This window comes from Squalius cephalus, assembly GCF_949319135.1.
Source record: "Squalius cephalus genome assembly, chromosome: 8".
Classification (NCBI taxonomy): domain Eukaryota; kingdom Metazoa; phylum Chordata; class Actinopteri; order Cypriniformes; family Leuciscidae; genus Squalius; species Squalius cephalus.
The window spans coordinates 30,320,122-30,391,737 of record NC_137129.1 but is presented as its reverse complement, the minus strand read 5'-3'; the positions used below and the strand labels follow the sequence as shown (position 1 = coordinate 30,391,737).

The window sequence follows — 71,616 nt, the reverse complement described above, 5'->3', positions numbered from 1 at the left end:
AGTGTCCTGTCTTCCAAGTCTAGATCAGCACCTGGTGATGATTCAGTTAGTAACCTGTCCATCATATCCAAGTCAACTATGAACAGCCAATGCCTCGTGGGAGATGTAGTTTGCATTTCATTCCGGTCTCATGCAGGTGTGTGTTAGGTGCGACTTGGCTTTGCCTAGAGGGGACAGGCAATAATTACTCTTGCATAGCTTCACTGTAGATGTCTGACAGCTTGTCTATCTTTGCCTTTCTCTGTTTTGTAAAAGACATTTAGTGTGAGAGTGAGTAGGCGTGTGAAAAAGACATGATGTTTCAGTTCATAAATATATGAGTGTCACAGCCCCCCCGGGTTGCATTTCCATTCTTCTAAGAACAAGAATATCATTATTACTCAGACCTTGACAGTGTGACTATTGTTGGCATTAATAGGGAGCAGAGAAGCAGTTGTTGAAAACCATGATGTACAAATGATAACACTAATGTACCTCTAGCCCTACAGTCATTCTTGTCATTGAAGACCATACCTTAAAATGAGCATAACTGACCATCATTTTACTGGTCTCCGTATTATTTATATGATCTTTATGAAACAAATGCATTTCCTGAAGCTTATCTAAGCCTATATATATATATATATATATATATATATATATATATATATATATATATATATATATATATTCTATCTTGAAAAAGCAAGATATATATATGCTTTTAAATGGATTGATTACTCTTCTGATAGCTGAAAACTCCACATCTCTGTACAACAGAAAAAAATAATAATCATCAAATCATCAATTTGTCACACAGAGGACTAATTGCACCAAATCCGCATACAATGTTTAAATGGTAGGCCTGTCAAAAGGCGTGTGAGTGTCATTTTTCATTTTGATCTTGTATGCCTTGTGTATGTGTGTGAATTCTTTGCAAGGAAGGAAGACTATTTCCTCAGGGCTAATTGGTGCAGGTGAGCTGAACTTGAAACAGAATCAGTATTATCTGATGAACTTTGGTTTTGCTTGTAGGAAAAACTGACTATGGAAATTTCTCCCGCATTTCATCACCTACCCTTTTTGTCCCCCTCTTTCTTGCACTGAAGGGCATTAATAGAACTTTATATTATATTATATTATATTATATTATATTATATTATATTATATTATATTATATTATATTATATTATATTATATTATATTATATTATATTATATTATATTATATTATATTATTACATGGCTTGGTTGAATTCTAATGTAGACTGCGGTCTGTTATTTCTTGATAACAGACCGCTGCGAAGTATAACACACCGTTGCCATGAAAAACAGAGCGTTGCTATGGACGCAGGATTCTAACCGTAGACGGAACAGACTATTTTCTTTAGCGGAAGCAATACAATCGGTTTTAAATCAATAAACTCCTTTTTAAATCAATATTTTGTGTCAAATTATTGATTTATTTGGTAGGTAGCCATGTAATAAGCAGGATAATGTAGAGCGAGGTGGTTGTTATCCGCTTCGCGTCGGGGTCCTGATCAACCTGTCGGGGTTGTATTCGCTATAACAACCGCCTCGCTCTACATTATCCCTTACTTATTTAAAGTTGCTTATCCATACAGGCCCTTTGACTGGACTGTTGACTATTGTAAATATATTTAGAACAAGAATTTGCAGAAGCTCCTTCAAACACATTTCAGAGCTCTGTGGAGTTTTGGTTTCAAAAGTTGTTTTGAAAATCAGAAGGCTTTAATTCAGCTTATTGTCAATTCACGATTACTCCTCTCAATAATAGGCACAGGTATATGACTAAAAATTCTGCCCTACAGCCATTCTTATGCCATACATTTAAAAAGCATCAGACAAGTGTATTACTAAATGTATGATCGGTTTAAGCATGAACCTTTCAGATAAGAAATATTCTAAAATTAATAGGCTATTTGGGCCATTCTACAGAGTTGGTTCAAAGTCAGAGTTGGAAACGTCATGAAAAAAAGGTGTCTTTTCCACAAATTTTGTATGTACGCAAATTTTATAATATCCAAGGTACACATTTCTAGTAATTGTGCAGTTAATTATCATGTATTTTCAGAAAGTTTTGGAATATTTTTCCTCTCCCCAAATTTGTCACTACCAAAACACAATAATAAATAATTGAATAAGAAGGCTTATATTGACCTATTGATGTTTTGTTTACATCTACCTTGTAAATATATTTTTTTGCTATTTAAAAAAAAGTTTTCTCAGGTAAATCAATAACAATTACAATTTTAACAATATTTCAAGTGTAATTTATAAGATTTGTTGTATTTTGAACCCAATCTTTCTTTGTAAAAGGCATTAAGTTAATCATACTGATTTCAAAGTTAAGGATTCATTAGTTTGAATATACATTGAACCAAACACTATAATAACATCTTAGTTGATAATTCAGTATACTTTATTTTAGACAAAACATCCATGTTTCAGTTGTGAAGGCACATTTTCTGTAGTGACAGTGCTGTTTTGGTAGCGACCACATCACATTACAGAATTTTAACTCGCATACTAAAACACTACTAAAACAAGGTAATACTGATTTGCATAACTGTACACATTTTTTGTTTATTTCCCCCAAATAAATGATTATGTGTTCCCTTTTGTCACTACCAAAACAATGATGACATGTTTTGGTCATGACTGTTTCGGTAGTGACAAATTTGTTAAAAAATTGGTTAACTAGCACAGTTGGTTAACTAGCACAGTTCTGAACAGTTGTACACACGCAACAACAAAATTTTATGGAAAAACACTAAAAGAAACATGATGTCACAACTGAAATTTCACCACATGTTTCGGTAGTTACTGTTTTGGTAGTGACAATATTAGATACTTTGAGCCTATAGATCAAAGATGATAGCCAGCACATGGTTACTTAGCACAGTTCTGAACAGTTGTAGACACATAAAAACTAAAATTTTTGCTTAATTGCAGAAAAAAAGGTGTTTGGTAGTGACCTCCCTTAAAGTTACACACAGATTTTCAGACTTTTGAACACATTACCTTCAAAATGATGGTACCTATCTATAATGAAAGAGAGGCTATGAGAGAGAGGCACACAAGAATATTTCCTGATCAAAATGTAGGGGTGTGGTTAAAAGCAGTCTCAGCCAATGGAATAAAACACACACTGTTTTGGTAGTGACATGAAAATGCAGGACACATTTTTTTTACATAAAGTTTCATGATTAAAAAAAAACAAAAAAACATATATATATATATATATATATTAACTTTACTTTTTAAAATAAATCTAAAATATATTTTTAAAAACAAGAATGGAAAAAATTGAAAAAGATATTTCAATATCATTTTCACAAGTTGAAATTTAGGGGTTAGGGTTCGGGATAGCCACCTCCCAATTGAAAGTACCCAATAAATTATGATTTTATATATATTTAGCTTACTTATATTTTTAATATTATTGTGGGATTCAATAGATAATAGAAGGATCTTAGTAAACATCTAAAATTTGAATACTTAAATGCTTTTTAAATGTGTTTTTTGGTTGTTGGACAGTAGTTTGAACCAATTCTGTAGAATGGCCCATTAGTTTGTGTGTGTGTGAGCACATTCCTTTTCCCCCCTCATATAAATGGTTGTGTTCGTATATGGATATGATCTAAGATGCTTTGTGTATTTAAGTTATTGTGGGTCTAGTCATTTCAATCAAGTAGAGGCACTCACATCCGTTAAGTTGTAGCGAGACGTTCTGGGAGGTGTTGACAGATCGCACAAAAAGAGCATGCTAAAACGTTCAGTCCATCTCCACGGTTACCCGATCTCCTGCACAGAGGAGAGGTGCCTCATTGGCTGCCAGGCTGGGGTCACTGTGAGGTTAAGACAGTGTGATGGATGGACCTCTCTCTTTCTGTCCTTTTTACTCTGTCTGTCTCTCTCTACCCCCCATTTCTTCCTCTTTTTCTATCTGATTCTCGCTTGAACACCCCTCTGTAATGTTCTTCTTATATCAGCTTTGCTCTCATCAATTTTAGGCTAAATTATAAGCATAATGTATGACAACGAGAATATGTCTATGTCTATGTCTATGTCTATGTCTATGTCTATGTCTAATATGTAAATTCTGTGTGTGTTATTACACAATTTGTTTTACTGAAAGGACGGTTACATAATCACAAGAACACTAAGGAAGTGGAAAAGTTAAGGTGTTTACTAACGTGATACAACATGTCTTGTCCATTGCTCTCTAACATGCGGTTTCCATTGTCAGCTGCAGGGATGGACATTTGGAGATGTTTTTGTAAATGCTATTGTTTCTAACACAGGAAAAGTCTGAAGTTTAAATTGCACAAGCATCGTTTAAGCATATAATACTTTTTTTCCCCCTCAAATTATTTGAGAGATGTTTTATATTTATTTTATTCCTTCCCTATCATCCTTGCCTTAAAATGATGTAATTCTTTGTTGACATAATGGAAAGAGCAAAGACAAGATAAGTGCATATATTTCCATTTCAGTCCCAGTATTTCTTAATTTTGTGTAAATAAAATAACAGTAAGTGCATTTTTGCTATATGTGCATGTGTTGCTTAACATGTATTTTGTTAAGAGTGTCTCTGTGTGTGTTATAATACTCTACCACTTACATTAGGTTAGCATTAAGTTGTTGCTGGCTGGATTTTCTGACTCTTAAGGCTAAGTATGTTGCTAAGAGTGCGACTGATCAAAGTAAGACCTCAGGAAAATTAAAGGTTTTAGTCTTGATTCTTCAGTTTTGCCTTATTTACAGCTATATGAAAACTAATTGATTTAGAAATTTGGGCTCATACCTCTCTATATGCAGAGTGAGTACATTATTTAATTTATATTTTCCATTTTAAAAAAAGAGAGAGAACAGATTAGAACTGAGTGAAATGTAACTTTTTATTGACCAAACACGCAGACAAAAAACTATAGCACTGTTTGAGGTTTAGAGTTTTCAAAAGAATGAATACATTTTAGGACCAATCCACTAAGATCAAATTAATTTATGTTAGACATTAGTTTTTAACATCAAACCTACAACAGCGTCCGCATAGATGACCTTGCTGTTTTTTTCCCTTGCACTCTCTGTCTCGCTCATGTGCATAATCCAAAGTGACCAACAGGTGTTCCACCTTCAGCAACACAGACAAAGAAAAAGACTGTAGAAGACATGTGATTTCAAATGGGCCAATGCGTGCAGTACATGTGTTGCAGTGTTGTTGTTATATTTATTCACAATTCAAAGGTTAGTCACATAAAATCTTTTAATTTTTAGTCAGATAGAAGAAAATGTTAATTGGCAAATATTTAATTAAATAGGAAAGGGTTTATATAATGTATATAAATATATCATATATAATAAATAGGTAGATTTTATGCATTTATAGGTATCATATATATTTAATACCTAGAGTCATTGATTGCCATATATGAAATTGCGTTAAGTAACCATTACTTTGCGTAAACGTGCCATGACTTTTTTTTGTAAATTTAATTTATATAAATTCCTTATATAAAGAAATGTAAAATATGTCCTCTTTCGCTTGATATAGATAATGGTATGATAGCACTCACTCAGTGTAAAGATCTCAAAAATAGTATCTCTCAGAGACCGATATAGGCTAAATGACCCCGGGGGTTTCTTTCGAAGGTCAGGTCAACCTTTAATGCAAAGCCGCAACAATTAGGCTATTCTTTAAATAAATATCCACGTGAAAGAATCCATTTTTACCAAAATATTATTTTCTACAAAACAGAAACATTATCATTATATTATTATCATGGGATGATGAATAGAGTTGAATTTGCTCTTGTTAGTTTTTTTTATAAGAACTGAATGTAATAGGCTCATTTAATAGTTTCATTTAAAAGAGATCTTTAAATAACTCAATTAATAAACAAATGCATGACTTATAAATAATAATAATAATAATAATAATAATAATAGTGTCTCATTTTAATTAACATTTCAGTGACATATTTCGGTTTTTAATCCTTTGATATTAGTTTCCTTAAAAAAAGTCAAAATAACCTTTAAAAATCGCAAACTATGAAGATTTATATAGGCTATAAAGATAACACAAACGTTTTTTTGTAGCCCGTTTTTTTGTTATTGACGTGCCTAAACGGAAAATAATATGATCGCATTTATGTTTTCACAGTCACGAGCCTTACTGCTTAAGTCTGGCGATTAGAGACGCGAAAGGAAGACATTTAAATCTCATCATGGAGATCACTTGACTTTAAATTGACTTGGCTTTATTTCCTCAGGTTCTTGCTTCGGTTTTATATAATTGTAAATTAGGCCTATTTGCCAAATGTTGATTTTTATTATTTATGGTTATTTTGATCAAATTATTTGGGTAACTTTGTTAAACTTTAACACAATGCAACCATGCATATTAAATATATTAGCCTACTATTGGTCCTATTGGTAAATGCATAAAAATGGCAAAGAGGGTCATATTTTTGCGTTATAATTGACTTTTCATCACTTCAGCATCACCAAACAAACCAAATCGATTCAAAGTATTTTCACCGCGTTCAGGGGTGTGCCCAATGTCAGAAAGAAAAAAAAAACACAGAAAAATCTTATTCATAAAGTTGAATGGAAAAGTTTTCTCTCATTTAATAATATTAAACTGAATACTAACTTAGCAGTGTTTTCAGTTAAGAAAATACATTAATACGATTATTGTTTTAAACATACAAACACACGTAGTCTTAGAAGAACTGACTCAATCGGACCAGCTCCACACTCACACGCAACCCTCATGTGCAGGTGGTTTTAAGGTAAAGGTGAAGCTCAGTCAAGACCGTTGTGTAGTGTGCGTAGTGAAAATTTCGGGCTGTCGCGCTCTCTGTACTCAAGGAAGTAAATAAGTTAACTAAACGAAACTTTTAAGGTGTGTGTGTGTGTGTGTGTGTGTGTGTGTGTGTGTGTGTACATACTTAACTATTTTTTGGGGTCAGATTCGTACCCATGTGAGAGGGGGATAGAATACATAGAATAAATGTGTATAAGTACGTGGGTATTACACTGGTATTACACTGGTATTACAACATAAACGTGGTGACATTTCCTCGTAATGTCCTCGTAATTAAAATGTCTTAAAAGCATTGCAAACAATGTTTTATTAAAAATGTAAAAATGCAGAACGTTTTCTGTGATGGTATAAGTTTAGGGGTAGGGTTGGTGTAGAGGGATAGAATATACAGTTTGTGTATATATGTGTATATATATATATATATATATATATATATATATATATATATATATATATATATATATATATATATATATATATAAACATTACGCACGGAATGTCCTCGTGATGACAAGTGTACCAACGTGTGTGTGTGTGTGTGTGTGTGTGTGAGAGAGAGAGAGAGAGAGAGAGAGAGAGAGAGAGAGAGAGAGAGAGAGAGAGAGAGAGAGAGAGAGTATGTGTGTGTGGCCAGATTTGTTGTTCAGACTTTTTGCTCTTTATATTGCTCTGTTACTGCTTCACTCGACTGATAAATGAAATGAGGAAACACGTCATCAACACGGACGGTGTCAGACCGACTCATTCTTGTCGATAGTTGAGATGATTTAATCGATGTTCACTTTTTTTTACCCCTTGTCCTTCGTTTGCCTTAATTCGATAAACTAACAGGTCAATCGGGTTGTCATCACGAATGACGGTGACAACACTGCGCATCTTCTTTCGTGGATAAACTTGCTTACCATGTGCCAATATATGTTTGTCCCTGAGGAAGAAACAACACGCGGACGCATACATCAGTTACGGAGCCAGAGAGTGAGGTATTGGTAGATTATGCAAATCGATGACTCAAACATAACAGTCCAGCCAAAAAACAAACAAACAAAAAAACTCTATAATGAACACATTTATCTAAACGTTATATCTTGTAGATGACCGGGTTCAAATGTAAAGCCTATCACATTGTCAGTAATATTTTTGAAAGTTAAATGTGGCTGTGTGCGGGATATGACAGGCATTAATACAATTAAGAGTAAGGGACCAGTTCAAACAAATTGTATGAGAATTTTTAGTTCACACATTTAATTCACCCGTATCTTGATCTTTTTCTAAAGCATGTTTCTAATGGAGACTTGTGCTTTCATCTCCGACTGATAAAACTCAGTATGACCAACGACAACTTAAAATAATTGCGCATCATGTTCTCACAACACATTCACAACATCAGGGTTAACACTATTCACGGTCCAGAAAAGTTGTCAGTTTCTTCAAACAAGCATTTGCCGAGAGTTATAGTTGATTAATCTCTCTTAATAATACATTACTTAAATATATTGCACTAGGCTATTTCTTTTGGTTCTTGAGGTAGGCATTTTGACAAGTGGTGTACAAGTCCGACAAAAGACATGTGTAAAGGTGCAGCATTTGCTACTGTGCACGGAAATGCACAATCCACTTGTTCTATCTAGGTGCTTGACAAGGTGCCCAAGACTATTAACAGTCATTTCACAATAACACAAAGTAGCACAGGTAAATACACTGAGTGGTCAAAATGGTCCAGGTCGAAACAAAATTGTGCAATGGTCTCTGTATGTCACATGATGATTTTGACAATGACCTTGAAACAAGAGTAACAGTTCTGCAATAACAGGTTGGCAGAACAAACGCCGTTTAATTCGAGGAGTAGGCATCAACAGGCGGGGAAGTGGGAGAGGGCGTGGAAGGTGCGGAGAGCGACTTTTCGGATGCGTCCTCGGGTTTTTCGAGACCATCCTTCAGTTCGGGTGGAGATTTAGGCAAAATACCTTCCTTTTCGCGTTTCTTTTGCTTCATACGGCGATTTTGGAACCAAATCTTCACCTGAGTCTCGTTCAGTTGGAGCGCAGCCGCGATCTCCACACGCCTCGCGCGAGTCAAGTACTTATTGAAATGAAACTCCTTTTCAAGCTCTGTCAGCTGTTTTGTGGTAAAATTTGTGCGTACAGTGTTTGGCTGCCCACCAAATCCATACTCCCCAGCTTTCCCTGAAGAGAGACGAAAAACAGATTAAAAAAAATGAGTGCGCATGCATTTCATATCAGTCTCTCAGTCTAGCCCCCCCCCCCCCCCCCCCCCCCCCCCCCTATGCTAGCATAAATATTATATCAGTCAAAAAACAGACACTGACATTTGAAAGTTCTCCAGGCACTCACCTGTTTTTGGCGGGTTCCGTTTAACCTTCATCCAGTCAAATGTCTGCCCTGTGGACACGCCATCTGATAGAGGTGAACAACAAGCATCGTGATGAGATACATGCAGTGGGGACAGCGGATTTGAGCAGCCCGCCACAAACGTCAGGTTCGCCTGATCTGGACTATTACCATATGTGGCTGAGGCGTACTGGAACTGGCCATGGAGGTGAACGTTTCCGCCACTGTAACCATGGCGATGGTGCTGCACAACAGTGGAGGAAATATTTCCAGAGTAAACTAAAGGGCCGCACTGGGGAAAGCTCACAGACGAGTCCACATCCTGATTTAGGGCATAGTGACTGTATCCGGAGCAAAAACTTTGAGTCCCGTAACTTGGATGGGCGCTGTAGGTAATTGACAGAGTCCCGGGGGACTGGTACGAGCCGGCTTGATGTGGCTGAGGGTTAATTGCGTCTTGTGATGATCTACTGGACATGAACCGCTCGTCCCCACTGCAGCTGTTTACCCTAACTGCACACGATGACTGGAATGTTGAAAGTCCGTGGTCGCCATGGAACGCTCTGACTGAGCACGAGCCTCCGCCACCTCCGTCTCCACCACCACTTATGGACGAGAAATCTAAGAATGTGCTCATTGTAGCATCTTCCTGTGCGTTTCTGCGCGTGGCTGCCACACTGACAGATATTTGGGCCCCGGGACTGATTAACGTCTCACCACTCACCCGGGGTTGTGCCGAGCCACCCTTCTGCCTCCTTCAATCAGTCGTGAATTGGGGGTGTCCGCGCGCTAGTGATATGAATGACCAGTGACAGTCACGTGGGCCGGGTCAGCCAGTAATCAGTTGCTCTGTCTCATCTTGATCTTAAGGGGCCTTGCACTGACAGGTTGTCGTTAAAGACCAGACTTATGTAAATGCCGACCTCTTGTCGATCAACATGACGTAGGCCAACCTTAACCCCCAACTGAAAGGATGGATTCGCTGGCAGAGGAGCAAGTGTCTCACAGACAACGTCCAGGCAGCATCAACATACTGTTGTGGGGAAATATGTTGAAGAAATGCGTAAGGTAAGATGAACCGCAGGAAAATAATGTAAAGGGAATGTCTTTTTTCCCTTATATGCTGCTTTGTGAGGCTGTTAGGCTCTAAGCTATGCATCATATTTTGTCAAAAAGATAAAAATGCTGAACTGATTGTGTTATTTTTGTTTACTATCTTTTCATTAGAATGTTTTCATAATTTAATAAGACTGAGCCTTACTTATTAAAAAGTATGTGCTAGCCAGCCCACTGTAGCCTATTTATTACTGCTATAAGCGATTTATGTCTAAAAACCTATAGGCATGTGAATTTCAACATCCGACAAAAAGGAAACGGACTTTGTTACAAAGGCTACTCGAAAAGATAAATTAACTTTATTGCTTGTTTTGCGGAATGTGTGTTTTGTGATCAGTGGTCAAAAAGCGACCAGTTATCATAAGCAAGAGAGAGTATAACTATATATCTCCTAGCCTGATGGAGCAGGGAGACATGCGCCCCCTGTGGATGAAAATGGGAAAATTTCTTACAGATGTCCAATGTTTTTTTAATCCTCAAAATGGCGCTTTCCACAAGGTTCTTCTGACGGCCTGGTATTTCTCATCTCCTCTTTTTAACACTCTTTTTTAAAAAAAATCATGGTCCTTCATTAAACAAGCAAGCCAGAATATTAACATAGTATAAACAAGAACATTAAAACAGCTTCACAGCCAATGCATTTAAGCAAAAATGTGAAACCGAAGTGAAAAAAAAAAAAAACTATAGTAGGCTATTGCAGTCAATTCACATGAGACAATATTTTTCTGGAAGATGTTTGGGAACATGAAAATACTGCTTTTATTCTAATGATATTTTATTAATATAAAAAAAAAAACATTTGAAAAGGGTTTTTACTATACTGGTTATAAACCATTTCTATCACAATATTTCAGTCAGGTTAGGAGGACAAGAAAAAAAGCTTAAAAGAGACTAAGACAAACTGCGTATGGCACGCACAATGAAATAGTTTATGAGTGGTTTGTGTAATCCTAATGCCGGGTGTTAAAACGGCAATAAAAATGAATTATTAACCGTCCACGTGGGTTGTACTTCATGATCCAAAATCTTCTCAATGATAAACAGAGAGTGAAAACGCTTATTTGGGTAGACGTTTCACATGCAGTGATTGTCTTGGTGCTGTCAGCTTGCCTGAAAGACTTTGATTTATGAGCTCGTTGTGGAAAGATACATTCTTGGCATTTCCCCGCGCGGAGCGGAGAAAAGAGTTTAAGACAAAGAGCGCACCATTGGCGAAGAAACCATACTTGAACACGGTTTTACAACTTAAAATATAACATTTGAAAAGTTTACACCAATATGTATAATATCACATGTGATGGGAATAATTATAGAGTTTATATTAATTTGCATCGTTTAAGGGGAAAACAAAACAATATAATATTTACGTAGTGCACATTCATTGAGAAAATTAAATAAATCATATTTATTAAATAAAAACGAAATTAAATAAACTAAAAAAAGTTTCCTAGCGCTGATTCCATGGCCACTAATTACATTGCTTCAGCATGTAAGTCAGAAAAAAAGTAAAAATATAAAATCTGTGTGCATTTCACACACATTTGTGTGACTTTTCTTCATTTTCTTCTTTTCATGAATCTGATCATTCATTTTAATTTGGTTCAAGTGTAATGATTATAGGCTAACGTGTTTACATTTCGTAGCATATACCAACGCAATAGGCTAGTTGTTGCTGTGTGTGTGTGTGTGTGTGTGTGTGTGTGTGTGTGTGTGTGTGTTTTATTTTAAAATAGAATATTGTCTTGAAACTTGTATTTACAAAGTGTGTTTATTCTTACAAAAATAAGCAACAGACAACATACAAAAATACAAGGAATCTAAACTACCCCTTCTGTTAAAAAATAAGCAACAGACAACATACAAAAATACAAGGAAACTAAACTACCCCTTCTGTTATGAATTAGGCCTATGCAATGTATTACTGAATACAGCGCCCATGTCTTATATCTTACCTTCGATATGTTATGATAATCGTGTCGGTTATCACGCATCTTGAAAATAACAACAACAACAAAAACTTTCAAAACTCCTGAATTATCCGTTCATTTGTCCACTGATCCACTTTGTTAATCATTAGTTTGCATTTTGTAAATCAGATGTGGTAAATTAATCCGTTAAAAAAATAAATAAAACCCCATTGGTATATCATCTGCACATTCCAGAGACTTATTGAAAAGTGTAGGTGAAGTTGCATCAGACAAACGTGAGTCGGTCGAAAAAATGTCGAAATCCTGCACAGCCGCGTCCATAACATGCGGGGAACCGCAGTTATCCGGTCTGGCACATCGGTTGTGTGTTATTGTCCCCTTGCCCAGAGCAGTAGGTGGCTTTCAGACTTTTTTCCATAAAGCTGTTAGAAAACATTTCAAAAGTTTGCATGTCGTTATCATTACAGGGCTGCCCGGAGAGTGTTGACAGGTCGTTTTGAAAAGAGTTTGACTCTCGTACACCCAGTCTACCATGAAGCAGGCCACAAATGGAGGCGTCCTCGTCGCTCAGTTCACCACTATCATCAACTACAGTCGTCTTGCTTATCTCCCCATAGATGTCCGAAATATGTGTCTGGCGTTTATGTTTCATCCGTCGGTTCTGGAACCACACTTTGACTTGGCGTTCTGTAAGGTCAAGCAACGCGGCTATATCCACACGACGAGGTCGGCAAATGTATAGCTGTAGTGGAACTCCTTCTCCAGCACCAAAAGCTGTGTGTTTGTGTATGCTGTTCTCAAGCGGCGCGAACCTCCTTCTCCACTACAAGCCGCCCTCGGGAAGCTCGGGTAAGCCTAGAAAAAAATAGTCCAAAAAAGAACACACGAATTGTTTTGTTACATAGTCAAAAATAGATACAATAACAAACAATGCATAACATGAAAATACCTAGTATTTTTCTATCGAAATGTTAATGTAATGTTACCTGTAAAATGCGATAAAAAGCTGATAAACTATAAAGCATTGTGAAAAACACTGTAGACTGCAAACAGCATCGCCAGTGAATGCGTGGTACCGACCAGTATCTTCTAATGAATGCCTGAGCGTCCCTTGCGCCACAGTAATCTATCATTCTTCGTTAGACGTCAGACAGCAGAAAGAACCTTACTGATTCGAATTAAACTAGTCAAACATTTAATATAATTTTCACATAGACTGCAGCTACGAGGTAAACAGCGAGAGGATAGTGCCGATGTAAAGAAGGATATGACGATGCTCATTTTTTCTCTCAGACCTTAAATGACCTTAGTTCTCTTTTCGGTTAGATTTTCCTAAACTCACCTTTTGGAGAGAAGCAAATGACTCCCACTGTAATAGTCAAGGAGCCGGTTGGTGTAGGAGGACGGTTTCTTTTATTGGTCTTCTTTTCGCTCATCCACGGGTATTCCGGGGTCAGAGAATTGGAGTAGGACAGTGGGCTTCCCCCATCTATGCTGTAGGCTACCGGGGCCCTACATGGCTTGGCTGACTCCTGATGCTTAAGGTGGGCTCGAAAGGAGGTAGGATAAGAGGGTAAGGGTTTGTGAGCGCTGAGCTTTTGACTGATGACTTTTGAAATGAGTCGTCAACAGGGGGGAAAGAAGTAAGGCACTCAGCTAGCCATGGCTGACTATTGATGAAACCCGTCTCGCACTCAAACTCGTAATTCATTGTAAACCTGTTGTCTCTTGCACCGAGAGCGCAGGTAGGGAAAGTTTGGCTTCGTTGAAGACTATTAAATTATGCAGGCTATTTGAAGAAAACTATTAAATTTAATATAGCCTAACTATTCATGCCATATGTGGACCGCTTAGGCTACTATTGATATTGAATTCAAAAAGACACTGGAAAGTCTGAAAAGTCATGTCACATGATTACCTTTACAATTTGGGGTTTATTCAAAAGGATCCAGCTTGAGATCGATCCGAAGAACTTCTTCCAGCAACTCCTCTCTCAAGAGGGAGGTTACTGTTATGTACATCGGTGTCATGGTGAAGGCAATGGCCCTGAAGCTTCCTAGTCAGACTCAAAACCGGTCGCCGGTGCGTCTAGAGTCTCCTTTCTGCCATCGTGCATCCGGTCTGTGTATTCGTATCACAAATAAAGTAGCCTAAGTGGATCAGTCTTGCTCCAATGCATTAGCCAAATAAGTTACGCCTGCTACACTGACAGAGAAGGGTTTTTTTTTTTTTTATCATCTCATGTGACCTGAAAAGACAGCGGTTTCAGCCCAGCTCCTCTTACCATTAATACTGCACAAAATGCATTGGAATCACATATAGCCCTCCCCCACCCAAATCTATTGATGTAACGTTCCGCCTATCGATTCTTAGGATAGCCTACACTGGCTAGACAAAAACGTAGCCTACATCATATTTAACAGAACATTCTGTAAGATGATCGCACTGAAATATACGTATTCTAAAATACATTATTAATCTATATACTTATTTATAAAATACCGTGCATTATAAAATGTAAATTAAAAGTCTGTATATTTAGTCTGTATATTATGCTAAGATGCAGGACTATACGTCGTTCTCAGTAAATATTTGAAGTAAAAAGCTTCCTGATACCAGATGTTTTCATATATAGGCTAGAAGTGTTTTTTTTTTATTTTTTTTTACTGAGCAATGTTTGAGCAGTGTGGATCAGAGTAAATATGCTACTAAATACGTAATATCACAGACAAATTCTGTATGCTGCTCTAGCTCGTTCTACTAACCTTACATTAGTCTACTATGAATATTGTTGGCTTTATGTGAAGTAAAAGTTTGAATTATTATTATTTAAAAAAAAAATTGTGTGCTGAATACAGCCTATATGCGGATTATGTTTAAACTTTAGGAAACGAGTAGCCTACTTGGTCGTTTGTTTTAGTGCTTATATACTAAACAAAGAGTTCTCGAAGCCTGCACGCGATCAATCTTACTTGCCAAAGGGTCTGACAGCCTCATGCCCCCAAAACACATTTAAACCTTCTAACTCTACTCGAATCAAATCCTGGTAGAACGAGAGGCTCCATTGCAGAGTTTTGCCTCTATCTCTCTCATAAACACAAACCTAAAGTCCACATCCACTTTCGATGAACAGTAATTTGCTATCGAAGAGTAAGTAATTTTCTTTTATATTGCATAATCTGATAAAAGGATGCGCTATTTTTGTTGTGATAAAGGCTTAGTGTTATTTCTTAAGTAGTTATCGTTAGGATTGTGAGAGTAGAAAAGAGGTTAGGGAGTTGGCACTAACTCCAAGTAAGTGAAACATGGCCCTGTTTTCATGAAACCTATAACTGGCTACATATTTAATGTCCTTAAATCGATCAACTTTGTTTTTCATACGGCGTGAACTAGATATCCCCAATGTCTCGCGCAAGCTCAAGAAAATCAGTTGTTCTGACTTGTCTTGCTAAACGTATACCATAGAATGAGGGCATTTTACAATTAATTCCAAGTGTTGCAAAATTTTTTAACATTACATCGGACAGTCATGTATAGGCTAAACATATAGGCTAGTGAAAAAAAGCTCTTTGCCTACCAATATTTTCAAAGATGACACTTTTAATATTTGGACATTAAAGTTAGTATTTTTTACTAGCAATTGTGTTAGTGCGACTTGTGTAAATGAGATTGTTAATCAATCGCCTTTTCATGTAAAGTGAAATTACAAAACTAAAGACTTAAAATTGTTAACAGGAATAATTGTGTATGTCTGTCTCGAGTAGGCTACTGATGACGGTTGAATAAAATTTCAATTGAATTGTTTCTGATACTTCTGCGTTCTTATTATTTTATCATTATTTAATAATCTCATTATCTTTTATGCAGTAACTGTCTTTTCTTTTTCTTGCACTGTTGTTGACCCAAAAAGGGGCTGGACTTGAGCATTTCAGAGTTTTAAAGACTTTTTTTTTTTTACTCCCACAGGCACTGCTGGAGGCCTATAGGAGACTGCCACTACAAAGGATAGAATTGGTTGCACTTTTCACATACTGCAAGCCTGCAAGAAATGATGGTTCACCACTCATTAAATATATGCAAAAGTTGCTTGTTTGTGTCCTTTTTCCAAATCCCTTTAAAAAAAAAAGTTTTACATTTTACTTAATTTGAACCAAACAGTGACATGCATTAAGCAAATTATCTGCTGATTATGATTATTTTGATTTCTAATTGTCTGTTTTTGATGCTTTTGTTGTGTAACCCCTTTTCTACGAAGGCAAATACATAAGCTCGTCAGTTAGTTTCTTTTATTTTTTCAGAAGTGGAGCAGCATGGAATGTGTGACATCAAAAATATTCGAACAAATAAAAAGTATCTGATGTCTTTTTCGACTGTTTGAGCAAGACATGATTAACATTCGCAAACATTGATTAATATACGAACATAGCCTACTGACCTTTGATAAACCTGTAAAATTGCCTGTTAGCACTTGACAATATGTTTAAGCGCTGACATGACTGTGAAAATCCCCGGATGCATTTTTCCTTTTACCCATTTCTGTATATCTGAAGGGTTAGGGCTACATAACACAAACAATCTACTGTCCATGGAAACAAATAAATACATTTGAAGGACTGACAGACACGAGCTCACGCTGTATAACAAAACTGTTGGGGGGAAAAAAACATGTACATACGCATCCTTCCTCAAGTGCAAAATGCAAAACAGAAAAGAAATCGTGGACTATAGGGACAATTTAAAAACTTTAAACTTTAAAAACATCATAAAACTGTGTTCTTATACCCTGTTTCAGATTAACTTAAAACAATTCAAATAGCCCTACATATGCCATGACATTTAGCCTACGGTTTTAGAAACTTTAACTTATTTTCTATATATGTAAAGTTGAACATAAAACAAGATCGTTTCAACTGAGGCTACGTCAGGAAAACTATGAACAAAATAGTCGGCAGAAAACGCAGTCAGAACGGGGACGCAAACGTGTGCCGTGGACGGGGAGAGAAATACATTGTATCAATCAACACTATAGATGCGTCAGTTTGGGCGCTTCCTGAATTCTTCCCTGAGAATAGTGCGGTGTAAGGTCTGTGAATGTGCATGGGTTTGGTTCGCACCCTCCTTGCTGATGGCTGTTTCCCATGGTGATAGCGCCATTGTAGTCTATATTGCCTTGAGGTGGATGGGGTAGATGTGTCAGGCCAAATACCGAGGCCCCCATACCTACCAAAGAATCCGAGTAGCCTCCACCGCCACTGACATAAACCGGGCTACCCTGCACTTGCGTTCCGTAATTGTTGTTGCCTTGAAGATGATGCGTGTCGTATTCAGGCGTGGCTGTGCCAGTCCCCGGATACCGTTTCCGAGGAGGCGGGCAGTTATTCAGAGGAGGTGGATATGACGTAGGCAGGCTATACGCATTAGGCTGGGGTTTGCTATACGATGCTGGAGAGGGTGAGTCGTAGGGCACGCTGTTAACCAGAGAATGCATTGAACTTAAATATGCAGTCCCACCCCCCCCTCCGCCACCAGATGACAGAGCAGCGGGACTGTGAGGGGACTGTGCTCCAGGAGAGGGCATCATTCCAAGCCCCTTCTGGTCCTTTTTGTACTTCATCCTGCGATTCTGGAACCATATTTTAATCTGCCTTTCCGTAAGGTTGAGCAGATTTGCCATTTCCACTCGTCGAGGGCGGCAGAGGTAACGGTTGAAATGGAACTCCTTCTCCAGCTCTACGAGTTGAGCAGACGTGTATGCAGTACGAGCGCGCTTGGAGGCGGCTGAACCTGGGGGACTCTTGTCTCCAGCACAGCTCTCTACTGTTGAGGAAAAAAGTAAAGAGAAAAACGTTATTGTGTATGCCCCACTAAATTGAGCTCACTGTAAAACATTCATCAATTTAAAGATTATAGAGTAATACTACCAGGATATCATTGAAACAAGCACATGATTACTGTATGTAATTGCTTCTTCGCAGCAGGTATATTCTACAAATAAGTATAGAAAAGTGGGATAGTCTGCTCCTTAAGTGGGGAAGAGCGAGAGTGCAATCACCTGGCAACTTGTTTTTTTTCCCACAAATGTGCTATGACTGAACTTTTCAGCACTTTTTGCTGAAAAAAAAAATCATAGTATAGTAATTATCAAATAAAATGGTTGCCTACCGAATGAAAGTAAAGCCGGTAGACATACGTGTGTGTTGGATGTGTCATCTGTAAGTCTGACTGCTCAGAAGCCTTTGAAATAATGCTAAGCTCTGAATTGTCACTTGGAGCCAATTAAAAGTAGAAAATGCTAAATTCCATGTAGCATACAGATGCGTGTTTACATATGACATTTGTGTTAGTTGGCATCATGTTCTAAAAACAGAAAGCTGCGAGTAGCCTATAAGATTAGATGCGTAATATGGCTCGTATGCGTTTATCTTACTTTATAACATTTTATATCTAGGCTATACATGTAATCACCTGAAATGGTACTACAGGATTTCTGCTTTGTGTTCTGACGGGACTCCTTCATCCACGGAAAAATGTGTTTCCTTGTAGCTGGCGTTGGAGGTGAGTGCCCAGGATTCTCGGTGGTGGTATCATTGCTCGGAATTTGGTTCAGGGCACTGGGGGATGATGGCCCGGAAGGGGCAGTAGGGGGCTGGTTGTTATCGGGGATGTCTGGTACTGGGGCTTGTGTCCCGTTACTCCGTTGGCAGCCCTCGGAGATTTCATTGGGTTTGTGCAGAGCTGCAGAGCCACCAGGGGACTGCAGGGAGCAGGCCGGTCGATGGTACTCACTTTCCACATGAAGGGCCTGGAGATATTGCTGCTGATTGGCATCATAACCTAAACCGTTTGCGCTTTGATAGGGGAAGCCACTGTAAATTGCCGAGCCGTCGCAGTAGGTCGCTTTTTGCATCTCGCCGTTTCCCAATGTTTATTTCACTTTCTGACAAGGTCCTGACACCTTCGTAGAAGAACATTGGTTCAACGTAGTCACGTGACACCTTTTCGCCAATGGGCTCTACGGGTGAACCTACGGTGAGAGAAGATACGTTGAGCGGGTGAAATAAAGCCTATCCATCTTACTTTTCAAAGCTCAGTTGACACTGTGGCGAGACTGGGAGAGCCAGTCACCACTTACCTTATGGCCAGCTGCAACAATAGCCAAAATAAGTGAAGAGAACAGAGAGCATGATAACGGCTTGAAATATTTAACTTAATCACACTGTCCAATCAAAATAAGATATAGTCAATATTAACAGGTTAAAATAAATAAACAAATTAGCACATAAAACTAATATTTCCTGTAAAATAGAGCATTGTGTTAACGTAAATGAGTAGTGTGAACCGATATAAAGTATTAGGGCGATAAGTAAGCAACAACCATTGCCGTGAATTTAATGCGACCTTTATTCCAACACGATCTCCTAGTAGGCCTACTGCGTATCTATAGCACGCATTGTGTTTGTCGTGCTATTTATACAAAGAAATTACTTTTTGCGTGCTTGTGCTGAGTTTGTCTTAGATAGTCTTTTAATTTTAATGTTGTCTCTACATTTTTTTTTCTATTCTAAACCAAGTTTCCTTAATCAAGTTGATCTGTTCTTAAGATCTTAAGGTGTTCCAGAACGTTTTAGTCTACATAAATTCAAGCCCCTGCGTGTATTGTTTGGGTTTGAAAGTTGTTGCAGGAAACCTGAAAAACCGGGCAGACGCGCGTCTCCATAACCACACTGAACTCTTCCTCGCCGAACAAAAATAATGGATAGTTAACTGGCATCAGTGGATGCATGAGGAGTCGTCAAGCCGGGAAAATGCTATCGCCACGGCCCAGATCTAATGCAGAGCGCGGCAGTAACCACTGAAACGAATTAGGCTACATTCGCCTGGTACAATGTTCAACTCCGAAGTTTGATAATTGAAAGGTTAATACCCTATTAAATATATCCCAGAATTCGACATGCTTATATAAGAAACAAAACGATGATAAGATCACAAGAAAGAAAACCAAGAGAATCATGATCTACTTAGCGCACAATAAAAACCATGTAGCCTAAATCATGGACTATTTCAGGAATCGTTAATAATAACAAATAATACCAGCAACGATAATAATAATAATATATACCAATAAATTTCGGCTCAATAATAATAATAAAAATATGTATATATTTTTTTACAACCAACGATGTAACTGTACTGATATCAGGCCCAAATGCCATAGCCTACATGATACCACATAATTACATAAAACCAAACCAACAGGCCTCCTTATTTCCTAGATTAGCCATCCATGTTTGACTTCCAATAATTCACTCTCTGGCACTATCACAGGAAAGCTAAAAGAAAAGCCACTAAAGCCACAAAGCAGGAGACCCAGCTGCTGCACGGGAGGAATCTGGCTTGACTGTGAGTGAGTGTGTGTATGTGCGAGAATGAACTCTTCCTGAACCGAGATTTCAGTCGCGCGGTCATAAATCACAAACTCGCCATTTAACAGCCATGCGAGAACTCTGCCTCTGTCCCGCTTACCTTCCTCTCTGACGAGCAGCGCGCAGCACGGCGCGAGCTTCTCTCATTCAGCGGCAGAAATCGATCAAACAGCGGTCCAGGGTAAAGCTAAATCGGGAAGACAACAAAGCCAGAGCTGCACTTGCAGAAGTCATGGGACGTATCTGCAGTAAAGATGCGACTCCGTCGCGCTCGAGGATTCAAATTCCTTCCTTCTGTCTTTTTCTCTTTTTGACGTAAATCAGTATAGCAGCCAGATAACGAAAGTTGTCTCGTGCGCCCTGGTCGTAAAGATTAAGCACCTTCACACATACACACATATTACATACTACTAAATGACCGCCTGTGTTCTCGGACCTATACTAAATGCCACCATGGGCTGCGCTCTAGTGAGTCTTTCGTGTACCACTAACGTGCACAAACTAGCACGTTAACACATACTCATGCACACCCCAGTGAACTCCCTCGAAACAGAGCGTCACCGTAGACAAGAAAAATTATGCAAATGAAGCGCCTTCTCAAGCACAGAAAGCTGCTTTACTCCCCTGTGAACACAGTCAGGATGGAATACATACAACTTCATAAAATCTTTTAAACTAAGCTCAGAACTGGACTATTTGTTGAAACTATGTCAAACCTAATCGTAGCAACACTGTAACTATTAGTTATTAAAGAATTCAAAACTGCAATACAGGTATTATACTGAAAAAGACTGAATTACTAAATACTAATAGGCTACAGTAATCACAAATTGTTTAGGGAGATAATACATCGCAGCAGTAAACCACTCAATAGGCCTACACATAATAATAGTAGCTAATAATAAACAATAATAATAATAATAATAATAATAGCCTAATAAAAATGTAGCAGTAGCCTAGTAATAATATACTGCAACATTTCAATAAACTATTTAACATTTAACAAATAATTGGTCATGAAGACTGAATCAAGGACTATCGGCAATAAAAAGCAAATGATGCTTTTTTTGCTACACAGAAAAAGGTAATAAAACTCCCGGACCTCCAAAGTAGCAGGAAGAAAAAAAGGGAGCCGCGAGCTGGGGACGGGAGGTTATGGATCAAACTCTTCTGCATACGAATGAATTACCAACATCAGCTTGTGTATTTTCTCGGTCAGACGCGAAGATTTATGTCCTTACGCAGCACGGCAGTAAACACAGAGGCAGATTCCTGTTCTCGCGCGGCCCACTGGGTTACAGATTGCCAAAACTAAAGAGAAAAAAGCGGGCGGCGTGGGTTGGTGAGTGGGATTTAAAAAATCGTTGTGTATGCGGTTTTCCTACAATTTCAGCATTTTGAACATTTGCACCATTGTTTCCTTTTTTCTTTCATTAAAACGATGACTAAGGGGTTTCATTAATGGCGCGGAAACTGATGAGAAATAGATTAAATGATTGGTCATTTTTGTCAAACATTTCAAATAAAAAATATTGTAAATCACTGCAATTTAACTAATTATATTAGGCCTATATGTGTCTTACAGCAAAACATGTATTAATCCGAATGTTAATCCGTAGCCTTTTTAAACCATTTTCTCACGTTAGCTTAAGAGCATTGCAGCAGACTCCTTCATAATGACAATTGGACCATAAACGTGGCAAGAAATAAATTCTGTCTTCATTTTACATGTAGCCTAGGTGTGTGCATGCGTGCATGTGTACGCCTTTAAATAAATGGAATGATACTAAATAATAAAGCAAGACATGGTGGTTGTGAAATGCAATTGAGAGCTCACCTTAAGCAAAACACAGTCTCTTGCAGGCTTAGTGATGGGGCACATTCATTTATTTGGAGATCTACGACAAAAAATAAAAGTATTGTCATTTTTTGTCTTTTCTCATAACAATACCTTTGTTTAGTGTTTTCTCATATCAACAAGAACCAGGAGAAATGTAAATAGTTATGTCAATGACACTTAGCTGAACAATTCAGTGGGCGCACTGTGATACTCTCTAAATAAAAATAAACTCGCTTGTGTTTGTCACTCATTTATGTATTTTTTTAATTTTATTTTAATTAAATAATTTAGACAATAAATACTTTTTTCTTTTCTTTTTTATTTCAGCTGGGTTGCACTATTTCTACTCTAAATCCATTTGAACTCATTGCGAATGGTTACTATTTTAACTTCAACTTATATCTGACACAAATAGCGTACATAATAATATTACATATTACATAGTACATAAAGATATTAATAAAGAGTATTAGGCTACCGAAAACGATCTTGGTAATATCCTTAAGGTTTGTATAAACATGAAAAACAAACGAAAGCTAAAAAACATTAGTGATGAATATCAATTTTAAAATTGATTCTTGCCTTGCTAATATAATTAATTACACTACTAATATATCAAATGCATATGATAAAAATAACCCCTAGGATTAACAGCACAAATAAATCAAATTAATGAATGTATTTTTACAGTTAAAGATAAATATTGATGCAGGTGTGAAAATAAGAATGCATCATCATTAGGAATATCATAAGGAATAAAATACTCGGGCAAATGCATCGAGTTCTCCTCCATTGTGTTTCCTTCCGAGAGAATTTAGATCGAATAGTCATTAGCTCTCAAGCAGCGGCCGCCCTTAGTCCCCCAGCCCATAAATCAAGACTCGAGCGTCGTGACCTCGCGAGGCAGCGTGCTTCTGGATGATACTCCTTATATTATATCCTCGTTTCCCATGCGAGCTCCGCAACAATCCGGCCGCCACTGCTCTGTTGAGTTTTATTCGCTGTCTGGTGATTTATTCTTTCTGGGAAAACCCAGTTTACACACCCTCACAACTTAGAGAGCTTTACATCCACGCACAAGTGTTGCCGATTTGAGTCCACGTGCAATACAAATATATTATCATTAATAATTCACACATTTAAAAATAAAATGTTAGGATAAAAATTAATAGTTTCATTCTGAAAAAAAAAAAAAATAAAAAAAAAATCATAATGGTGTGAGAGAAAATGTTTTTTTTGGGGGGGCAGCAGACAAATTTTGAAACGTTTGAAATGTATTAGAAACTACATAAAATAGCAAGTCCATGAAGTAACATTTAGTTACATTTATATTTTATTATATACATGCAGACTAGGTATTGATAAAAAAACATTTGTTCCTCAGGTTTTGTGAAATGAAGCAGATTCATTCTGATTTATATGACTTTAATACATTTTTATTTAATAAAAAAATCAGTGTAAGTTTCTTTACATTTTTAAACAATATTAGTTTTGTAAAGTGTTGCTTAAAGCAACGTAACATTCATGTAAATGTATGAAACACAAATAGATGTACATTTACGAGTGTAATGGTTGTTTCGGTGCCGGTTAAGTGATGAATAAAGGTTGATTCTTTAATATGCTCGAAGTTGAGTTTATTTGAATGATCTTGAGTCCTACTCTCTCCTGTGTTTATCCGCCATTGTACGGTAACTGACCTTCTCTTTGAGCCGCAAAAACTCACTAGAGTAATGAACAATCAACGGAAATACCTCAAAATAAAATCCATCCTCATGGTGCGCAGGGCTTTCTGTCTTTTTCTGTGTGGAAAAACATATCCGTTCATGACAGCTGTATAACATCATCCGCAAAACGTACCAGGGTCTTTCGTTCTTTTAATTTTTTCTCTCTCTCTATCTCTCCGGCTTTCCAGCAAGTCCACAATGACCCAACCCCACTTTAGTAAAGTAGGCTAGCGCTATCAGCACAGCAGCAGACCGGGGTTCGCATGCCATCCACCCCCTTCATCATAATATCGCAACCATATTATGCGCCCCACTCACGTGACCCAGTGTCTATTAAAAAGGAAACCTTTTTTGATCTGTGAATCATTAATAGAGACTATTGTTGGTCCCCTTTGAGTAGGATCACATAGATGGAAACGATGGAAGTCCTGTGCTTGGACTATAAGTCGAAATGTAATATTCTAGTCTTAATTTTGGGCCTTTTTTAAACCAAAGGACCGCATCACAGATTAGCTGAAACGTTATAATGAGATTGGTTGTAGTCCGTTGCATGTGAGAACATTTGGTGTTTTTTGGGTTTGTGGGGTGTCTTAAAACCATACCTCATAACATGAATAGTCTGCTTGTGTGCCAGTGTTACTCCTAAAGGAAATAAATGGATTCGCAGAGAACAAATTAAGTTCTTATTTCTTAATAATAATAATACAATCAGATTTCCTCCTATTTTCCCCCTCTGACTATCTCTTAAAAATGCACCATCCAAATGCTTCCTACCAACTAACTACATAGGCTATATTAAAATCTAATACACCACTGTTATCCTACTAAAATAGCCAACCTGTAAAGAACTCGTGTGTGCAAGGTGGCCCTCTCTCGGTGATTACGGTGTATCAGTCAAACAAGACTGCGAGTGGAAGTTCGTGTTAACAGCGGACCTACCAAGCATCTGCTCTCTCTGACCTTATAGAGTTTGCTCTTGTCAACTCTGCTAAAAATTACAAATGCGCATATGCAATAGTGTATGTGTTAATACTATTGTGTTAATTACTATTAGTTACTATTGTGGACATCATAAACTTTAGTTAGCCTACAAGAGTCATAGTCGCTGTAAAGTTACATCTTTTTTTTCTTTTCTTTTTTACAGAGCAGTGATCTATCAAGTCCATACCTCAACAAACAAAAGAAAGAAGACCCGTCCCGAAAAGAGGCCTACTCTTTACACCATTTGGTGCTTGTTTTCCGGCAGCAGAGTGTTTACTGAAAGCTCATCCACCAGACGTGGTGAAGCCTTGTAGATAATTAATCACCTCAGTCAGGCAGGACCGCTTCTCCCCCATGCACCAATGCTTTGTTCTCTCAAAAGCCATAACTTGAAGGAGTACAAACTTTTTTCTCTCCAGATTTGAACATGAGCTGAACTATGTTATCATTTTAACTACATATTAATACAATAAGAATCTTTGGACAGAGGCCAGCGCTGTCCTTTTTTGAGTGAACAGTGCAAAGGCGATACAAAATACATCTTCATTTTGATGTAGATGAGTTACTGATGTGCGTGCTTTCAAGCGTGACTTTTAAATATTTTAAAGGAGTAAACAATGTTTCAAAAGCCGCTTTAGTCGTTCTTTTGTGTTGCTTACTTTTTTTGTAGGTGTATTCACCTGCCTGTTATAACTAGAAACCCTGGGGTGTTGCGAGACCCAACGCGAACCTGCTGATGTCCCTGGTGCTATCTGTTTGCCTTCATACATTTAAGCATGTCTCCATCCTACTCACCCGAGCACCAAGTGCACTACGAAGGCTTTAAAACAAACCATTCTGAACCAGGACAAAGCGGGGTGCGAATATTCTTCGTATTTTAAAAGGCCTATAATTTTGACAACATCACTTATTTTTATATGACTTTATTATTATTAAATTATTAACTGCATACCAACATAAACATATTTCAACAATTTAGTGTTTTTTCCCCCTTAACAAAGTGGCTTTAAAGAAGCCAACAGGCATGGCTGTATTTTCACTCTAAATGGATCGTGGAGAATCGCCAGGGGACAGAACAAATCTGTTCTCAATGCTGACATTTGGAGCTCTTCAAGCAAGCTAAGATTACTACCACACGCAGACGAAGATAATTCTTTTCCTTGGATTTACCGCGGTCATCATCAAAGCTAATAATGACGTACAGCTCAAAGCAGTTTGACCATGTTGCCAGTGAAAACGGCAATGATCTTTGACTGCTTATTGGATGTAGCCTATGAGTTCGGATGACGTTTGCTGAATGTGAATGGAATAAAAAAGTTGAAATATATACTTACGTTTCTTTGTATCCTGTGTTTAGTTCTTAATAGAAACAAGACATTGACACATACACAGTGAAATTATTTTGTGGCTTACGAACAACACATTACTATTATCATTATTGTTATACGTTACTGCACTGTTTACAATTGCCATGTACTGTATATGAGTCAAAAAACACTACCACTTAAATGACAGTGATTCACTATTTAACGTTTGCAAATAAACTGACCATCTAGCCTACTTAACCTCAAAAATATCAATTATTCAGGGAAAAATCGCCATGATAATTGTTGGATAATGTTAGTTCACATCAATACAAACAACATCTGCATAACCTGTACTTCAAACATGTTCTGCATAGTTTTTCATATATAACCTTCACAATATTAGCTATATTTTAAAAAAGATTAGATTAGGCTACTTACTCCAAAACCCCTTTTTGAAGACTGACCGGAAGAGGACCAGCTGGTCGGTTCTGAGAGGTCTGACTAAGTCGACGGTCAACTGCAAAATGAAAAATCCTACCGAACCTCCTGTGTCTATTTCTAACCAAGATGTAGCCTATCTATTATTTAATAAGGTCATGTGAGCCAGTCAATTAAATTTTAAGCATGGTAGATTGAGAGGTGAGGTGCTAGTGTCATGATGGAAGTTTAAATTTCCTGTCTGTCAAGATCTGAATCAATGATGACGGACTGAGACTCTCATAGTGGCTACAGTTTAAGGATTTTCTTTCGAAATCTGAATATTTATACAAACATCATCCTTAAAGTCATCCTTACTGATTTAAAAAGCCACAAACAGACCGCAACATATCATAAACAGATCGTAAAAAGACCAGATAGGCCTACTGTTCAAATTCAAAATCCAATGTTGTTTCTGTGTAATAATATTTGCTATTCTGGTGATAATTACACATAAAAATTATGAGTGCACTTTAGATCCCTAAATTGGTATTCTTAAATGATCGACCATTCCTTTAGTTTATTCTATCTGTCTATTTCACGTTGAAGTCTAGATTTCTTGTGTTTTCTATAATAAACCTCTTAGATTAGCTTGTTCAAGGGCGAGAAATTTAGAAGATTTGAACATTTAAGAAATATTTTGTCAAATAAGGCACAAAGTAAACGTGTTTCATCTCCCCTAAATATTTAAATAGGCCATATTCAAGTTCCACTACTGCCCCATGCGTTCGAGAAATAAAAGGACCATGGTCTGTGAGGGTGCTGAATATGGCGAGGTCAGAGGTTAAGGGGTCGTACACAGTGCTTCAGTTTGATGATTGGACAGCTCATTTGTGTCCTTTGCTTGACCCCAGCAGTAGTTTACACCGGTAAGTAGCCTACTGTCCGTCTCTAATTTATTTCAATAGACTTATATGGGGGAAAGAGTTAATGATATTTGTTATTTAAATAGCCTACATTTTGATTTTAGAAACTGACTGCAAAAGAGATTTCGCTACAGTTGGGATCTAATTTAAAAAAATGTCTTTGTCCTGACAAATAAAAAGCAAAAAGATTGGGTACACAAACGAAGTCTGTTTATATTGAAAATATCACTGAAATATAATAAGTGAAATCACGAATTAGTCAAATTGTAAAAGAACAAATGTGTGGGATTTCATCACAATACCCTAACAGTTTGTATATTTAGAAAAAACTACTGCAAAATACTGCATTCATTTATATAATTCAACAAACAGCAATGCAAGCTTAGCTATCGGAATTTTGTAACGTTTTATCGTTTTACAAGTTAGCTTGTAAAGGTAAATCTAAATATAACCATTAAAGCTTGTAAAGGAACACTAATATAACCATTATGCGTATGGCGTTTTAATTATTTGATAAACAAAAACCCCAAAATAGCAGTCTACTTGACTAAATAAAAACTCACATGTTTGGTGGAAAAGTAATTAGATTTGTGAAGTGCACCTTTTTATATAATGTTATAATGTCTTGAAAATCATATTAGCAAACATAAAACGTTGGTCTAAACAGTATTGGTCTCGCAATATGCGTAATAAAAATTTCGGAGGCAAGCTTTTAGTCCAATGCGAAAATTTCCTTTCAGTTTTAGGCTATATAAAGTTTTGTTTTTGTTATGGATTATCAAAATACTTGGAATAAAACGGTATTATGCCTCAGTCAACACCTAAATAACAAAGGCCACCTTAGTCCTTTCTATGGATTAACCTAAAGGGATAATGCACAATAAAGTCATATTTATTATTTCCACGGGTAGCCTACAATTGCATACAGGCTTACTAAAACAACTTGACATCATTCACCAATATACAAATAACCAAATACACGAATATTCACAGCTTTGATGACGTAATTACACTTAACAATACTCTAAAATATGTAACTAAGACAAATAAGATATCTACTCCAGGAAGATTGTTCCTATACTTGTGCCTTCATGTTAAAATGTCAGTTTGTACACGCGTCACTATAGCGTTGATCTTCACAAACAAGACTCGGTATGCCTCGGTTAAAGACAGAAAACATAACGATCCATTGTCCAAGTTAAAGTACATTCTACTGTTGTTCCTTTAAGGGAGAAAAAAACTATTTTTTACAGGAAGGATGTGATTTCCAGCTCAAATTAGAGTGGAGGAAGAGGTTGGGAAGGCAAAGTTAGGTTGCCTCGTCGGACACTGAATAAAAAGTGACCCTGTGAAATTCCGATCCTAATACTGCAATGTGTTCTTCTTTCTTGTTCAGTTCCGTCTGTGTCGATTTGCTTCTAGCACTATAGGTTCGAGGAACACGGCGTGGGAAGCAGCGTTTGCTGCTGCTGAGTGGCATCCGTTTTCACGTGTTGGTTGGAGGGCGCAGAGCTCGAGGAGCGGATCTTTGTATTAGGCAGCTTGTGGTCTTTCTTCCACTTCATGCGGCGGTTCTGAAACCAGATTTTCACCTGACGCTCAGAAAGACACATAGTGTGTGCTATCTCCACTCGTCGACGTCGAGTCAGGTATCGGTTAAAGTGGAATTCTTTCTCAAGCTCAAGAGCCTGCTGTCGTGTGTAGGCGGTGCGAGACCTCTTGGGCACTCCTCCAGAGTAGCTGGCGGTCACTAAACACATAAACACACAACCAAGCAGGTGTTATTGACATTCTCAGGTATAAGTGAGATGCCGGATAATTAGTACACTAACTGAATTTTTCGAAGAGCACTAAACGAGTAGAGTATGAAACAATGGATACGCGTCGTTCGCCGACGACAGTAGGTTTGATGTAATTAATTTGGTAGCATTGCAACATGAGTCAAAGCCTATGGGAAAATAGCTCAATTAAAAGGCCTGTTTGGTGTGAATATGGTCAACGATAAACTTTCTTTTGATTCATAAGAAACAAAAGGCAAATGGCCCGGGCGGAACATCGAGGGAAATCAAATGTGCGAGAACTCCTTATCACCGGGATCTCGATGGCAGTAAATCCTCTAAATGAGCAATTACAACTGGGTTTGTTCCCTACATGCCTTCCGATAAATGCCCTCCACAGGGCTCCTAGAGCTTTTATTGCCCGTGCACATTACTTACCAGTATTAACATGGACTTTTTTCATCCAGGGATACACCACCGGCTCTTTACCCTTCTGTGCGCCTGGGAGAGCCTCTGACACGAGGCTACAATCCTTGCTCGCAGTTGAACCAGCACAGCTCTCTGTGGTGAGGCGGGGTCCATGATTCTGCGGAACGGATTGAGGTTGCGCGTGATGACGGTCGGTGAAATCGTTGAGGCCGTTGGTTGACACATTACCGTAATCATAGCTCGGCTCTTGGTAGTTTGATCGCGGGTATGTCTCCTCGTGATGGGGGAAGCCCGCGTCTTTCTGCCGCTCATAATAATCAGAAGACACGGGCATGTATCCGTTCTGCTGATATTCCTCGCAGGGTGGGAAAGAAGGTTCGATGTAATTTGAATTGATCAAGTAGGAACTCATGATCATTAATTTGAAAAGTGCAACAATTCTAATTTTTATCGTGCTGTCGTTTTTCTGATCTCTCCAAAACCCACCTACTCCTCTGTCAAATGTACAAAGTTGGTCGGTCACGTGAGAAATGCGACCAATCAGCGCCTCCTGTGGGCATCGTGTAAACAAGCACCAATAGCAGGCCAGGCATCATCACAGCAAAAATGTGTTCGAGCGGTATGCGTCTCTTTTTGTTATCGAATTAAAATATGAGAAATTAATTCGATATAGTTACCATATACATTGAATAGAAAACGAAACAGCTGGCTGAATGTAGGCTATACGATATATGTTAAAATGATATACAGTGATAAAGGATTGAGTGCAACAGAAGACGTGATTTATCACGAAAGCATCCCCTTCTAGTGTTAATGCCCTTTCTGATGACAAATGTAGCCTACAAAAATAAATGTCGTTTGTTGTGTAGGCTACCACGACCTGCAGTTCTGTAGGCCTACCCTACAGGGACGTTCAAATTTCTGTAGGTTCCTCAAAAGAACCTTCAAGAAGGCCCATGACCACTTTCACAAAGCAACTAACACAGTTATAGTATGCACCTGTTAATGAATAGGACTATTTTCAAGCCAGCAACAGCATCAACCAATAATTTCACACGTCTTTTGTAACAGTTTTTACAGACACAATAAACGGACTTAGTTGTAGAGGTTCTACCATTGGCATCGTCAATTATTACGAAATATCATCATCTAGACGATCTGCTCAAAGCAGCCCAAGCATGTGCAGTTAATAAAAACGAATGCATACACGAGCCTTTCAGTGTCACAAATTTGCATCTTTTGATTTTGAAATGATTATTATTACCGAATTAGTATAAGAAATACCTCACATATGTCTTCATTAAAAGCAAAAATACATAAATGTAGGCCTAGTCTAAATAAATAAATATGGCATTCTTTCACAGAAGTCCCAAAATGAAATATGTTGGTCACAAACACACACACACACACACGTATATATATATATATATATATATATATATATATATGTGTGTGTGTGTGTGTGTGTGTGTGTGTGTGTGAACTAACTGTTAAACTGGACAACTTATAAAGAACTTTAATGTTCTGCACAATAGCTTATATTCAACTATGTTTGAAGGTAGCCACTGCTTGTATCAGTTGTATTTATTGCAGCAGGCTTTTTATTAACAGCAGTACATAGCAGTCTTGATGGAGTTATTTTGTATGAATATTGCTTGAATGGTAATGAAAATATTTCAAAATCGTTATAATAATGGCTGCAATGTCACGTTTATGGTCTTGAAATATCTCTATGGAACACATCTCAATGTTAAGAAGTGTTAAAACTATCACTGATTTTTGTATATTTCCCCTTTCCTGTGAAATGCACAACAACGAATATATTCCATATTTCTATTGGACTTGTTGAATTTCAATGTTTATGTGAACACTAAAATATGAGAAGGCCTACCTTGTTTAAGTTCGTGAGCAAAATAATATTCCTGACCTTGAAGCTGATAAGACTGCCCAGATAAACAAATATAAAGAAACATCCCTCTTGCGACAGGTAGTTCCAATGTAACGCTTCTGTATCCTTAATATTTCCATGTAGTGATTCACCAGCCACCCCGAACGGAAAACTCCTGTTCAAGCATCCACGCAAGATTCACGTTATTAGGACCCACAGCCTCAGAACCGCTCTGGCTACCTTTCTTTGGCTACACAGAGATAACTTCGTTTTGACCTCTCCGTGACTCAGCGTCCATTTCGTCCCTTATTAATCTTGTTCATTGACAGTCTTTGTTAAACAACAAGGCGTGCCCCGTGAAAAGGTGACATTTTCATATTTGTTAGACGCAGTGACCTTGCATTTACCCCGGCCTTGGACTTCATTTAGAACAGGGTCCTTATATATATATATATATATATATATATATATATATATATATATATATATATATATATATATATATATATAATTTAACATTTATCTTAATTTTCATCTTCATTATAACAGCATATTTAATAATAATAATAATAATAATAATAATAATAATTGTTACTGTTATTATTACAAATGTTATTATAAAGTAGTTGTATTTGATTTAACCTCTTGATAAATTAATATTGCTAACGTCTAAAGACTTTAACCCGCAAGGTTTTAACAAAAAAAAAAAGAAAAAAAAAGAAAAAAAAGAAGAAGAAAAGAAGATTTAGATACCATGTCGTCTGCTATTCATTATATACTTCACTCCTTTGTGTAAAAAACTGGAGAACTCAAAACAAACACCAATACGCTGCAGTATTTACATATTTAAATCAGGTAAAACAAACAATTTATCAGAGGATCAGAAGAAAGAAAATCCTGATTATGGATATTTAAATCTCACAACTACAATTGTTATTTATTGATATATGATTAAAATATAAATAAGAGAGATCGTGGTTAGTTATCACATTTTTAACTCCAATGAATATCTATCTCTCAGAGTATTGAAAGTCAATTTCAGGAACGGCGTCTGGTCATATAGAATTATAAGTTGCCAATAAATTGACTATAAAGAAGCTTAAACATTAAACAAATCAACAGTGAATGAAACACGAAAAATGTAAAAGGTAACATACATTTCGCCAACAGATTAATCACCTTTAGTTTAAACCCGTTAAAAACTGATTTACAAAATAGCCTACTGTGGTATTGAAATTTCCGATTTGAGGACAGAATTCCAACATAAAGTTGGCTGAAACCAAAATACAATGAAAAATCTCAATAATTTAAATCGCGAGCATTTCAGTATTTCAATTCAAAGCATTTCAATAATATTTACAGAGATCTTCGCAGTATTTCTCCGTGTCACAACTAAAAAGGGAATTTCCGCCTATAGCAAGTGTCATCGGGTCTTCTGTAAACCATAAACCTGAGGTAAGACCCGTAAATTAAGCTGTCTTAATGAATTTAACCTTGGATAAAATTATTCGAAATTACTTTCATTAAACAAATTTGCCGATACAAATGTGTGTGATACAGCTTTATTAATCGTCATATATATGATTATCATTATCACTATCATTAATGCCATTTGTTGTTGAAATTTTCTGTAGGCTATTACAAAATTATACTTTTTGTATTTTTTTTCGGAAATGTCAGATATTACACAAAATATAGCCAAGGCCTATGCATTCTTTTTAAAAAGAATCAATTAATAGGTCTATTAAATGACCCCAAAGAGATCCAATAAAGATATCCAAACTCGAGGCTTTAGATATGAGGCTTGTATTCGCTATAACAGAAATATAGAGAATTAAAACATATATATGGCGTCGATACTTCTTCGCATATCCAAAAGGAGATGGGGATAAGTAGCCTACTAAATAGCCTAAAATTATTTGTAAGACAATTCCAAGTCATTTTATTACAAATCTAAATACAGTCTCGGCCTCGTTCATCCCTAATTAACCGGTAAATAATGCTAGACAGATTATTTTCCTTGTATTGTTTTTTCCCTTCCCCCCCCCCCGTTTTATTCAATTAAACTAAACAAATGTTTGGTTTTCAAGAATCCAGACAAAGAGAAATCAACGCTTCAGAACAAAGAAATGCTCCTTGCGGAAATATGATCAATCCTAAATGCAAATGTCTAGCAGAACTTTTGGTCATCAAATGCGATTTATTCAAAGGAAATTCACCAATCAAACCCCTTAATAAAACCTGAATGCTCAATCTCTGGCATAGGCGGAGGAGGTAGTCTCTTGGGGATGCTAACCCAGGGTCACCCAGCTTGCAGAGTTCATCGCGAGGTTAGACCAGAACTCACGGGATTCACAGCTATTCCATCTTTTGTGCCATTATAAAAGTGGCACTGCGCTCTACAAGAACAGATGACAGCTACTTGTTCTGACGTAAACTTTTGACCCCGGCCCTCCCCCTACCTTTACAATCGCACTCTCTCTCTCTCTCAGACAAACAAGCACAAATAAACAGATGGACACAAACAAGCCTTCGAGCTCATCAACTTTCTTTCGCCCTTTCTCTCTCTCTCCCTCTCTTTCAATCTATGCTATTGTTTTCCCAATGCATCTTTTATATCTTCCATTTATCATGACCATTAATATTAGGCCAAATCTATTAATATGGTATCAAACAACCTTTATATCTGCAGACAGCTTGGCCTGCTGTAGCCATCAATGTCGTTCTGCTGATATCCATGCTGCATCAAGATTTGTGAACCATTTATATTCTACTGAGAGTCCCTGCAATTAAAGGTGTGTGCAGGAGTTATTATTCTTTCTCTTTCTCTCATTTTTATCCTTATAGGGAAAAGGGGCGCCAATACGGGTGACACTGAACTTGGCCAAAAGCGAGCTCTGCTGGTGGTTTACGGCGTGCGCACATTCATCTTCCTGCCGCCGCTGACCTCACGGTGAACCAGGAGCGAAGACATTTTTCTTCAGCACGTCTCTCTCCTTCATTGTCTATCGAATTCTGTCTATCTCCCACTCATTCTCACACATCGCTTTAAGTATGTGGAAGTTATATGCGCATTTTCTCATCTCATCTGCATTAACGTTTTTATTTTTCGACAATAGCCGATTGCGTTTAATGTGCCGTTAAGATAAAATAAAACAGCATTGCTGATCATGATAACTACAGTGTTCCTGAGCAGTAGTGGTGCTATAAGATTTTGTTGAATAATAATTTCTCATTTTTAATCACAAGATTGTCAGTTGGTTAAAATATCCAGAAATATTAACAAATTATCCATAATGAGAGTATAAAATGATCTTGCCAACAAAGTAGGCAAAATAGCCTATATTTTTGCCATTAAAGATAGATAGATAGATAGATAGATAGATAGATAGATAGATAGATAGATAGATTTATAGATAGATAGATAGAACAACTCCCTATCCTCTGTTTCAAAACTGGTCTAGCAGGCGGTAAATTTGTGCATCAACATCTACTACCAAAAAGTTTTGAAGGGTGTGGCTGATACTAGAACAACTGACTTGAAAAAAGTAACCAAAAACGTCTTTACAATTCGTAATTTTATGCAGTAGGAAAGCAGCAATTATACAGTCAGAGAGCAATGCCCCCTACCACTCATCTGCCGGACAAGCAGGTCTTCACAGTACAAACCCTCATTAACACAGTTGAAACTGAGTGCATTCACGTTCTGCTCATTTTTTCACTGAGGGCCTAAAGTCAATTATATCTCTTAACAGAAACTAAAAACCGAAACAAACCAACTTGAACTTACCAGGATCTGACTCTCGTCCACCCGAGTGAATCCAGTCGACGTGTTTCCAGTCCATAGCAATCTGGTATGTCAATAGAAGTTGTGGTAAGCAGTCAATGAACACCTCTAAGGTCTGCAGAGAAAGAGAACGAAGCTCCACGTCAGTGCGATTAAACTTTATATGCGATATAGTGTCGACTCCCCAAAACCATAAAACTGACTTTAATTGCCACCACGTGACTGTTTTATGGCCAGTGAGCCTATCTGCCGTTTTACGATCTAATTCGTGGAGAAAACCTCATTATTTATCTTACCCGCCAATGTCACGGATCCAGAATGGCAAAGGGTCTAAAGTTTGCCGCTAAAACCCTTTTCAGATTTCCAGAGAAGAGAAGAGTGCGAAACACTGGGCGTGGACGCACACTCATGTTGAGAAGTTGGCAAGGGGAACATAAGTACCCTTTCCACATTGGGTGAGTAAAGTAGTGATTAGTGCGTCCCATACCTGTTGAACCACTCAAACTTTTACAGAAATAAACAAATTGTAAAGAAACTAGAAATTGAAAATTTCTTGCTACATATTTTATTTAGGTTTTAAAAGTGGAAAAGCTGGCATTTTTGCATTTTATGACTAATACTCACCCTTACATCAATAATCGAACAATTATGTGATGCATTTGACTTTTATATACGCCTGCCTCTTTTATATACACACAATCCTTATGGGACAACAAACCTGACAACAAATTTAGATCTAACATTTTAGGTAAAAACTTTATTATAATGAACATTGCATTTATCGTTGGCCACATTGTTTTCTGCACTTCCAGTTATCATTCAAATTTCACAAGAAGGTAAATAAATTAATTCTAGTTGAACAGTTCAGTAAAACACACAAACATATTCAAGTATAAAAATGAGGACACGACAAATATTCGGACAAGTCTGAACATAACGATTTTATCAATACACAAAAATGACATGTAACACGAAAAAGAAACAGTCTTCTACTTCAACTTTACAATGAATTAAATACAATCGATATTTAATATCGAATTAAAATAAATACATTAAATACATCAATTTATATGTACAAACAGGAAACATAAAAAACAACAACAAAAAACGCATTTAAGTTATGCTTCATTTAGCAAGAGTCAAAAACCTTTACAGGTTGGCTTACCAAATGCACCAAACATTTTTCGTCAAAACGTGTTATATTAATCGACACCTTTATGTGGCTTTTCTAAGACAATGCAAAGGTCATCCACATTAGCAACATTACATGAAAACACAGAGGGGACTTGTTTTAATTACTACTATTATTGTTATTCCGACAAAGGCCGCAGAACAGGGCGCAACACTCTCTCACGACCAGTGGAAAGTTCTTTTGTGAAATGGGAAAAACCTTCATCCCCTGGTAAAACATACACTTATACGTGTGCGCGCGGGTGCGCGTACACACACGTATTTAAACACTAACAGATTTAATTTATTCGTTATATGCACATTTACAATATACACATTTTCAGGGCCGGTATCCGCTTCCTGCAGCCACCATATTCATACTCTTCAATTTGTTGTCCTTTTTCCATTTCATTCTGCGGTTTTGAAACCATATTTTGATTTGTCTCTCTGAGAGACAGAGTGTGTGTGCAATCTCAATTCGTCGGCGACGTGTCAGGTACCGGTTGAAGTGGAACTCCTTCTCAAGCTCAAGTGTCTGGTAGCGTGTGTAGGCTGTCCTGGGCCTTTTCCCCTCCGGTCCGGTCAAATTGTCTGTTATACACAAAAGTGTGACATTTTCACTTTTATAACTGAATCTAGCCTAAAATAATACATGTAATCACAACACAAAACATGGTTGAAAGGACATGCCTCATCTTCAAAGTATGCGTGCATGGCAGGCTCTCAATGACAGAAAGCATAACATTTAATTCGTCTTATTTCCTTAAATGATCTCAAATGAAATCAGATTTATATAATGAATTTAATAGCACAGCCAATTCAGTAATGGATAATAGACAGGGCAATTGATAATAGCTACAATTGGGTTCTTTCATTTTAATAAAATAAAATATATTTTATATTATATTCCGAGACAAGGAGTCAGTAAACAACATGACAGCATGCTGGAGGTGACAAATTTCGATATAACTGTCCAAAACCAAAGTAAACTACTGTATTTGCATTAGACGTCCCCAACTGAATTTGTGTAATTTGACAGGGGTTCATTCACACCTTACTCCGTCTTATTCCAACAAACATAAAAAACAGAACTTTGTTTTCCATTTACCATGACTTAGATGAAGTTTTCGCATCCATGGATAAATCTGCGGCGCCTCGGATACATTCTGTGAAGCTGTCTGCGCACTTCCCGGCGGCTTTTCTTCCTCCATGGACGCTTTAGAGACGTCCTCGCGACTGAGAACCGTCCCGACGCTGTTGGTCGCAGAGCCAGCGGTGCTCGCTAGTGAGGTTTTCAGGGCGCGGTGTGACTGCTCGCTGACAGGAGAGTTGGCTAAGGATGAGCAGGGGAGAGGGTCAGAGGAAGTCTCGGCGCTGCGCGCGGTAACCGGTTGATTGTACCGGACAGGCGTCGCAGTTGGACTGTCTGTGTAGCTTTGAGTTTGCTCACCAGATGAGAGAAAGTGTCCGGTGGTAGAGCGCCCGGTGCTGAGATCCATTCCATTGTAGCCGTAAGCATACCTGCCCGAATGCATGCCCGTAGAATCTCTGCATTGGCCACTAGAGCTGTGGTCTCCATAGTTATGTAAGGGATAGTCCGCGCCATTTGGATAGCGACCGCAAAATGAGTTCACAAAATAAGAGCTCATTGGTTGACAATTACCTTATAATTATTTTTAGTTACTACAACTACCTTGATGGAGAGAACAATGCTGCCGTCTGTGTTTGATTTGTATCTCTTGGTGGTTTTGAGCTTCTATAACACCCTTGCACAATTTATGATGAATTATGGAAATGAGTGAGACACAGACTTAATGCTCCCTTACGTAGGCTCCCAAATATGGGGTACGGCTTAGAGTCACGTGTTTTTGTTGACCAGTCGTAAATCCTATTCCGTGACCTCCAGCGGTAAACTCACGCGTAAGCAGGAAATCAGGGTGGAATTGTTTGGATACGGGAGCGCGCAACAAGAGTTTCGCCGAACTAGCTGTTGTTTGCCCCGCTAAAGATTGGAGCCGCGCGCCACCCTCTGGTTAAAAGCGGTACTACATAAACCATCAGACTGGAAGCGAGCACGCGATGGGGTCATTCAGAGGGTAACGACTCTGCGGTAGAAAAATTGTATCTGGTGAAACAATGCACCGTGACCTGCACACAAAACACGCACCAGAATGTCTAATGGATTCAGTAGATCCAAAGACAAATGCATCTAAAGGTTTGAAATAAAGAACCGACAAGGATATAAAAATGTAATACCAAAGGATACCATAGGTCTATAGCCTACCCACTTAAAATAATAAGGAATAGCCTATAAGGAAAATAAACAGTGGTTTATCAAATTTACGTTATTAAAGAATTTACGTAATTCGGTATCAGGTACACCACACTCTCTTATATTATCTAATTTTAACATATGGTGCATGATCATCGCTAATTAATATAGTAGCTTATGTTATAAATCAAGAACATATATGGAAATAGTTAAAAATGTTGATCTGTGTGTGTGTGTGTGTGTGTGTGTGTGTGTGTGTGTGTCAGGTCCTGGTAATCCTACGTCATGTTCGAAGATGGCAATACAATCATTTTTGACCTTGTGCAGGGAACCTTTTTTTTTTTGGTTCCTACGAGGAAACAAGCTTATAAATCATACAGAATGATATTTTTTGAAAATCTAAAATAGCATAGCTTCCTGTAATGGGGTTTAGGGGTAGGGTAAGTGTAGGGGGATAGAATATACAGTTTGTATAGTATAAAAACACTGCTGAATTAAAATGTTTAATTCTTCTTTTAATACTGCAACTGATGGCCATCTGGTCTGGTTAAAATAAATTCACTTAAATTTACTTATTGTTGTTTGTATGCCAACTGTGATTCTTTGAAGTCTGTGTGATTATGCTGCAAACTTACTTTCCCTATGGGGACAAATAAAACTGACCACTGATGTTTCAAATATGTTGGCCAATGGCTTCAGAGGGAAAATGTATCTAATATAGCTAACTATATACAATATAGGGAATAGGCACATTCACAAAATTACAGTTTCTTTGATTATAAGAGGAAAAAAGAGAAAAAAGACAACTTTAATATGAATGTGTTCTACGGTTTCCTTGACACGCTGCCAATACCAACATGCAGGAATAACATCAGCAGGATCTTATGATGATGAAAAGAGCAAAGCGGTGACCAAGTAGCTGGCCCCTTTATGCTTTTTGTAACGTAACCTCGTAATTAACGATACACGGCACTATATGTGCTATATAGCCTATGTATCGTTAAAATTCACCTTTAAAACAACTTTTCTTCTCCGCAGCTGCTGGTTCTGCATTATATAAAACCTTATTTAGGCCTCCTTTGACAAGATGACAAACAACTAGTTGGCGTCCTGAGATATTCGCTTAAGTTTCGGCTCTAGTTCGGCATCTTAAGATCCGACAGTCCCCGTAAATATCGAGCAATCTACTTGCTGGTTTTACGGTGCTCGTCGTATTATTACGCACGAAGATAGTTCCAATGACCTTGAGGTCGCGATTCGTTACAGAAAACACATTGTTTTGTCTTTGGCTGAGCTTGATTAATTTAGCTAAGCTTCGATAATTATGGAAATGTGGTGATAAAGATTAACTGTGAAATGTGGCCCGAAAACGTTATAAAACTCAAACAGAAATAAAAAGATAATAATAATAGCCTAAGTAATAATAATAATAATAATAACAATAATAATAATAATTATAATTAAAATATAGGCCTACTTAGGCCTATTTACGTTGTATGTTTTTTTTTTAAGGCTATACTTGTTCTTCCGAAATTCAACATGCAAATTGTTACATTGTGGTAACACTAGACGCCTGCACATTCTGGCTATTCGATTAGGATAGATCCAGATGTTTCAGGCAAGATCATTCTCTGTATAAATGTAATGCTGATAATGCTATGAAAAGTAATGTTTTTGAGCTGTATCATCGGCAAAGATCTAGATAGATCCCTTGCCGTTTCACTTCACATTTCAGTAAGTTACATTGTAACATAGCTTGAACAAGTGAACTTAAACCACTTGCTCGTGCAGCCAGTAAAGTAGATCACCATCTAGTGGTGGTTTTGATGTACCATTATTTACCTCGTCATTCGTTCACAATTGAAGAGTTATAGAATTATGCATATCTCTTATGAATTGTATTCGTTTGTAATAATAGATTAAATGGATAAATTAAACATCCTATAGGTTCCATTTCCGATTAGGATGATGCTATATCTTCAACTCGTTTGGGGAGATTTTTACGCTTTGCTTGCATTGTTTATAACGTGCTGAAATAAAAAATAAACAACTAAAAGGAAATAAAATAAAATAAAATAAAAATATAAATGATTTAAAAGTACCATAATAGTCTACCCTATCGGATACTGTACGAAGGCTATAACCCGTTTTAAACTGAGGTGTAATTTTGCGGTTGTCCTACAGGTGATGGCATGTAGGCCTATATCATTATGTACTTTAGCACTCGTACGACGATTTTCAAAAGTCCTAATGATAATAAGCTTTTAATTACTGTATTTCTAATTTTATTAGCCGTTTATATTATATATCCTACTTAGACTTCTTTTTAAGAACATGATCTACAATCTGATTAATTAGCCTACTATTAAGTTATATGACAATAATTATTACTCGAAACCTCAAACTTTTCTGAAACAAGGACCACACCACAGTTCTTGCCTTAACAACGCATGATTAATTAAATAAAATTGCATACTGAATAGTAGGCTCTTATTCGAATACAAATAGCTTATGTAAACTTATTTCAAATAGGAAAATAATAATAAGCAGCCTTCTATTCTTATCAAGTTTTTATCAAGACATGACCATTTTTGCAACGTTTAGGCTACTGCAGTCAAATGACATACCCAACAGTTTTTAAGGAACAGCAGTAGACATTCTCTTGTGGATAACAAACAACAACAGCAACAGCAGCAAACAAAAACAGCATCACAAGAACAACATCAACAACAAACTTAATTTGAATTTTTCCACAAAATGTGCAATAGTAGATACATTACATCAAAATCAGTGCGATCGTACAAAAACAACCCAAGTCCTTACCGTTCAGAGTGTCTGTTGGTCGACGAAGGCAAGAATCAAAAGCTGATGAAAAATACTTCACAGATCTTCGGAAAGCTTCTCTATCATGCCACAGTGTGCCAAACAGGATGAGCAGTTTTCTCTTTTCCGTAGGTCAGTGCTCACTTCGTTGGCAGCGAATGTAGGATTTTACCTCAAAATTGAAAGACAAGAAAATAACAACGACGAAATTGTGTGTAAAAGCAGAGGTAAAAGAATGCTAGACAAAGCAAGGTCAGAAGAAGTATGCTGCTCTATTTTGGGTAGGGATACATTCACATAAAAAGTTAACGTTCATGTGGCCTCAGACACGTGACCAACGTGGTAGCCAATAGGAGCTAGCGGCAGCTCATAAAGTTGAATGGCAAAGTAGTAAATTTTCATAAACAACAACAGATTTATAGCTTCTCCAGGGAATAGGACAGAGGTGGGGGCTGGGAAAGCAATGTTTTCAGCCAGGCGCCATTTTACAGAGAGGAGGAGCTCACAGGAAAAGTAGCCTATAACTCTAAAGACTTATCCGCAGTAGCTATAGTGTATTAACAACTTTTTTTCATCAATTGTTGAAATTGTCATATTGCTATTAATTTAACCATAATAAAGACATCGATTTATTATTATTAATAATAAAATCATTTCTTTATTAAAATAAAATATTAGAAAACATATTTGAAATCATAATGGAAACATACGGATTTTAAATTATCAAAATATTGTGGAGGATAACTGATCTGATCAGGTGTTTTTAAAAGAGAAAATAGATGGGACCACAATAATTACACAATATGTTTTACTTTAACACATAGACATGTCCAATTCAATTAGGGTATAGGTAGTGCAGGGTTACAAGAGAAAAGGTGAGAAGAAGATTTTGTATTATTTAATGGAAAAACCGATCAGTGTTCTTAGTGTCTACATTACCATTGTAGTTGTTAAGTTTCCTTTATGCTCCCAGATTTTAGAAAATTCATATTGATGTTAACAGAGCAATAAAGAAGACGATACTTCTTAAATTGTGGCCATTTGTCTTAGGCTATGATTGACTAACTGAACGTGTTAAGACAATAGCATCTAAATATGATATGCGCAAATATGCCTAGGAGTTTTCACATTTGGTGTCCCTTGAGTTGGTTGGGTCATGTTGACCTGTCGCCTTGTCAATAAAAAATGATCGAAATTTTACGTAAAATGCGTAAATTCGTAAAATGATCTAATTTTTTTTTTAGATTTAACCATTTTAAACTGCACGATTACTCCAAAGAGAGACATTCACTCTATTTAGCCTTGTATTAGGGTGTCATGATCATACATATCATCGCTAAAGAAAATGATTCTTGGTTTTGTGTTAATAGATTATATTAGGCCTACAGTTTAAAATATGATATGCCTGTGAGTTGTAAATAGTATTCTGATCAGTAGTTACTCGATTATAATGTAGCCATCTGTTGCAGCAGCCTATAAGGCACAATAACATCGGAGAAAGAATAGTTTCTTTAACAGAGTATGCTATAAATCTTGCAAGCAGACACAAAGAGAGAAATCAATTTTGCAACCAGATACGCATAGGAGATCCTCTAAATTAAGACACACTGAGTAATTAATTTATTACCACAGAGCCAAGACATTAAAACGTTTACGACTTCACACATGCATGAACAGCTGCATCGGCGGCTTTGGGTATGCAGTTACGACTCTGTAGCCTCTGACACAATAATATAAGAAAACCTACACAGGATAGACTACAAGCTGTCTCAAACAAACGTGAAAGTCATACCTTGCGTTCTCATTTGAAGATATACATCCGACTGGTTCTGTCCGTGCCATGTGAATTTGGGGCGGGATATATCCAAGTTCCTTCTAAATCCCCGATGAGCCACAGCTTGGCCATGCCATGTGTAAGTAACATTTTAGAAAGTCATTTCCTCCTGCTGTATAGACGACCATTTGTTTTACACAAAGCAACATTTCTGGCCAATGCTGAAGAAGAAGAGTGAGTGAGTGCGCCCTGCTCATGCCTGTGACAAATATTCCAATTTAATTCAAATTCATATTTTTTCATCGTGCAGAATTGTTGAGCAGGAATCCTTGCTGTCGTTTTTACGAGCCAGGATGATATACAATCCCATTACAGCCAGAGTTCATATTAAATACCACTTCACTGGCATTGGGTCCATGAAGTCACATGATTACTCCGCAAGCACTTAAACAGCCAATAAGCATTGCTTTTGCCTTTTCGTCAGATTGCAGGAGTAGTTAACATCCAAATCAGTCAATGGTCCGCTGAAAATTCTTATGAAAATTAGTATTTAAAAATATAGAAATACTAATGAGACTTAGAATAATAAGACTTTAGATCGTTTTTGATTTATTTAGAAAGTCTTCGAAAAAATCCATTGATTTGGCAGAACACATCTTACATTTTAATAGTCTTTATTTCTTTTTTCTATTTCTTTTTTTATTTTATTAGAAGTACATTTAACAGGTTCAAAACATTAAAAGGAAAAGTTTGTTTAACTATTAAAATTCCATTGTAGTATTCGGTATGTATTTCGTTTTATAGGCTACATTTCATTGTTGTGAAATAGAAAGGAAGAAAAATGAAGTATACAGGATGTTTGCATAAAATGTAATTTTATTTTAAAAGACGAGCCCTGAATACACGTAACATAAAAAATATAATGGAAGGAATTTATATTGTAGATAATTTTGCCAAAAGAAAACAATTTTTGAATAAAACAATTTTTGAATAAAACACAGGGTGTTCCAAACAATAACACAGACCTAGTAAGCTTTTATTTAAAGTACAGGTTAATCAGAGCATTTTCAAAAGTGCAAAGTTTAAAGTGCGATGTTTAAATGTAAACCAGATAGCCATCTACTCTAAAAACGCCAGGTCGTGCGTGTTATTATATTTTATTTTATTTTATTTATTTATTTTCACTGGAGAGCACACAAGGTAACGCCAAATAGGCATATTAGGAATTGCTGTGAGATTGTTTCGATAACGCTGTATATTTTTATTCGACGTCACTTTGCAAACGTGAAAATTAGCATACAATTTACAATTACAGATGCCACTGCTTTTATGTGCTCATTTCACCTCCGAAAATGTCAATGTAATGATTATTGTGTGGACTTTAATGCATTTTGAAAGACAAAGAAAACTTATTGCAAAATAAAGATTTATATTACCAGTTATTAAGTGTAATTTTGCGTGTGCATAGTAGACTAAATGTTAGTCTAAATTGTAGATGACTTGTAGAATAACCCAATGTTAGATCGATGTTCTCAGAGGGAAACATCTTACGCTATAGGCTACTTGCTGGAAGGACCTCGTATAAAAATCCCAGAAGGTGCTCTTTAGGCAAACATCTTAGCACTTCAGTAGACTGCAAAATATTTAAAAGCCTTTACAGTTGTTTTGGCTGGTCACATTTAGAAAAACAATAGCCTATTTGAAAACACACACACTGACACACTCTGAGGAAGGCTTGTGCCGATATGCATTCATAGATTTTCTACAAAACCGTAACTGGAGTAGTTTAATCCAACATGTGTTCTGTATCAAATTTACCCGATATTTTTGCGAGATATTTTTTTTTAAACGGAATATCAATAAATAGACATTTTCTATTACCAATATATATGGATAGAATATGGAACCGTGGATATAGTTAATATGGAATTAACATTAACATAGGCCTTAAATGCAAAAAATAAATAAATCTCTTTCGGTTCAATAGGCTTACTGACTAAAAATCGAGAATATAAACCAGGCTTGACTCATAATCCAGACGGTGCTCAAATGATTTTGCTTCACTGTTAAAATGTAAGTTGTAATTATTGCTTTACATTTACAATAGAAATAGAAGAGAGAGCATCAACAATTTTTTTCTTATTTTTTTATTTTTATTTTTTTTTATTTCATCAAACAAAAATAAAACAAATGAAGCCATAAAAAACAAGAACATGGAAGCTATTGGAAATAGCCTAGGGCCACTCAAAACATTTCTCAATTATGAGGTTTTACTGACATCAAGTGGCCAAACTGTATAACAATGCAAGCAGCTGTAGGCCTCCATAACTACGATATAATTTATTTTTTGCTTGGGCATCCACGATTAGACATTGTGTTATGGCCAAAATAATTCCCGCAAGTGAAAGCAAGAATATTTAAAAAAATCATCATTTTCATTTTATTAGTGAGCACTGTTTTTGAAACTTCTTTCTGGAGAATTTGCACTGACGCCTCCATTTTACCATGTATAGGTCTACACAAAGGGTGCCATATAGAGTAAACTGCAATTAGAGACCAATAAAACTAGATTATTTCCGCTGGCTTTTTGTGCACGAAGTCGAGTCTCCCTGAAAGCAGAGGGTAACTGAAGAAAATAACAGCACCTCTCCAAATGGGTGTCGGGCCTCTGGAAACGGTCTAATTGTGTCTGGACGGCCATAAAGCCATTGAAAACGGAATGCCAATGTCTGTTGCCGCGTCTGCGATTCATTGCCTTGTCTCCATGAGGAGGCCTTTGAAGTCAAAGTCCATCCGCTAGCCTATATCTGTGCCACTTATGTGCTTCCTCCAGGCTATAGCCTACAGTAGGCCTTACATATTCATATACTTTAAGGTTTGTTTAAACAGACAGAATCTGAACAGAACACCCCGAACTCCGTATCATCAATCACCTCATCATGGAGGTCCAAACGACAGGTCTGTTCTTTTAATTCCACAGATTCATGCACACATGGTGCGTTGTTCACTTAGCCCAGCTGTCGAGTCTCATAATATCTCTGTTGTGTTGCGTTCTCTCGCCTCGCAGCGCTTTGCACACCATAAACGGTTATAGCAGTAATTGTCTTTTATGGCTGCATGCAGCTAACAACCTCATCTTACCAGGCCGGTCTACAAGACTGCTCTCCCCGACTCCAAACTCGCCCGGCATACCCTAGCCTCAGAGAACATTCCTCAAGAGCTGACGGCAGGTCTGTGAAATGGTTTGAGTAAATTACAGGCCAAAATTAGCGTCTGTATAAGACTTGAAGGTTTGAACACTCTTTTACTTCTACTTCTTCTTCTTCTTATTGTTATTTACATATCGTTTTGCGTTTTTTTTTCTCCAAAAACAGCTGCTCCTACAGGCTTTTAAAAAAAATCATCTTTCTCAATGAATCCTTTTAATTAGGACTGTTTACACAGCATCCATTAAAGTAAAACAATAAACCAACAGCAACCAATAAAAATAAAATAATTGTAATAATTATACAAAAAAATAAATCTAATAGGCATAGACCTATATTTCCCTTCCCTTGATGCAAAATACAACTTTACGGAAAAAGTCTGAAAAGGAAAAGCACAAGAAAATCTACCAAAAATTACACAATTAAAACTTTACATGTAGGCTACACGCAATTTATTACATCGTTACATTACAACTTAATAGTTCTTTCAAAAATGTCACGAGGAATACAAAATATAAGGGAGACTTGTTTGGAGATATGAATTGCTTTTATTATTCAATAAATAAAATCACAAATGACATCTGAGAAAATAGGTAAACAGTAAACAAAAATAAAATAAAAATATGACGGTCAACAGACCATGAGGTATTTGTAAAGTTGCCTACAGTGCTTTTATATCTACAGCTCAGTATCTAATTTTACTTGTTCCCTGAAGTTCGCAGACTTCACCCATTATCACATCGTGTGATATGGCGTGAAAATGTTGGTCGATTCAAAACAAATAGGTAGTGAAGTGACTAGTGGTAATGTCATATTAAAAAATAATCTAAGGTCACACGATCTCAAGTGTATTATCTTTACATAAAACTGGGCCAAATATTTCTAGACAAATTATAGGAAAAGTTACAGAACAAAATAAAATGTTAATTGAAGGTCTGAAATACACACCTACAATCGAAGAAATAGCACATATAGCTCCGACATATTTAGGCTATTAATTCCTAATAAATTAGGTCTAAATTAAATACAGATTGTTTAAGGCTGCATCAGCGAACGTCTGAAAAATGGATTTGTGCCGTATTCATTAAAAGTGATCCACATATGCTGAGTGATCCACAAATAGCCTATAACTCAATAAAACAACACGATCCCAGCATGCTTTAAGTCAAATATGGTTTGTTTTAAAAGAATGACACCTAATGTAAAATTCCACGACAATCATTTCATTAAAAGTATGTATCATCTCACATCCTCACATACACGAAGTGCTTCATTCGTCCTTCGTTCCATCTCTTTTAAATTTTTTCATCTTCATCCTGCGGTTTTGGAACCAAATTTTGACCTGTCTCTCCGTGAGGTTCAGTAGACGGGCGACCTCGTACCGCCGGTCGCGCGTGAGGTAAGTGTTAAATAAAAATTCTTTCTCCAGCTCGAGGATCTGGTGCTTAGTATAGGGGCAGCGTTTTTTACGCGTTGAGCTCGCGTGAAGCCAGTTGGACACAGGGTTGTCTGGGGAAAGGTATAGAGGCATATGGGAAGGAGGGTTTCGAAATCATAAGCGAATAGTGTATAGTTTTTACACAATACCCTATCTAAAATCCAGACGATGGCATAGCCTAAATCACAGTTACCCAAGCATAGCCTATGTCTCAGAGCCTCGTAACAGTCACGTCTAAAACAATGTAAAATATTTCGCCGTCAAAAACATTACAGCAGTTAACTACCAGAATCGTGATATAAGAAAGGTGCATAATATAAGTTTAATTTCATTGTACTATCGCACCATCTGGTCAGCCTTACCTGGATGAGCGCCCGGTTTCTCCTCGATATCGCCTCCCTTCTCAGCAGTCCGGCCAGATACTTTCTCTGTGTCGGTAGAACATCCCCCGTTAATGAAGCCTCCGGGAGGGAGTACAGCATGTGAACTGGCCTCAGTGCCGTCCTCATTCGTTCTATTTGTATCGGGTTTGGTATGATAGTGATGATGTACCGTCGGTAGCTCAGTGAAAGGCAGCCCACATGCAGAGTCCAAAAGCCAAGACTGCACGTAATCCCCAGCTACTGGAGGCTGTGTATGCGGCTGATACACTGACGGTACACCGCTGGAGAAATGCGTTGGGATGTGGCCCCAACCTGAGCCACCATAAACGGCTTGCTTTGCCGGGAATGTGCAGGGACCGATCTCTGTATGATCTGTGGGTAAAACGGAGGGCCTGTGCTGAATGAGCCCTGAACCTGAGGAAAAGCGAGTCTCCTCGTTGTCCGGCATTACAAGAGAGTCAATATAGTATCCTGTCAAAGCTCCAGATGTCGACATGGCAGGCACGCACTCTCATGCATACACACACATAAAAACATTCACACACACATACAGTAACACGCTCACAAAATAACAATCTGTGAAAATGGAGAGGCAACTTCCCCCTCGCAAAGCCCCAGTCAAGTAATAAGTTGAGAGCAAACCGCCATTTGATTGGGTGAGGTACACACGTGACCACTGGGATAGCACACACACACAAAAAAAATCAATGGAATTTCTCAAAAATAAAAAAAAAAATAAAAAGAAAAGAAAAGTGAAATGTGTTGCATTGGTTCCAATTAAACTCTTCTATACCTGTATAAACCACAATCGAATAAGCTTTACAAAGAATATACAAAAAAAGCTATAGGCCTACAAAAGGTTTTTTCTTTCTTTCTTCAGACAAAAGCCACGGGTAAGAGACATTGCCAGAAATGTGTGTAATCAAACTGACACTATGCTGTTATTTTTATTAATAGGATTAGTATTAATATTAATAAAAGCTCTTTCATTTTTCATAAGTGTTCCTTACATTTTCTGTACCAAGTCAGTTTGAATGTTATAACCATTTGACTTTATTGTCTATTCGATTGAGTTGATCGTTAATATAATAGTTAATATAATGCGTATAATGTATAGCCATTAACTGTCAAATTGTATTTTTCCACATTCGTCATATTCTTTATGGATTTTATACATTGCTTGAGACATGTAAGGCTTCTGTTTGGCTACAAGGTGCATTGTGTATTTTTTCTTGTTTCAGTTTGTTGCAGTTTGTTGATATTCAATAAATTTGCAAATACAGAAGATTCTGGATAATCAATAAGAAGTTATCTCTTTTAGTCCACCATTACAGTATATTCTCATTCATACTGAATATGTTGGAATAATGTACTATGTGAAGAGTATATTTTAATGCATAAAGGACACACATTTCTTTAGATAGTAATATACCAGCAACAGCTTGTTGCTGAACACCAAGTGAAAATATAAATGAACAGAATTAGCTGACCATGGTAGCTTCCCGTTAATTCAGGTCGTTGTGTCCATAACAATACATCAAACAATGTAACAATATAACTAACAACTGTAACCATTTTATTTTAACAATAGAGTAACTAATCCCTCTAAATTTCGTTGTTCAGTAAAATAGTAAAGGTAACACTTTACAATGAGGTTTCATTTGTTAACATTAGCTAGCTAATACATTAACAATATGAACTAACGAAATATTATTACAGCACTTATTAACCTTTATTAATGTTAATTAATAAAAAGTTCATGTTCATATTAGTTCACAGTGCATTAACTAAAGTTAAGAGATAAAACTTTCGATCTTAAAAATGTAGTAGTAAATGTTGAGATTAACATCATAAATCCTGCCCAATTATTGTTCATTGTTAGTTCATGTTAACCAATAAAACCTTATTGTAAATTGCAATAGTATTATAACGATGCAATATTATTATTATTGAAAATATAATAGGCTATTAGGTAATATTATATTATATTATATTATATTTAAATATTATTATAATAAATGTTGTTGTTGTACGTTTTATTCGGCAAACATTGCCCATAAATAGATTATATTGTATACATTGTATGCTTTAGATATAAATCATGGCAGCCTAAAAAAGAAGAAGAAAAAAAAAAAAAATCACACATTTAGCTAGTATTTAACAGCAAAAGCAAACAATATAACACAAAATGCGTAATACAAGAAAAATGAGTAGCCTAATTACTGTTTTTTCAACCTTTTTTTCTTTTACTTTTTAATCAGGTAGCCTATATTTTCAACAGCCATAAATACAAATAAAGAAAGTCTAATGTGCATCGGCTCAGTATTATGAGCCTCGTACAGTAGGCCTGATGACAATGCAGAAAAGGCTATATCAAAAACAAATTATATATATATATATATATATATATATATATATATATATATATATATATATATATATATATATATATATATAATAATTAAATAATTTTTCATATTGCTTATTGGTCCACCAGTGATTACAGATAGAGTCAGAAGCATTTTACAGCAGGAAACACCACTACTTTTCAAAAAAAGAAGAGAGAGAAAAAGAGACGGAAACAGCATGGCCCTTTGAAGCCGTAAACTGCGATAGGGTGTTTGTTAACACAACCGAGTTCTACCATAGGCGCTATTCATGCTTTTTAGGTCCTTTAGCTGTACTGGAGTGCCACCATAAAGCCAATCTTGTCTTTTGTGTTCAGCCACTTATACGGCGCTAAGGCGGAAGCCAGGAAAGGCAATTTCTTTAGCTCAGTGGAACGCCACCGAGGTCGCTGTTGCTTACAGCAGACGTGGCGTGGCCGATTACGGTGTATTGGACGTAACCGAGGCCTTGTCAAGGCTGTCTACATTGAGTTCGAAAAATTGTCTCTGCCATCAGCCCGGTTCACTAGCAGAGGGATAAAAATAAATAAATAAATAAATAAATAAAACTAATGCCGATTATGTTCAAAAAGAGGTTGCATTTCGTACAATTGAAAAAGCAAGGCTGTAAAATGTATAGCCTACTGATCATTTAAATGCGTTCGGTCTGTTTCGATATCCGCTAAAAAAAGATCGTAGATTAGCCTACTGACGAATGAAACTGGGGCAATTAAGACAGTTTCGTGTTGTAGGGTTTAATTATACAATCCCAACAACATGAAACTACCTAAACCACTCGACAGTCTGGTTCAAATCCTCGGGGGAAAAAAAATAATAATAGTAGGATGCTATGTAAACAAATCTCCGGCATTGTCTTTAATTTAATCTTTACAAACTATCAAACAACATGCATTTTCCGTAACAGCCAAAGCCAGTAATGTCAGAATAGCACCTTACCTGTGTTAACTTGAAAAAATTGCCAAAAATGGACTGTTTTCCAACGCTTGAAATCCGAACGTCTTTATTCCTACCTCTATCCAGTCTCTACTGAGGGTATAGTCACTCAGAAAAGTGACGAGCCTCATAAAGTAGCCAGCAATAAAACGCCACAAAAGCGGACTAAACTCGTATAGACTGTCTATACATGTTGTGGCCGGTCGCTGAAGTAGCCTTGGTTTAAATACATTTCCGCCGGAGCGAACGGAAACAAAATTTATGACTTAAAAAATCTAGAACGTAGCCTATTAAATGTTGAAAATCCTATATGTTCTCTAAGCGAAACTCAACAAATGTCAAGTAAACACAAATCCAAAATAGGCCTATATACACACACACTGCAAAAGCAACATTGTAGCCTATTCAAGCACATTCAGTAGCCCACTATCACTATCCACTTTTTTTTTTTTTTCGTCGAGGGTTTATGTCGTTCTTAATTCATTTTATAATTAGTCGTTCAACGACCTTGGTATTTTAAAGATAGATAGAAGCAGCCTATGCTAGTAGCCAATGATAGGCCTATAGTAATGTGTAGGCTATAAAAAAATAAAGCGCCTGTGCGGGTACGGTTTCAAAATATTTTAACGTATTAGGCCTATATGATTCTTTAAAAATGCATAGCCTGCCATTACAATTAAATTCAAAATAGACACACTAATACATCCATTTCAATATAATCTACAGGCCTACTCTTCAATTGAGAGGCCCTATATTTTTTTCTTTTTCACAATGCTGGGTGCTGTCTAGGCATATTGCAAGAACAAAGATATATCGATTACATTCCATACGTATAGGCTTTGAACCACATGATTATCATCCTCGAAAATCAGATAACAAAATCTCGAACAAAAAGAAGATGCAGAAAACAAGTAACCTAAAAATATGTCGCTAGGCTTCTGGTCATGATGAAAACTCATAACTGTGCTAGAGTTCGCGGGTCTTCTGTCTTTTCGCGGGTAATTTCTCCACTTCATACATGGCGGTTCTAGGGAACTATTTTGACTTGCCTATCGGTCAGGTGCACACTGCAGTCAATTTCTAGGCGGCGCTCCTGAGTCAAACTACATACCCTATATAGAGTGAAGAGTAACCTCTTCTCCAGCTGTAAGGTTTGTTGTTTAATACAAGGACAGCTCTTCTTCCGGGAAGTCTTCCGTTAGCCAGTTTGTTGAACACTCCATGTTTCCTGTATGAGATATAGAATTAGTAAAGTGAGTGTTTCATGGTCAACATAATAAATAAATGCGAGTGTTGTTTTCAAAATTAACACACAAAGTAACAATATTTTAGATCACGATTTTTAGAAGGCTTTACGAACTAATATCAGTAGGCTAATATTCATTAGGCTATAATTGGCCTGGATTGATGGCATGAATACAGTTGATCTTTATTTCTGTATACATTTTTAATAGAATAGTTTTAACCAAAAGTGACATTCTTTTTAAATATATTTTATTTTATTTTATTTTATTTTATTTTTGTTTTATTTTATTTTAGTAATTCATTAGCCTATAGTGACATGATTTAAAACCGTTTCAACACAGTTTAGTAGGCTTAGGTATCTAAACCTTTTTTCTTGAGCCATGCAGATAGCATTTACCTATATGTTTGTTGTTTACGTACCTTTGTCACATTACACCGAAGAATAGGCTATATCAAGTATTAAGTTCTGTAGGCTTGACATATTTCCCAAATGTGCTTTGTTTCTTGTGCATCTTCCTCATCTCCATCTTGTCCCTTGATAATACTAGCCTATAAGCAGCCATGGTAGAGACAGGATTCGACGTCTGATATGATATGGCCTGTCTGATTCCTGCAAGATACCATGATAAAGTTATTGGATGTATAAGTCCGACGCATCCCGTGAACCATAATCCTCACTCACTGTGGCTGGCTGCTTCTTTAGTGCACTTCCGCTACTCGAACAACATGCCCGTTTTCTTTGATGTCCTGAGGACAGAGGTAAAAATCTATTCACGATGCGACACGAGCTTCTCCAGACCCCATCGCCAGTGGTCATGGTTTGGACAGCCCCATTTGTTTAGCTTTGTTGGTTTATAAAATAATCTTCCAAGTCAGATGCTAAACTCCAGCTGCTAATGCTGGTCAACCTGCCAGGTTCAGTCCGCTTATTAATTAAGGAATCCAAATGACGCTCACTCCCCGCTAACTGGACACGCCATTATCGGAAAGTGTTTGGAGATGAGAAAGGATGGGCGTCATTTAGGCTATAGCCTACTTCGTTTGACAAACTGGATGTAAAAAGGTGCCCTCATTCAATTCAGTGCGCACATTTCAACCAGTGGAAGCCTAGAAACACAAAGCCACACCCCTTCCATGCCTTCGTCACCTGTCTGTGGTGTAGCAGCAACTTTTGGACTGCAGAGAAGACCATGTGGGACGGCTAAATTCTCGAAGTAGAGCTAAAAGGTGTGTAGCTATGTGTGGAATTGCGGGTTGCCACAAACTTTTTTTCACCCTCAGTGTTTGAAGAAATACACAACGCTCACACTCTAAAAATGCTCGGTTGTCTCAGATGTTTGGGTCAAATATGGACAAACCCTATTGGGTTTAAAAATACAATGTAAAAAATGTAAACGAACGGTTGGGTTTCTCCACATTTGACCCACACAAGGATTAAAACAACCCAGCATTTTTTAGATTGTTAAGCCGACCAAACAACTATTTTAAGATGCACGCTAATTTTAGAGATTATTTAAAAACATATCGGCCTAGCCAACTCGAAATCGGGAAAGTCAGATTCCCATTAGCGTGGGTGTTAATAACAAATAAATAATAATGTGGATTCTTTAATTAATAGCCTACGTATTTGTAGAATTATGTGTGGGACAGACTTTCTGGTGCACAGATAGGTACAAAGTACCGTCATCAAACTTGGCCATGAATAGACCTATTATTCATTTTCTTTAAAACATCCACATGCTAAAATAAAATAAAACAAACAAAACACTGACAACACAATGTTTCTTGGGTTGCAAAACACACGCAGTCCGATATGACACTGAACTCAAAAAATGATGTTATGGACAAAGCCAGCCGTTGGGTTACATTTTTAAATTACATTTTTAACCCAACGTTTGGGTTTGTCCATATTTGACCCAAAATTGGGTTAAAACAACCCAGCATTTTTTAGAGTGTGACGCTGACAATGGCTTGTTAAAATTCAAGTAAAAAAAAAAAACGTGAAAATGGGATTTATAGTTGTAAGACATTCATAAATTCCACCATAGGACCATTTAACTCTCTTTCGATATTTTAAGTTGATTTTAAAATAAGGGCGATCTAACCTTTAACCTTTATTAAGTAAATGTAACAGTGTAATTTAAGGAACTATCAATATTAAACTAACTAATATTCTTTTGCTTTGCTATCGTGTTGCTATCCTAAGACAATAATCTCTGGAAATTTGTCTTAGGTGTCATTTAGTGGTTAGATTCGTGCAGTCTATGGAAAAAAATAGGTCTAATGACAAAGTAAGGCTTAGCTTGGGGACTACACAAACTTTTAGGTCCTCATCAAAATAACAACAGCTGACCAATTCCTTCTTTAATATTTGTCGATCTACATCTTATCTTTGATATGTATTTTAGTTATAGGCCAAGGTACCAAGTTCAAATGTCAGATAAACTCAGCACTTTTGCACGTTTCTTTATTCCCAAGATCGAGTTCGCTGTAAGAGAAACCCAAGAACAAAAATCTCTAATTTTATTGCTATCAGCGGAAGCATTTATTTTGCACCAGAGACAAATAGTCCACACGCACTGTAACACTACCCATTCGCCTGCTCTCTACTTTTCATGTTGTTACTGAATCCCTCTTGCGGGAAGTCGCGATAATGTATCACAATTACAAACACCATTTATAATGCAATTTGTCAACCGAAGAGAAAAAAAAGAAATGTGCAGACAGCATACTCACTGTTAGCTATATTCTCCAGTTAATGTTCAATGATCGCTGAAAGCTCGAATGAAAATGTAAGCCACTTCATTTCTGAGGCCACAATAAATCCTTGATTACAGCTGGCAATAAATCACCTTAACCATTTTTGTAAAACATTAATCTAATAATTTTGCCTAAAAAATATAAGCGAAAACGCATATCTTTCGTATCCTTAATGGATTTCTTAAACGACGGAGCATAGTTCATTTGCCATAAACTTTTTGATTTAGTGGTAAAAGTTGTGTTATTAGTGTTATGCCCTCATATTTTACACTATCATATTTAATATAATAAGAACAGTAGACGTTTAATGCGTGTTCTGGATCCAGACAGTTAAAGTTGTGGAATGTTTTAGTGACTTGCTGAATTTAAGGGAGATCGGTTGGAACACCTGCAAAGATCTCAAAAGATTTGAGTCTGCAGTCGATGTTCCACGGCCATGACATTGATCTCACGAGTGCCTCCCAATGGAGACCGTTTGAACATGCTCATGATGGGACAGTTATTATTACGAGTAAATATAGACAGAAAAACAAATTTTCCAAAAAAGGAAATAAAGCAGATGAAACAGAACAACGCGCCTAAAAAAAAAGTGTTAAATTAATACAACAGATAGAAAGCACACGAGCACTTCGTAATGCCGCCCCTCAATATCTCTTTGCCTCTGTACCCCTGTCCCCTTGGAATCGTGGCTAATAACCTTGGTTCTCAGACAGTTTATGGCACTACACTGCAATTGCCCAAATGCTCCAGACACAGACAGCTTTTATGGTCGTGTTGCTGAAGCAACAAAGAGGATGTCCCCGTAATTAGGCGGATATACCTCAGCGCCTCAAAGGATGCGCCAGCCAGGCCAAGTCGCTTTGCAGCAAGCAACCATAAAGCTCAGTCTTTCTCTCCCCCTCTTATACTTTCTACTTTCTTCCTCCCTCCCTCTGACTTAGTTTATTGCTCGTAGGATGCCATATGAACGCTACGAGTACGACCATAAACATTCAGATGATAACTGCAAATACTGTAACCACAGTGCAATTGAAAAATTGTCAGGTAACAATTGCTTTATCTCATGGTCCGAGAGAGTTATTGAGAAAAAAGGAGAAAACAACAACAACAACAACAACAACAACAATAAACAACAACAATAGACATTGTTCTTCATGAATGCACATAATGCGCATGTTTATGCTCATGCAATATTTTGTCTATACAATTATAAGAAAACGGTGTACTACAAATATACTTTGTAACTCTTTGGTTATTTAATTTAGGAAATATATGTTAAACATAATGTTCTGGTGATGATGTTCTGGATTACAATCGGCCAAACCTTATTTTAACCCCGTGACAATATACATCACGGTGTAGAAGAACATGGGCAAATAAGTTTCTTGTGAGAACAGTTATGTAAAGAGTCCACTTCTTAAAGATGACCTTATTCGAGTCCGGAAATGTTGTTTATGACTGGGATGAGATTGAGCGAGTTTGCATTTTCCGTGCAGTCAACGAGCTTATTGGGCGTTTGCACCAAGTTAAAACTTTGAATATAGGCCTAATGAGTACATAGTTGCTTGTAAGGAGTTTAAATTTACAATCCCGAGACGGCATGTAGAAGAAAGTGTTATTGATTAAAGTGTTCACTAACAACGATAGTGGAAATTCCATTTGCTAGCAAATCAAATAAATAATTCGAAAATTGGGTGCAGTCTGCTTCTAGCACTTTTTCTTCTATTTGGTCTCACAAAAGTCATTGGGCCAACTTGTACAACATTCCTCCACAGAAATTAACACGCCATACGAATGGCCTGTCAAAAGTCTTTCCTTGTTTAGACCCATATATTTCAGCCATTTGCATGTCCATCATAAATGCAAGGGGAGAAGTAGCCTAGGCCTACTTTTTTAGTGTGTATCACGAGCTTATAATTAAATAATTTCTGTTCGCCACAAAATTGTATACGTTTATTTATTACGAGCATAAAACTTAAAAAAAACTTACATAAATTATGTGAATTTAAATCCAGTCATAGGACTATATGCTCTCTGTAATTGTATACAAGTGAATGGTGCCTTGTCACGAACTTGAAGTTAACCGCTGAGAGTCTATAACGTCTCGTATGTGATCTCATTATTGCAGCTGTTGTATATTATCTGTTGATATTTCCTTGTTCTAGAGCAGTGGGTTGGTGTAGTACTGTAACCGGTCCCGATTTAGTTTCTTTTCCTTCATGCGCCGGTTCTGGAACCATATTTTTACTTGGCGATCGGTGAGGTTAAGCATCCGTGAGAGCTGAAGTCGTTTCTCTTTGTTGATGTACACGCTGAAGAAGAATTCCCTCTCGAGCTCCCGAATTTGAAATTTAGTGTAGGGACATCTCTTCTTGCGTACCCTGGGTCCACCTGAGACAATGAAAAAAACAAAAACAAAACGTCATTGCTCTTAGTCTAGATTATAAAAGATAAGAAAAGCCTATAGGCTATAAAATATTGATTATTGAAGTTATTAATGTCAAATATATAAATTTAGGCTAAACGAATATATTATTTATTATTACATAGGCTATATTATTATATAACATTATATTACTCATATAGCCTATTATTATTATGAATAGGCTAATAATATTAGTAATGGTTGTCAGCGTTAATTACTAAATACGAAAACAATAAGTCGAACTGTTTTATTTTAGCCTACAAGCTACATATTTTTTTTATCTAAAGCGTTGTAAAATATATATATATATATATATATATATATATATATATATATATATATATATATATATATATATAGCATATTATTTTTTGAACCAGTGGAAAAAACAATTACCAGAGACATACGAGAAGCTTGCTACTCTAAATGTTGTAAGCATTCCTGTGAAATCACTGCGGCCACTTAAATGCATTTTAAAGTTCAAGTTAAAAGTTTCAAGTCTTTTCATGGCCAATTTCAATTCCAAGCACGTGATTCTCACACTTTATAAGTAGCCTAGGTTTTGTTGGGAAAATCTCAGGCCCTCTATAAACCTTATACGCTTATAAAACAGCATATAAAAATTTAACAGGAGCGGCAAGATTGCAAACTTTCTCGCATGACCTCGCTGAGCTCATACTTACTGCTCGCACCGCTAGTCTTTTCCTCATTGTTTCCGGAAGAAGATTCTGGACTACTGGTCTCCTGTCGCTCCTTTCCTTCGGAGTCCTGCTCCGGCGCGGGCGCTGGCGTTGACTGTTTGCTGGAGTGCGTTTTATCCCTCGCTGCAAAGTCGCTGTTCGCTACACTGTCCGAGCCACCGTAAGCGTTGTCGAAAAACTGGTCAAATGCTTGAGGAAGCACCCCGTTTCTTCCAACACTGCCGTAGAAATTGTGCGCGGAGGTCGAGTTCGATGAGTGATAATACGCAGATGCATTATTTTTGGGGAACATTTCACCAACTGTAGTTGCCGCTGGTAAACACTCCCTGTGTACAATGTCCTCCGACGGATAACACTGAGCCAGTGGACCCCGGTGAGGCCATTTACCGGACGCGTCAATAGCATAGTCACGGAATGTAACCTCCCTGACATGTTGTACCTGAGGCAGGTTAGAGGAGTAAGAGTAGGTGACGGGACGAGAAGACTGACTTTGAGATAGAAAAGAGGGCAACGTGGAGAAATCAGCACCCGGAACGTAATACGTGCAGCTGGGCAGATACATGTTGGAGCCAACGGAAACCCTCTCGTCAAAATCCATCATTGTACCCGCGCAGCGTCTAGCTTGGGCTAGCGAGACCTATACGCAACGCCCACAACATGCTCTCATGTGCGCGTGCCTCTTACCCGCGTAGTAGGGGTATCGAGAGGCAGAAATGTTGAGACGTAAGATGACGTGGAAATTCATCTCTGTCCAGTCCAACTGAGGCCAGGATCACGTGATTTGGAAAAGAAATTGATAGATCCTCGCTCACTGTTTGTATCGACGAGAAAGCTATCCATGAATTACGAATGTATTTGTAATGTCTTTGCGAAAACTAGTTCGTGAAGATTAAAAAAAATCTCTGTTGAGGCGGCGGAACACAAATAATCAGGGTTGTGTTCAATTGTGTTTGAATATATTTTAAACTGGAAAATAGACGTTATGATGTATTAGGCTACTGTTTTCTAAATGAAATTCTAAAAAAACAATTAGGCTATAAAGTATTCCCAGAATAGCCTGCTGTATTATAAGCTTATAAGTTTATAATTTTAATAATTATAAAAAGCAAACAAGTCTTTTTATATAAAGGCTGTTGAGAAAAGTGTATGGTTTCTGTAATCCAGAAATCATATATAGGCCTAAAACAAAACATTTAGAAATATATTCACTATACCTTACAGTCTTTCAATCATATTTCGTATTTTTTATTCATTAAGTTCTTTGACACATATAGGCCTATAGCCGCATGACATTTAACAGTTAATGATTATGCATATAAATCTGAACACATGATTATTCGTAATAATTAGGCCTAGATCGTTAGGCTACTTCTCTGTTCAGTTTTTGCAATAGCCTACTCATTCCAATACCAATTAATGTATAAAGGACTGACGAATACCTTCAGATGCGTACCACCGCGGCCTCTTTGTGCGTTAACACGATAGGCTTAAAGTTTTGACATAGGCCTAGCTACTAAATAAGTGATACATAATTTAAACTTCAATTCAAGAATTCCACAGTATACCGGGACCTTATTTTATATAGGCATCACAAAATTCTGCCAACTATCTCAAATTTCAGAACCTTGTTATTGTTTTTTAAATATCATGTGTGTGACATTTTGTTTTGGCAGCTCTTTTTTTTTTTACTTTTGAAAGACCCGAGAATAAACAAGTTTAACCGTAGATTTTAAACCTGGATTAGGCCGGTATAAAGGCCTCGCTTTTCCACAACGCATTACCCTTAATCCCCATACGTGCCTCTGAGGAACGCAGAGGGAGGTGAGAAACATGAGCCTCGTTTAGTGCAACGTTTATAATATTTGCACGGTGTGATTGTCGGGCTTTTTAAAATATTCTGATTATACGATTCTATTACCACCAGTAATAGGTTCTTCACGACAAATAGTAGAATGACACAAACACAAAATCGGTGGCCCCGAGACCAGATGCTCCGCCTCTTCGTCAACTCATGACAAATTCCGCGCCGTGTGCTTTAAAGCTTCCAGCATTTGGCCTAGTGCTACGGAAACCTGCGATGGGCAAGCAGATAATTTGATGCAATTTGTACGATCTATATAGTGCGACCCCCTGTACATCTTTCTTTTTTTTTTCTCTCTCTCTTTTTTTTTACACAACAGAACTATGCTGCTCAGCCGAGATGAATGGGTAGCACTGACGCATATCTCAGCTAAAGACAACAATTTCTCTGTACTCCAAAAAAGTAAGTAACGACTCTAAAGCGAAGCGCTACAGTTTAAGAGCAAGGTAAGATTAGTTTAGACAAAATAATAGCCTATTTATAATAACAGGAACATGGATTGAAATAATAAGAATATAGCCTATGAATAATAGGCCTACGATATAGCCTAATGCCACACGGACATTAATATCCAACTACAGGCTTACTTTTTTCTATAAGAGATTGTATCAACTTGCTATAAAGTTATGACATAATGTCATTCTGTTGCTCTTTTGGCTTTCTCTTCCCCAGTGTATCTATGTCTAGTCTGATGTCGCGGCCCGCACCCCCTCCCTCAGGGTCGACTTCAAGTTCGGGGAGGGGGACGGGTTACCGCCCACCGCGCAAGTCTGAAAAAGAGAATGAACAACAAACGCCACGCAAGCCACTCTATGTCCCGGATGGAGTTTCACAAATGTCGCTTTCACATAAGGGAACGACAGAAAGCAATAGTATAACGTGACAAGTAGGGGAAAACGGGCACTTGAGGGGGAAGAAAAGAGAGAGAACGAAACCACCCAATAAAATTGTATAGGCTACAGTCTCTCTCACACTAATGCCACAAAGTAATTCATAACAATAATTGAATAGGCCTAACCTATATCACACGCAGCAACACGCCGTTTTTAGTAACCGTAAAAAAAATTATAATCAATGTGAAGCTAAATAATATAATATAATCAAAAGAAGAAAAAAAATCATGCTTTTGCAGCCAAACTGGATTTGGAACTGGATGGAGTGGCCGATCCCCATGAATATCACTTTTAGTACGACAAAACTTTGTCAGTTGTATTCTAGAAATCCCCATTAACCTCAGCGAAACATTGCAAGAGCAAGTCTATCACAAATGCAGAAACAGCAGAACAGTTAATGAGCCCTTTGCCTTTTTTTTTTTTTTTTTTTTTTTTGCTTGGCCATTAGGGCCGAGAATTAATGGTCTGCAAAGCTTCAAATTAGATTACAAGTTACTTATTTGTAAAATGTTCCTATATATTAAAATGCATGCAGCATATTATGATAATTTCTATTACATTACCAATTTTTAAAAACAACAGTGTAATGTAGCCTACACAATAATTAACAACAATGATAATAAAATAAATAATTTTACTGTCGTCAAACAATTGCAAATAACGCTAAATAATGTCATTTAGCGTCTCTTTATTTTGTACATTCCACTGAGCATCAAACGAAGAAAAAAAACGAATACCAAGATGGAATTAATTCAAAAATTTTCGATTCTATTTGGAACTAAGCTACAAAGACTTTTGAAATTGACATGCAACATCCGCTACCCAAACATCCTAAAATTACAACGGTAATTTCACTAGTAACTCCTGTGTTATCTACAAAGCGTATCATGTAGATATATTATGCGTATAATGTCAGGCTATGTGACCGCTTAAAACCTATATCTTTGTATTTTTTTTGACACTTTTAAAAATATATTGTCAAAGAAAATTGTTTGAAAGTGCACGACAATTCAGGGGTTGACTGAGGATGCAATAAATTCATGACTTAAACACATGCATGTAAATGTTCTAGTCATGAATAACTATTTGTTTAAAATGGTTAAAGCAAAAAACATTATATATATATATATATATAGCCTACATATAGGCTACACATACATATGGGATTTTTAAAATTGTAAACGACTTTTTCAAGTTTAAGAGTTTATATCTTATGTTACATAATGTATTGATATTCAGCGATGTTGTTTTTGACTAGAACAAGATCAAATAAATAACGTTTTACCATATGAAGAGCATTTTAAGTTTTTTTCTGTGTTTAGAATATAGTGTTGGGATAATTTCTGTTTGAATTTGGAGGTTATTATTTCTATGGGCGTTTCTTCAACTAGGGGCACTTTTAGGCTTGTGAAGTTGAATAAAAAAAACTTGTTCAAAAGTCACGTAACACAGTCTCATAAGTTTAAATAATTTGTCTAGTTTTAAGGTCTGTAAGAGGACAAACTTAGATTACAAGAGAAATTGTTAATATTTTACATTTTTTCCGACCTGCAATGAACAAATGTCATTTCCACCACATCTCTACAGCTGTTATTTAAAAACAGAATAACTTATGCCACTCAAGAATTGTCTAAGATAATTTTTGTAACTAGTTTTATCAGTTTTTCCACAATGTACAATAATTATACATTTGTCAATGAGATAAATTGACTGCCCTAAGGACCAAATGGTGAACTGTACACCTGTCACCTCTGAAATTTAATATTGGTTTGGGCAAGAGCTTATTAGAAAATAAATGACTTGAATTTTTATATTAAGTAGAGCATGATCTTGTAAATTGTGGATACATTTTTAATGTGTGATGAGAACTTTTTAAATGTTTTTAAAAAATGTGTGTGGTGATGGAAATGACGGTGGTGGTGGAAATGACAATGAATTAACGTGAATGTAGAGAAACAGTAATATTTAGAGAAATATTTATTTGAAAAACTCTTAAACTCATCACACTCAGTAAACTCAATTCACAAAGTCAATCTACTCTTGCAATCCATATCAATTGTACTTTGTAATCATAAATGTCATTTCCACCACATGCTGTCATTTCCACCACAGAGGGCAGTGTGGTGGAAATGACATTTCTGTAGTTTTTTGTGAAAAAATGGAAGATAGCTTCACTGATCAGCTTTGAATTAATACTCAGCATTTCATGCATGCAAAATACTCTTATTTAACTTAATTTTTTTTTACTTTTTAAAAACACCCTTGAAGGTACAGCATGTTTCCACCACATGCTGTCATTTCCACCACAGAGGGCAGTGTGGTGGAAATGACTGTGGTGGAAATTACATTTCTGTAGTTTTTTGTGAAAAAATGGAAGATAGCTTCACTGATTAGCTTTGAATTAATACTTAGCATTTCATGTATGTAAAATACTCTTATTTAACTTAAAATTTTTAACTTTTTAAAAACACCCTTGAAGGTACAGCATGTTTGGAAATGACGTAGAATAAATATATTAACTGATCAAGCAATATTTACCTTGATTTTTCTTATTTTGTTCTTGATGAAAATTTAAAATTGCCTCCATGTCCAACATGTGCTCTGATGTCTCTGAACATTTCCATAGAAACCACCTAAACAATCTTTCACACAAACTTTTTAAAGGGACATTACAGTGTTGTGGTGGAAATGACACCAATACGTAGCTATATTTTGTATAAAAAGTAATATTGATGGTGGTCTCACATTAAATACTATAATGTATTTTAATTATTTTACTAGTGCTTAATTTAGGTATATTAATAGTTACTAGATAAGTCATACTTTTAAACTGTATTTTCATTGTTGAAGTTAAAAAGTCTGGGTGTGCGACAAGGATAAAACAGTGATTTTGACACCTATAAGGAGGTTGAAAAGTATGAAAAAAATCATAATAGAAAGGTAGTAAAAAGTTTTTAAGGAGGTTTTATTGTTAGTTTGAAAAAGAAAGAGGATTTTGTCCAAAATTGTATGTATTTTTAAAAATATGACCAAAGTACATAAAAGTGCCCATATTCTAAGAATCACCCTTATATCTCTACCATCTCCTTCACCATTAGAAGTGTTTTAAATACGTTATAGCAATATTATTTGATCGAGTCGTGTTTTAAAAAGGAGCGCGATAAATGCGCATGCATCTAAATATATCTCTGTCTGACAAAGACTTTGCGTCATGAAATTCTACATCAAACACATTGTCAAGAGAGTACTAATTAACATTATAAAATATAAAATAGACATATAGGCCTATTTTTAATAAAACGGTTAAACCAGACGTAGCCTACGCTTGAGATATTGTATGTGGCCTTGGCTTTCATTGTCTAGACGACCACCCTGAGCTTTCACCCCTTCTAATGGCTCACAGAATGAAACCTGAGAAATACCCGCGCCATTTTACCAGTCATTCACAAATCTCTAATGTTTCTCACAACACATTCCGACATTCTCTCCTGAAACATTCGGGTGTTTGAGCCAAAGTCTTGGTTATCGCCGAATTATAGCTAAACAACATAGGCTATGCAATAGCCTACTAGTTTCAATTAATAGCCTACTTTGGTCAGTTGTCTATATTTAAATTATCTTCATTTATAACTATCAAAGTTTTTAGTTTCTTTGTTTTCTATCAATACGGACATGTAAAAGGGTTTTATATATATAAAAAAAATCACATTAAATTGATTAAAACAAAATGGTTTTTTTTTATGACAGGTCCGTTTTAGGACAGTAGCCTACTACGATACAATCGAATTCGGACTGATCGTTCACTAACGGACAACTATAGCCTACAAAATCCAGAGAGAGAGAGAGAGAGAGAGAGAGAGAGAGAGAGAGAGAGAGAGAGAGAGAGAGAGAGAGAGAGAGAGAGAGAGAGAGAGAGAGAGAAGGAAATCCAGAGATAAAATCCCCCCCCCCCCCCCCCCCCAAAAAAAAAAAAAAAAAAAGATTTGAAGGTGCGGTTCAATTTTTGTTCTGTAGATGGCGCCAGAAACCAGATTTACTAGTGAGCAAAGGACCCGCGAATGGTTCAAATGCATTCACTCTTTCGAGACATTACGTCAACACAACACAACAGACCTTACACACACAGACAGGATGACGCAGAAACCTGAAACGTGACTTTGGAAGGCATAAGCATCTTTTCATCTCCAGCATCAAGTCAGTTGGCCTACCTAATTATGAAAATCTAGCTAATATGGATGTGTATAGCCTACAATAAAGAACCGAAACTGTGAAGCGTATTGCCCTAATTATTTGTTTGCATGGCATAATAATAACAATAATAAACTATTTTGGAATTTCATATGAGGTCCGTCGGGACCATACCATGAAGGTTGGCCTATCGGCTGCACACAGATTGCTGCAAAATAAGGAAATTCTGTTTGTCTAAAGTTAGGCTACACCAGGGTGTTATAATTTCTTTTTTTCTTTTTTTTTGAAACTTTGAAATTTACTTATGTAGGCTAAATGTGCCAATCGCGTGTTAAATTAAGGTTTAAATATTTTGATAATTATTCAATATTTTGGCCTAAAGTCTGTTTAGACTAAGTTGTGTCTGTGATAACGATTCAGCAGTCAGCCGAATTCAAAGTTTTCTTGATTAAAATCTTGATAAATTTTGACCATCTTGATAAAAATGACTTCCTGTTAAATTTTGTTGATCATACTTTATTTTAAACGTAAAAAACACAACAAAGGATGGCTAAAATACATACGTTTAAAAAAGCATTTTACATGCACATGTGTTTGTGTGCGTCCTTTTTTTGCGTAAAAAGATAATTAATTCCCCATGAAACCTGATCTAAAAATTACTCATGACATGATTATAAATAAAGTACTACTACAAAAACTATGCTGTACTCCAAAACTAAAATGAAAAGCCAGAGCATAACAACAGAATTTGAGAGGATTCAGCTGCAGTCGTTCTATAAAACAAAATGTAGGCTATTCCAAATAAGCTTTCTAAAATAAATCTATTTGTGAAAATTCTTTAAAGATGTAGCTATAATTAAAGAAATTTAAACTTAACATCACGTTAAATTAAATTACATTTTATGCCTTGTAGCTATGTCATAAGAAATCAAGCCTGATGAGCAAATTTACAGTTTTATCTTCACGTTGTCTTAAACTAGGTTCGATGCACATTAAAACGCCAGAGGCTTGATAAACACGATATTCTTAGAATTTGTCCTCTTTGTCCGGCATGTGTAATTGGCACAAATTGACATTTATCTACAAGTCTTAATTTCTGTCTCAATTAATCAAATAGTCTGCAACTTAAATGTTTCATGTATATAAAATACATGCAATCGTACATGAAATTTTATTGACCGAGAAGCAACGTGAACAGATTCAAGCGATCTCAAAATAAGATGGTAACACTTTATTATAATTTTATGATACATTTGTTAAAAACAATATTCTCCCCGAGATCGCTCTATTGTATAGGCTTATATTTTAATTATTATGAGTCCATAGCCTATTTGTTTTCTTGTTTTTATTTTAGGCCTAGGCTATATTATTAACGAATTTGCATACGCTCTGTGGAAATTAACCTCAAAGACAGGCAAAAGTAAACTGAGTGAGTAGATAATACATTAACAGATCATTATGTGGGATTCAATTTGTACAAATGTTTCCTTTTAGGCTTATTCATTTTAATAATTAAAATGACTAAGGCCGGCTGCTTCACTTACAAATGTACATCAGAAGATGGCGCAATTGCTCTATCATTCGGCTGAGGTACGCACCCACCTAGTTTTACATAACTCAAGAGCAAATTCGAATGCATCACTTCTTGTTACAGCCTACGGACAGGGGAAAAAATCATAGTATATTCACGCTGAAGACATAGGCTACGTCTTTTACAGTCCATAAAGTTTTGGATACCATCCAACAGGTCAATTACTTGCTTGCATCAACTGCTGCATTTACAAAGATTCTTAGCGTGTTAAATGCAATTCATGTTCAAGTTTTGTATTTTTGCCATTTTAATGGTTCATTTTTGTCATGTGGTTTGATGTTGCAATACAAGGGTATAAATTAATACGTCGCCATACATATTTTTCTTAAGAATGGTTTATTAGGACGGATTTTGCGCAACACTATACAACGACAAAACACACATAAGGTAGGCTACTCTTTAACACACACAGTAAGTTTATAGTGTATATTATTTTGGCACAAATATGACCACAGATTGTACATGGACCTGATAAACTACAGGCTCCATGCCTCATATTCTCCAGCATGATACGAAATTTCATGAACTTGAGATTTCAAGCAAAGTATAATATCAATTATAATCGACAATAGGGGTGGTGGAAAAAAGTCGTACCACACTGTAAAGAGTTACAGTATCACAATTTAAATATCCAATGTATTTCTCTTCATTAGATATTTTGGTGAGCAGTAAATAATCTCAACAAACAGACTTATCTTTTGGCCCTCTTTGTCCTGAGTTGGGAATATGGCCATACACCGTTTGCAACGCAGAAATGACGCACCGCGTCACTATCATCCCTGTCCGATCCAAAGTGATCACTTCAAAGCAGTAGTCCAAGGACAAACATGTATTCGTCAAAACGTCTATAATTTCATAGCTTTGAGTGTGTGTGGGCCATCACTGTTTAAAATTGTTCGCTTACATTTACACAGAGCAAAAGCTAACTGCTGCTTTTTAATTTGTTGACGACTTTTTTCTCCTTTACCCTTCGGTTCTGGAACCAGATAGTGACCTGTCGTTCAGACAGGTTGGTCTGAGCGGATATCCGCCTGCGTTTGTCCTTGGTGATAAACTTGTTGGCGGCATACTCCCGTTCCAGCTCCTTTAGCTGCAGCTTGGTGTATGGAACACGTTTTTTCCTCCCGCGGCGGAAGGAGCTGACGTCTGTCCCTCCATGAGACACTGCCTCTGAAAAGAAAATTGCAATAAGAGTATTGAAATGTGTTTAAGGGTGAATGCACAGTACTGTGTGCTTTGTTATAGATGCAATATGAACACATCGTTTTGATACGCTGGAAAAAAACGTAATAATGTATAAAACTTTTTCTTCCCTTTTTTTTTTTTTTTTTTTTTCTGCGCTATTCTGACAATAGCCTTACCTGGTATAGAAGACTTCCACACGTTTCCAGTCTGTGGCTGCTCTTTGGTGCAGTAGACCTGCCCGTTCCAGCCACTGGCTGTGATAGCCCACGGTTGGTAACTCTCCATTGGTAATAAGGACTCGTGCCGGGGCTCTGCAGGCCCGCTCACTGCCTGGACGACAGGCACATCTAGATAGCTCGGAACCGGCTGATACGGACTCGAGGCGTAGCTCGAGTAGAAGGCAAACTCCTTGGCGCGCGAAGTGGTATAATCTTCGCCTGTAGAAGCGGACGTGTCCATGTATTTTTCCCCGTAAGGTGAGGAAGAGACGGGGGATTGGGTGCATGGCTTCACACCTCCACCGCCCCCGTGGTGGTGGGACATTCGGCAAGGATAGTATCCACCGCCACCGAAATATCCGTATGTAATTGAAGCGCTGGCTGAACCCTGGACAGCTGAACATGGGCTGCATTGCTTACCAGGCTCACCCGCTCCAGCGGCAGCCACTTCGCTTGAGGTATAGGCAGCGCTGGGCGCAAGAGAGGCAGGGTGAGCCATCAAATTCCTGCACGGGCTCGGCGAGAAGTTACCTCCCGTGAACCCTTCCATATTCTTGCCGGTGTCGTCCAAGCAGCCACCGTTATCATAGAGAAACATGACCGGGTCAATCCAGCGCGTGCGGAGAAGCAGTGACGTTGTCATAGCCCGTCGGACATTGAGACGTGTGGCTCTTTTTTGAGAAGCCCTGAGACTGAAAAAGAGGAGACAGTCGATTCCGCGAGAGTCAAGCGGCTCTGACGCACCCTGCGCACGTCCAGGATCACGACTCGATTGGCTCAAAACTGGTCATGTGATATGTAAACTAGGACGATAATCACCTCAAGTGCTAACAATTAAACCGAGGAAAAATGCAGTGATGTGAGATTACTATCTGTCAAAGGATTTTACCCGTTTAAATATGTTGAAGAAGTTGAATGGATAGATAAACGGAAAATGGTGAATCCAGATGTGGTCCTTCATGCGATGTCATCTCTGTATCCACTTTCATGGAACTACAACAAAAAGGTTCATTAGGTACTGTTTTGTTATTTAAAATAGTCACGAGCGCTGGAGTAAACATTTAACGAATATTGTGTAATTGTAGGCTATAAGCGCACAAGATTCCAGTCAATTTTTTGCAAACATCCATTTGTGCACGACCGCCATTTGTGAGCGGCTGGCACTGTTCAGCCCTTGGTGGCCCTGCAATCAATTTGAAGATTAAGATTTCAACAGAACTTTTTAAAGATTTTTTTAAAAACTGCTCACTGTTAACTGCTCAATAGAGAGGTTTAAAAAGTAGAGCTACATTATTTTCCCAAAAATGTTTAGGCTACTCTCTAAATCTTCGAATAATTTGTACATCCTCAAACAACAGGCTATAGCCTACTCGTTCATCAAATTGTAAGCATTGCACGACTTATGATGCAATACAACTGTGTGCTACAGCAAGCCAGGTGTGCCCTTTAACGGTTAACAACGAAATCTACAGGTTATTTTTTACAATACTTAGAAAATTGGTTGCAAGTGATGGCTGTTAAAGAAAAAGGTCCAATTTTTGAACGTGGCATGAAGTCCTGCTGCGACGGCTTCCGTTTTGTTTACAAGATGCGGAGACAGAGAACACCCCCTGTATTCGTCTGTGCGTTTTACGTGCGGAGCTGACGCGTCTGCAGGCCAAGGTCAAGTTGAAAGTTGTCGTCTGACCGCGACACTGTGCCTGTTGGCCTATTCAGACTTTGATGGCTAGTCTCAAAGCTTACAAAGGAGAAGAGTCGAATGGTGAGAAATCTTTGGTGAATGAGATACGTCACAGAAGCCTTTTACTTTTACTGGCCAGTCTGGCCTGCCACTTTGTATCACAAATGTTAGCGAATCTGTGGAGAATGAATATAACTTAGTCTACAATTTAATACGATTTCGTTTCGATTTTGTTTTTGGAAGAAAACGACGTATAGGTAAGAAGGTTGAAAAGCGTCAAACTAAATATTGGGCGGGCGCATATAGAATGTTTTCTGAATGCTTGAATGCAGGAACAAATTAGTATTTGGTTCTGGTGTTGCATGAAAATGATTCTTCAGAAATTGTAGTTAATTTAGTTACAGTTAATTTGCAGTCCAGAGCGCGCGAAATTTCTATAATGTAATTCTACATAAATTATGCTGATTCATAAAACAACACATCATGTTTTTTTTAAGTGCAATTACTTCCTGATGTGTAAACTAAGCTACTTTTTGTTTTCTTAGTAGCTCGAAAACTACACAATCGCATTATCCGAGACATTTTCTATGTCCTTTTTTCGCAGACAAAATAAGAATATGCGTAAGTATAAGTAGGCCTCATTATTATGGTGAGCGCATATATAGCCTTTATAAACATATTTTATTATTATATTACATATTTATAATTACATATTTTATATGTTATTTCTTTATTTTC

The 71,616-nt window shown here is 37.0% G+C and overlaps 7 protein-coding genes and 1 pseudogene across 10 annotated transcripts; all 8 read right to left on the bottom strand.

Moving 5' to 3' along the window:
* Positions 1–7,817: 7,817 nt before the first annotated feature.
* hoxa1a (homeobox A1a) lies at positions 7,818–10,242 on the bottom strand. Its single transcript, XM_079877940.1, has 2 exons — positions 9,183–10,242; positions 7,818–9,014 (listed from the first exon to the last, which is right to left on the bottom strand). The coding sequence occupies exons 1-2, from the start codon at positions 9,814–9,816 to the stop codon at positions 8,662–8,664; spliced, it is 987 nt and encodes a 328-aa protein (XP_079734066.1). The 5' UTR covers positions 9,817–10,242; the 3' UTR covers positions 7,818–8,661.
* A 1,888-nt stretch (positions 10,243–12,130) lies between these two features.
* On the bottom strand, positions 12,131–13,970 carry LOC307163314 (homeobox protein Hox-A2a-like; annotated as a pseudogene). The gene is made up of 3 exons: positions 13,726–13,970; positions 13,210–13,237; positions 12,131–13,078 (listed from the first exon to the last, which is right to left on the bottom strand). The product of its transcript is annotated as a homeobox protein Hox-A2a-like (transcript).
* A 2,199-nt stretch (positions 13,971–16,169) lies between these two features.
* On the bottom strand, positions 16,170–42,002 carry hoxa3a (homeobox A3a). 3 transcript variants are annotated; one of them, XM_079877937.1, is made up of 5 exons: positions 41,989–42,002; positions 35,727–35,838; positions 22,484–22,544; positions 18,689–19,247; positions 16,170–18,040 (listed from the first exon to the last, which is right to left on the bottom strand). In XM_079877937.1, the coding sequence occupies exons 4-5, from the start codon at positions 19,128–19,130 to the stop codon at positions 17,247–17,249; spliced, it is 1,236 nt and encodes a 411-aa protein (XP_079734063.1). In that variant the 5' UTR covers positions 19,131–19,247; positions 22,484–22,544; positions 35,727–35,838; positions 41,989–42,002; the 3' UTR covers positions 16,170–17,246. The 3 variants fall into 3 exon arrangements, with proteins under 3 accessions (XP_079734063.1, XP_079734064.1, XP_079734065.1); XM_079877938.1 differs by lacking the exons at positions 22,484–22,544; positions 41,989–42,002 and having other exon boundaries at positions 35,727–35,841; XM_079877939.1 differs by lacking the exons at positions 22,484–22,544; positions 35,727–35,838; positions 41,989–42,002 and adding an exon at positions 20,747–21,142.
* Positions 24,298–31,156, bottom strand: hoxa4a (homeobox A4a). The gene is made up of 2 exons (XM_079877944.1): positions 30,058–31,156; positions 24,298–29,591 (listed from the first exon to the last, which is right to left on the bottom strand). The coding sequence occupies exons 1-2, from the start codon at positions 30,464–30,466 to the stop codon at positions 29,266–29,268; spliced, it is 735 nt and encodes a 244-aa protein (XP_079734070.1). The 5' UTR covers positions 30,467–31,156; the 3' UTR covers positions 24,298–29,265.
* Positions 36,461–39,113, bottom strand: hoxa5a (homeobox A5a). The gene is made up of 2 exons (XM_079877942.1): positions 38,002–39,113; positions 36,461–37,484 (listed from the first exon to the last, which is right to left on the bottom strand). Exons 1-2 carry the CDS (start codon positions 38,540–38,542, stop codon positions 37,234–37,236), a joined length of 792 nt encoding a protein of 263 aa, XP_079734068.1. The 5' UTR covers positions 38,543–39,113; the 3' UTR covers positions 36,461–37,233.
* A 5,388-nt stretch (positions 42,003–47,390) lies between the features above and the next one.
* On the bottom strand, positions 47,391–50,565 carry hoxa9a (homeobox A9a). Its single transcript, XM_079877943.1, has 2 exons — positions 48,769–50,565; positions 47,391–48,477 (listed from the first exon to the last, which is right to left on the bottom strand). The coding sequence occupies exons 1-2, from the start codon at positions 49,283–49,285 to the stop codon at positions 48,239–48,241; spliced, it is 756 nt and encodes a 251-aa protein (XP_079734069.1). The 5' UTR covers positions 49,286–50,565; the 3' UTR covers positions 47,391–48,238.
* Positions 50,566–57,123: 6,558 nt separating this feature from the next.
* hoxa11a (homeobox A11a) lies at positions 57,124–60,002 on the bottom strand. The gene is made up of 2 exons (XM_079878062.1): positions 59,244–60,002; positions 57,124–58,526 (listed from the first exon to the last, which is right to left on the bottom strand). Exons 1-2 carry the CDS (start codon positions 59,860–59,862, stop codon positions 58,297–58,299), a joined length of 849 nt encoding a protein of 282 aa, XP_079734188.1. The 5' UTR covers positions 59,863–60,002; the 3' UTR covers positions 57,124–58,296.
* A 7,362-nt stretch (positions 60,003–67,364) lies between these two features.
* On the bottom strand, positions 67,365–70,446 carry hoxa13a (homeobox A13a). The gene is made up of 2 exons (XM_079877941.1): positions 69,156–70,446; positions 67,365–68,964 (listed from the first exon to the last, which is right to left on the bottom strand). Exons 1-2 carry the CDS (start codon positions 69,838–69,840, stop codon positions 68,717–68,719), a joined length of 933 nt encoding a protein of 310 aa, XP_079734067.1. The 5' UTR covers positions 69,841–70,446; the 3' UTR covers positions 67,365–68,716.
* Between the last annotated feature and the right edge of the window lie 1,170 nt (positions 70,447–71,616).

Bases quoted from the DNA above. Each gene is read 5' to 3' on its own strand.
- hoxa1a (XM_079877940.1), bottom strand. From the start codon at position 9,816: ATGAGCACATTCTTAGATTTCTCGTCCATAAGTGGTGGTGGAGACGGA. The intron at 9,015-9,182 runs GTGAGTGCCTGG...GTCTCTCTTCAG, and splicing joins ACGGAACCCGCCAAAAACAG to GGAAAGCTGGGGAGTATGGA.
- hoxa13a (XM_079877941.1), bottom strand. From the start codon at position 69,840: ATGACAACGTCACTGCTTCTCCGCACGCGCTGGATTGACCCGGTCATG. The intron at 68,965-69,155 runs GTAAGGCTATTG...TTTTCTTTTCAG, and splicing joins GTGGAAGTCTTCTATACCAG to AGGCAGTGTCTCATGGAGGG.
- hoxa3a (XM_079877937.1), bottom strand. From the start codon at position 19,130: ATGCAAAAAGCGACCTACTGCGACGGCTCGGCAATTTACAGTGGCTTC. The intron at 18,041-18,688 runs GTGATTACATGT...TTTCCTCAACAG, and splicing joins ATCCTGTAGTACCATTTCAG to TAGAGAGCTGTGCTGGAGAC.
- hoxa11a (XM_079878062.1), bottom strand. From the start codon at position 59,862: ATGATGGATTTTGACGAGAGGGTTTCCGTTGGCTCCAACATGTATCTG. The intron at 58,527-59,243 runs GTAAGTATGAGC...TCATTGTCTCAG, and splicing joins AAAGACTAGCGGTGCGAGCA to GTGGACCCAGGGTACGCAAG.
- hoxa9a (XM_079877943.1), bottom strand. From the start codon at position 49,285: ATGTCGACATCTGGAGCTTTGACAGGATACTATATTGACTCTCTTGTA. The intron at 48,478-48,768 runs GTAAGGCTGACC...ACCTTTCCCCAG, and splicing joins GAAACCGGGCGCTCATCCAG to ACAACCCTGTGTCCAACTGG.
- hoxa4a (XM_079877944.1), bottom strand. From the start codon at position 30,466: ATGATCATGAGTTCCTACTTGATCAATTCAAATTACATCGAACCTTCT. The intron at 29,592-30,057 runs GTAAGTAATGTG...TTATGTGTTTAG, and splicing joins AAAAGTCCATGTTAATACTG to TGACCGCCAGCTACTCTGGA.
- hoxa5a (XM_079877942.1), bottom strand. From the start codon at position 38,542: ATGAGCTCTTATTTTGTGAACTCATTTTGCGGTCGCTATCCAAATGGC. The intron at 37,485-38,001 runs GTAAATGGAAAA...TGTGTATAACAG, and splicing joins AAAACTTCATCTAAGTCATG to ACAATTTGACCGGACCGGAG.